This window comes from Diospyros lotus, unplaced genomic scaffold (assembly GCF_014633365.1).
Source record: "Diospyros lotus cultivar Yz01 unplaced genomic scaffold, ASM1463336v1 superscaf2, whole genome shotgun sequence".
Lineage (NCBI taxonomy): Eukaryota > Viridiplantae > Streptophyta > Magnoliopsida > Ericales > Ebenaceae > Diospyros > Diospyros lotus.
Window position 1 is genome coordinate 697,786 of NW_026267105.1, and position 72,089 is coordinate 769,874.

At 37.7% G+C, this 72,089-nt stretch overlaps 1 pseudogene; it reads right to left on the reverse strand.

Annotated features, from left to right (window-relative positions):
* Positions 1-4,301: 4,301 nt before the first annotated feature.
* Positions 4,302-38,409, reverse strand: LOC127793297 (mediator of RNA polymerase II transcription subunit 8-like; annotated as a pseudogene).
* Between the last annotated feature and the right edge of the window lie 33,680 nt (positions 38,410-72,089).

The following is a 72,089-nucleotide window of genomic DNA, read 5'->3' on the forward strand; positions in this document are numbered from 1 at the left end:
CTAAGCTCTCTTTCTTAAAGTGAAAACCAGTCAGTGCTGCTGCATGGATTAAGGAAACTATTATTGCGGTTCACTTTTAACTTTTACTAGACCTAGACCTACAACAGCTTAGTATAATGAATTTATATAAATTTTCCCCGCCCAAGATGACGACTTATTTTGGTGCATACAATATAGTACATAAACTTGCATTTGGAGTTCACTTCAACTCCATTGTTTTGTTTTTCTATTACTGTAATATGATTATTTTTGTAGAAGATATTTAGTTTTACTACGGTGGATAAACATAATTATGAATTTGTAATAATATGTCTTAGTCTTTACATACAAGTCTGTAGTGGAACCTCTATATATCAATTGGCAGAATGGTCAAGATTTCACGCCAAATTAACAAAAGGAAACCAAACCAATATCATTGTCTGCAATTTCATTGTTGATTCGGCTCGGCGGTCGTTAAAATCTAATTAAGAAGAGGTGGTGATGCATTTTGGTGGGCAACCATACCAATATAAGGTTGTTGTTGATTCAGTTGTCTCTGAAATCTAGGAAGCGGTGGTGGTGCGTTTTAGTTGATAACCATACCAACACTAGCTTGTTAATTCGATTGTCTATGAAATCTAGCTAGGAAGAGGTTTTAGTGCATCTTCTTCAGCTTTATGTGACATTTAATTTGACAAATGGACCTTCTGATGTGGGTTGCCGCTGCTGAATGGGCATCATACCACTGGGATTGGCTTCTCCGTTGAACACTACATGGAAACACATTTTATAATTTGGCAAAAAAGAACAGTAGAATCATGTCAGGACCCTACGGTATGGTTAGGGTGGTTATAATTTGGCAACAAAGAACAGTATTATAATGCACGCTCAAGAAGGCGTATTCAGAAGGGATCACCGGTGATTGAGATTGAATTATCAGAGCTTCGAACCGTAGCCTTCAATTGTTAATCGGACACAAAAAATGAGGGCGCAGCTTCAGCAAGTGATAGCGGCCATATCGGATGTGCAGATGCGACTTGGAGCCATTGACGACGTGATTGAACAGACCATTGATCGCAAGTTGGATCATGCAATGGGACGAATTTTTCAAACAATTTCAATGGACCAAATTCGGAGCTTTATGCTCATGTTCATGGGGCATAATTCAGTGAGGTTATTGCCCAAATTTCCTCCAAGAGAACGCTCAAAATCGGTCTTGTCTAGGCATGGAACAGGACCAAGAACCGTGGGCTTGGAAGCAAAAACCATGGCAACTAAGGAAGTCGGAAATGGGCGATCAAGCAGAAGGGGATCAGTCGCGCCAACCATGGCAGCAGAGGAACAATTGGATTCCCTTGAAAAAGAAGTTCATGAAGAGGATATTTGAGATGATATCATCGGAAGTTTGGATCAAGAGGTGATTGATTCAGCCAATTGATTTCCAAAATTGAAAACAAATAATGGAGAACTTTCAAAGACGGAGATAAAAACAATTAGATATTCTAAAGTTGAAATTGATTCGGCCTATTGCAAGGAACAATTGACAGGCAGTGAGGTGAAGGAACTAGTTCCAGTTGTCAAGACCAATTTCGTGCCTAGTGGGAGTTCCAGGAGGGAAATAAGAAGCTGTTAGGCAGAGTGACAGGGAAAACAAAGTTTATTACATCATCCTTGGTGGGCTTACAAAAGTTTTTCAAGCTTGCTCCATCAAGCTGTGGAAGAGTAGGAAAAGAGCTAAGATTGGGAGGCTATACGTCCCAAAGCTGTTTACTGCACTGCTACTTCATCTACATGAGCCGACTTGTTGTAACAGTTTCTGCAATCAGCTAACCTACTCTCACTTTCTTGTCCTCACTTTCTTAAGGACAAGAAAGTTCTGGACCGAGGGGTAATTGTCAAGACCCCATATGGTTAGGGTGGTTAAGGGGTTGTAATAGTGGGATTAGGTTGTTAGATACTTCTGTAACAAATAATAATAGATTGTTAGCTAGGAGTTAAACATTTGTGGGGAAGTTAGGTGGTTGGGTAGTTATCTTGTAATATGTTGAGTTGTTGTAGTAGCTATATAAAGTTACTAGGCTGTTGTAGTTGGGGTTATCCAGAAAATATCGAGACAATTGTTCTACTCTCTCTCAAATTCCCCCTCCCTCTCGGACTTGTATCATCTTTCCCTCAGCTTCTCTTCCTATCTTTTCCTTCTGATTCTCTCTAATTCTCCCTCTCTTCTCTCTCGTTTTTTCCCTTTCTTTCTCCAATTCTATCCTAATTCTTCCTAAAATTGACCCTAATTCTCTGTTGAAACCCTAAGGTCATGACACATCAATGCATCATTTATCTTATAACCACACCTAGCCTATTGCTTCTCATTTAAAGAACAAATGTCAAAGCCCAATAAGTTTGTATAGCAATGGCACTAATACCAAAAGAATGGTGAATTGGGTTATTTTAAAAAATTAATTGAACTTGAAAATTCTTTTGATGAAAAATAAGATTTTAATGTAAGTGAGGATTATTGAAATGTTTGAAACAATAAATGAAACAAAGAGCACAAGTAAAGAAGGGACGCAACAATATATAGTGGTTCAGCTTAAACCAACCCCCAATCTACTACCTTAATTCCTCACTAAGGATTTTTTAACCAATTTACTAAAAATCTCATATCTCTCTGGATAAGCCCTCTAGCAACAAGCTATAAATTTACAACCTCTTGCTTAGACAAACAAACTCTTTAACACCAAATTAGGTATTTCAATCCCTTGCTTCAATAAGCAAATCATCTAACATAACAAGTTAGGAATTTTACAAAATAATACAAGATAAGAGATGATCTAAGAGTAAACATTCTTAGTTACAAGATCTCTCAAAATAGATACGAGGCTTAAATAAAATAATACAAATGATAATTAAAGTCTTTAGAGAGAAAAATAAATAAAACAATAAAACACTTAAAGAATAAACACTTGTAAGCTTGTAATAAATTCTCTTAAATGTCTTAAATCATCCATCTATCCTCTATTTATAGTGCATCTCGAGCCCATTCAAAAATATAGCTATTGGTGGAAAGCAGAGCATCTTGAGCAAGTTGGCAAACTAACCATTAGAAGTTTCTGGAACAAAAACAATCGACAATTTTGAAGAAACGATCGATAGTTAGCTTAAAATTCAAACAACTGTTGACATGTTAGCCAAAACTGTCGACAATTTTTAGGAACTATCAACAACTTTGATGCAGGGGTTGTCGACATTCAACAACCAAGAACAATATTTGAAATGGTCAATAGTTTAATAGAAACTGTCTACAGTTTTATAAAAATAGTCTTGACTGTTTAGTAGAAACTGTCAACAGTTTTATAAAAACGGTCGACAATTTGTCAAGACAAAAATTCACTTGAATTCGGATTATTATATAATTAATTTTGTGTGCATAAGTAAATAAGGAGCTCGCGGTTGGAGTGCTTCTATGCCCATACTTAAGTCTTGGACTTGGCTAGTGACATGAGTTCGAGTCAAGGGACCGACAACATCGATTTTATTTTTAACCTCTTTGAAAAATAAATTTTTGGTACAATATTTTTAATCAAATAAAAGAATATTATTTTCAAATGCCATCAAAAAATATATCGCAAGATTTTTGCCATAAAATTGCTGAAACTAATTTTCATTCAACATTTTTATTCAATTAAAAGCATAATATTTCAAATTTCATTAAGAAATTTATCACAAGTTATTTTGGTATTAGATTTAATTTTCATTCAACAATTCTAATCAAGTAGAAACAAAATATTTCAAATGTCATTAAGAGATTTATAACAAGATTTTTGACATATGATAAAATTAATTTTATTTTGGTGGTTAATAAATCATATAAAAGAAATTTAGAATACCAAATAAATAAAAATTAATAAAATAATCCCATCATAAAATACAATTGAATTTATCATTAAAATCATCTCAAAGACAAACATCAATCTCTAAAGAGCATGCATAGACTTTTGTTTTTGAAAATGTTTTGCTTCATTTATCCAATGGTTCAAAAGCAATTTGTAAAAATTATTTAAGAAATTTATTATAATACTTATTTGTGCAAATCTCTATCTATAGAAAATTATAGATCATTTAATTTTCATTTTAACAGAACACTTAAAATTGATTTTTGTTATCAAATCATATACTTTAATTTAGAGTATAAAGTCATTTGATTTTTTTATCATCAAAACTAAATACAAGAGTAAAATATCAAAGCCAAAACAAGCAAGAGAAAAGATAGACAAAAAGGAGTAGTTCATACTCTGACCACTCAAAATTTTGAAAGCATGGGGCCAACTGCCACTGGAGAGTCCAAACTGATAGTGATAAAAGCGAGCGTGAAATTAATCAGGGTTTTGATCAATGACAAAATAATATAAAAAAGTACAAACTAAATTTACTAACATCATGGCTCTGCAAGATGTTAGTAAATGTGGATCAACCCAATTTCCCTCAGGTTGGGTTTGAATTGGTTCTCTACTCAGTTTAGTTACAATCTGGTTTGCCTCTTAAGACATGCTGAACCAACTGATGTACATCCATATTCCAACATCTATGAGTTCCTCTTCCATCGATACCTATTCTGAATGGCCGAGGATAAAGCAGGACTACTTTTCTTCCAACTGTTGTTTAATCATGCACATGTTGTACATCAGTATTCTTATTTTGAATAACATTGGCATTCAACAAGAATTGAAGAATGGTTAATGTATCCTGTTTCCTCAACAATATGATCAAAGTAAATACAAGTGAAGCGAAATCTAGCTTGAGCATGATATCTAACTAATGTTTCGGATTCAGCATCATCTGAGATGGCACTTGTTTGCAACGTCGTGCTATATTCACGTGCCTCACTACTACAAGAATGGGGGGGGGGGGGGGGTGTAAAGCCAAGTAAACCTAACCTGCATTCTTGGCAAAAGTAATGCGATGCCGTGATAGCTGACAAGTTTGAAATCTGCCATGGACAAAAAAGAATCCATCAGATGAAACAGAAGGATTCGCAGAAGAAAGGGCAGGAAAATAAACACTGAAAAGAGCAAAGAGCAGGCAAAATAAGAGAATTTCAATTATGAATTGACATAAAAAATAAAAAATACACAAAGTAATATAGACTAGTACAAAACAAAACATGCTATCAATTTCAGCAAGATAGATTCATATTTTCTTTAAACAAATGGAGAACTGGACTTGTCTATCAAATAAGCACTACACTCAAAAACTGGGGTTTTCCAAGCTACTGCTGAATAAAATAATACATGAACTAGATGAAACAAATACAAAGAAATACAGCCTTAAACCACTACTAGACTACTAAAAAGATCAAGGGAGGATGCAAGAATTTACAAGAAGCTGCTACTTGAAGGAATACAGCTTTTCTTGTGTTGTTAGATTATGGTTTGAACTTCAACCAAACAAATAGTAGAAGGGTGTCATCAAAGTAGTGTGCAGACATAGATATTTTATTTGACAGACCAAAATAATTTATATCCATATTTTTAACCTTACCAGGAAAATTCAACCTCCCATAAAACAATGGAATAATGGAATAATGTTGAAATTCTATAATGGAATAATGTTGTAAACAATAACCGCTTACTGAAAATGGAACGTCTTAGAATGGCAGGGTAGCTATACTGTTATGCATAATTAAAGCCAATTCCCTTTAGAATTGATTATAGCCAATACTCAGGAACAATATAGCTGAACAACTTTAATGTTTCATGTTGAAACCCTGCAGATTGGATGTGGGATCACTGTAAATTATAAAGTTGATCTCACAGAACTACCATTTAAAAGATAATTCTAAGCAAAACTATGAACTTCCAGAAAAACTCTTTAATATCAGGAAATGTTATATGGGCCCAATTGAAGAAAACCACACAGATGAGGTGTAAGTAAGAAATTTTATCTTGGTGCTGTAAAGAGGTCTAAGACAAATAGCTTCTCTGAGCAAAGAAAGAAGAAACCAGAAAGGAAATAAAGAACAGGAGAAAAAGAATCTTAGACTTTATTATGTTCTAGTTATCTGTTCATGTAAAATGTACTTAGCATTTCTACCTTGTCAAACTTATTCCTTATCCAAGTGCAAAAATATATCTATCTCCAGGAACAAAAATGTATTGAAAAGGAAATTGAAAACGAAAGAATAAAACAAATATACCATCTGTGTATTTGCCATTTCCTGAGAAGCATTAAACAATGCACTATTGACAGGGCTAAAAAACTGGCTCAAATAAGGATTCAACTGGTTCCCTTGGTTCATCTGGCACTGAACTGGTCCAGCAGGTAGCTGCCTATCCTGGAATTGCTCAGTCACCAATGGTTGAGATAATGGCATTTGATGCCGACCATGTAACTGGAAAATGGATGGTATTGATCAAGAAATTAACAGAGAGAGCTTAAAAGATCAAGGAAGCATAAGAAAACCAAAAGCATTCATAGGCATATTATGAGAGTATGTACTAGTTTACAACAACATATATAGCCTTTATCCCACTATGTGGGTTCGGCTACATGAATTCTACACTTCCATATATTTCTGTCTTTTGTCATATCTTCAAGGGTATGTACTAGTTTAAGCTGAAATTTTTTTAATTCTCTCCAATACATGAGAGAGTACTGAAATATAAGAGATCCATTTCCCAGATGTTGGAAAATGGGAGATGGTGATAAATTTGGACCACTTGGGTGCAGGGCTAGAGATGTAAGTGGATTCTTGTGTCTCAATGACCAAAACTAATGAATCCAAGTGCAAACTTATTCCAACATTCACAATGTTCACTTTCCCTAACCAACAATAATAGGACATTCCGTCATTCCTCCATCTCAACCAATAATAATAAATTTTGAGAATAATTTATTCGTGATATGCCCTAATGCTAGATTTGGATGACATCTGTTGGACATATGTAAATCTTGGAAATTAATAAAATGATCATATATTCATTTATACCTCTCCAATTGTATGTGAATGAGTCCCTATATCTCCTAATAAAGATCTTATTCTTAAGTTGTTAAGAATATGTGATGAGAATCTTTAGTATAGGATTTCTTAAAGTGATTCTTGGTCCTTAGATTTATCAAAACGAGACTATGATTAATCAATTATGGACTAGCCCATAGGCTACTACCTTTAATTAGTATGAGATACTAATGATAAAAGACAATGAATCACATGTCATATTGCATGAGATGCAGATAATAGACATGAGGGTAGGTGTTGATTGAACATCTACTGAACGTGAAGCATACACTATTGTTAGAATCTTACGATTCACAATTCGAATCGTACGATTCGACTCGATTCATATAGAAATCGAGTCGAATCTATAGAGTGAATCTAAAATCCCTTAAAATCGTACGATTCACGATTCGAATCGTATGATTCGACTCGATTCATATAGAAATCGAGTCGAATTTATAGGGTGAATCGAAAATCCCTAACTATGAACCGGACGAATCGATCGTGAATCGCATGAATAGCACGATTCATCCAATTCGTGCGACTTCGTCTGCATGTGCTCTTTAATCAAATATTCGTTCGATTTTGCTATCTTTGAAAACAAAGAAGATGATGAAGATGATGATGCTCTTGAACTTGAAGATAAAGATGATTGATAACTAGTGAAGATTATGAACAATGGAGTTTATTAGTAACCTTATAGTTGTAGGGTTTTTTTTTTTTTTTTTTTTTTCTAGCTTGTTATTTTGAAAGTGATTTGGTTTGGTACAATTTGAATTTAAAGGCAACATAAATATACTTTTGCCTTTTGGTATAATTTTAAACTTAGCAAATATATTTAGAAGTTTATTTATCTATTTATATTTAAAAGAATTGATCATGGTGGACACATTATTTATTTTCTATGGATATATATTATTTATAGTTAAAATTGAGAATGTGTACCGAATCTTACGATTTGATTCGATTCTCGATTCACGATTCATAAAATAAGGATTTCGATTCTCGATTTGAGTCTCGATTTAATAACTATGGAAGCACATAACAAATCACATGGCTGAGATAATTAATGATCTTGTTGGAAAAGATAAAGAAAAAAGCTTGAGTTGGGCCTAAGTTGTGGCCGAGAGGATAAGAAGAAGAGAAAATGAAGATAGAAAGGTCCAGGTGTTAAAGATAAGTATAAATCAGATAAGAAAATTAGCACTTATGTATTTATCTTAATCTAAGAATTGTTGTAATCTATACCTAAATAGTAGGAGTGTAATCTAGTCCTAAAGTTTAGCCTAAAGTTTAGGAGTTTTCATAGGAGTTGTGTTGTATATATTTGCATCTTCCAGCTTAATGAATTTCTATGGAAGTTATTTCGTCTATGAAACTTCCTGCAAATCTACTCATCATGGTATTAGAGCCATAGATCCGTAGCAAGGTTTCCACCATTTTTTTCTTGTCTCTCTCTCTGATTGGTAACATTTGTAAGTCCACAATATGGCTGAAAACTCATCAGCAAGTGGAGCTACCACCAATCTACCAACTACACCAAGGAATACTCTTGTTCCACAATCTCCAATCACCCTAGATAATCATTCTCTCCAAATCACTCAGCTGAATGGAACCAACTTCAGAGAGTGATTAATGCGATCAATGAAGATGCAAAAGATTCTCTAAGCCTACAAGGAGGTCCAATCACCCAAGCAAAGGCAAAGAAAATGAGAGAGACACTCAATGGGCTAATTGAAGATATTCGAGCCAAACAAGCCTTTACTGATAAATCTACCAATTGGAAGACAACAAGTGAAAGTCAAGCCTATGTCCATTTAATCAGCATGCTAGCTGACCTAAATTGACGCATCAACCCACTAGAAGATGACACGTGGCAGTCAAGCTCATGCCTATGTACAGCTAGCAAAAACTAGTTGTCTGATTTGTAATTTTAATTTGTTAAATTGTATTTATAGGCATGGAGAGAGAGGGGGGCGGTCATTAAGGTAGTGGAGTGTGTGTGTGGCTGGTAGTTATTCAGCATTTGGGTAGTTATTGAGTTTATGGGTAGTTATTTCATATTTCTTTTTCTATTTAAAGGGGATTGTCAATACTTCAAAAGGTGGGTTATTTTTGTGCTTCTTGAAAGGAGAACTTTTCTATTTGGCTTTTCCAAGAACTCGAGACTTATCAAGATTGTTCCAATCTTGTGGCGTCTAATTACCAAGGCTTATCACTCCCAACTTCTTTTTCTCTTATTCTGGAGTGTGGCATCTATATCATTCTTTTATTATTTTGTTTTGTTTGCTTGAATATGGTTTAGCTTCCTTGGGATGATGCTCATCTTGTTCATGGGTTTTTAGATGCAATTAAAGGAATCTTCATCTACTTGCATCAGTTTTGGTATCAAAGCCAAGTTCTAAATCAGGTTCGGAATCATTTAAAAAAAAAAAAAAAAACACTTCAAGTTTCTGAAATCTGTTAATTTCCAGATTTTGAATAGGTTCTAACCTTGCTGTCTTTGTTTTTGTTGTTTCCTTACTTCCAAATTCCAATTTTGTTCCTATGTTCTTCTTTTCTACCCCTTGAATTTGTTAGGCCCCCGGTTTTGCATACTTACTATAGGCGTCACAAGCATCCGAAGGGAGTTGAGAGTACAGCTGGAGAAAGCACCAATCAGCAGGTGCACTAAGGGGTAGGATAGATATTTGGGCACCAATCAGCTGGTGTGCTAAGGGGTAGGGTAGATATTTGGCTGGTTTGTGTAACAAACCAGCAGACACGCCTGCATAACCAAATACGGTTATGCAGGAGAGAGAAGGGAATAACAGCTTATAAAAGGGGTAGGAAGAGAGGGAGGAGGGTGTGAAGAATTTGGAATGATTGTAGGAGAGTTCTGGGCCTCTCGAACGCCCAGTTGCTGCTGTTCTTACTTTCATTTTCTTGTAATTCCAATTCTGAAATACAATTCAATCCATTTCATCCATTGGAGATCCTTCCTATCGGTTGGATCTCATCATTTTGGTATCAGAGCAATAGTCGATCGCCATGGTAAACTTAACCAAGAGAGTGGGGGACCTGGAGGGGAAGGTTGACACGATGAGGGGAGAGATTCAAACCATCAACCGGAACGTAGCAGAAATGCTGGAGCAGTTTGCTATCATGCGCACAAGGTGGGACGAACAGGAACGGGAGCAGAAGGCTAAGGCTCATGGGAACGACTGGCCACCGGAATTGACCCCAGATTCCGAAGTGACACCAGGAGGGGGTATGAGTCACAGAATGGAGGGAAGCATGAGTGCTGCATGGCGACCGGAGGGGAGAGGTAGGAGGCTGGAAATGCCTACCTTCGAAGGAGACAATCCAGACGACTGGATTTTCAGGGCGGAGAGATACTTCACGATCAACCAGCTCTCGGAGGATGAAAAGATAGAGTCCACTGCATTATGCTTCGAGGCAGGGGCCCTCGCTTGGTTCCAGTGGGAGTCTAGGCGCAGGGGGATCCGTAGCTGGCAGGGGCTCAAGCAGGGAATTCTTAATCGATTCCGCCCAACTCAAGAAGGATCGCTGGAAGAGAGGTTCCTTGCTCTGCAACAAGAAGGCACGGTTAAGGAATATAGGCTGATGTTTGAGGCATTGGCGGTACCTGTGTCAGACGTCTCTGAGGCGTTCTTGGAAGGACATTTCATCAACGGCCTTAAGCCAGAAATTAAGGCTAAGATCAGGGTATTATAACCCAGGGGGTTGGATCGGGTCATGCTAATAGCGCAATGTATAGAGGATAAAAATGCAGCCGTCTTGAGCTGCGGTAGGGGGTTCGGACCAGTGGGAAGTAAAATTCCCACCTACTCTACCACTAACACCGTTAGAATCCCTCCCACACAATCCAGAAGCCCGACTCCTTATTCGAGAGTCTCGAACCAGGTGAGCAGTAAGCTACCAGTGGCCGAGAGTGGTAGTAATGTTCCTTTTAAACGGCTCAGTGAGGCTGAGTGGAAAGCCAAGAGGGAGAAGGGATTGTGTTTCCGTTGTGATGAGAAATACTCGATTGGCCACAGGTGCAAGAACAAGGAGCTGCACGTTATGATGATCTATGATGAAGAGAAAGAGAGGGAAGGATCCGAAAGGGGAACCACGGAGGTGAGAGAAGACGAGGGAGGAGAGGAAGTGCACCAAGGCAGTGAAATCATTGAACTCTCTATGAATTCGGTGGTTGGTTTAACAACACCGCAGACCATGAAGCTACAAGGCGTTATCGAAGGGCAACCAGTAGTAGTACTGATTGATGGGGGGGCGACGCACAACTTTATAGCGGCCGAGTTAGTTCAACGACTGGGACTACCGCGAACAGAAACGACTGGTTATGGTGTTCTCATGGGAACGGGAATGGCAGTGCAAGGGGTCAGGATTTGCAAGGGGGTAAAGTTGCATCTACAAAACTTGCAAATAGTGGAAGATTTTCTACCTCTGGAGCTGGGTAGCTCAGATGTAATTCTTGGGATGAAGTGGTTGGCTGCAGTGGGAAAAATGAGAGTGGATTGGAAGGCCTTGACTATGAAGTTCCAGGTGGGGGGATTAGCCGTGACCTTGCAGGTCGACCCTAGCTTGAGCAAAAGCTTGGTATCCCTGAAGGCAATGATGAAGGCTTTCAAGGAGAATGGAGAAGGAGTGCTGCTTGAATTGGGAACGATGGCATCTGATTACAGTGACAAAACGGTCGAGATCCCACCGTTCCTTAAGCAAGTGTTAGCTGAGTTCGAGGAGGTGTTTTCAGCACCTGAAGGGCTGCCTCCTTCCAGAAAGAAGGATCATGCCATCAACCTGCTGCCAGGCACAACTCCGGTCAGTGTGCGGCCCTACCGTTATCCCTATCTACAGAAAAACGAGATTGAAAAGATGGTAGGAGAGATGCTAGCCGCAGGGATCATACAACCCAGTTCCAGCCCCTTTTCGAGCCCAGTTCTGCTGGTCAAGAAGAAAGATGGAGGGTGGAGGTTCTGTGTGGATTATAGGGCATTAAATAAGGTGACAGTGGCCGACAAATTCCCAATTCCAGTGATTGAAGAGCTGCTGGATGAGCTTCATGGAGCCAAGGTCTTCTCCAAACTCGACCTTAAGTCTGGGTATCACCAAATTCGCGTCAAGGCAGAGGATATTCCAAAGACAGCATTCCGGACGCATGAAGGCCACTACGAATTCCTCGTAATGCCTTTTGGATTGACTAACGCGCCAGCCACATTTCAGTCACTGATGAATGACATCTTCAGAGAACAGATGAGGCGTTTCGTGCTAGTTTTCTTCGACGAAATCTTGGTTTTTAGCAAAGACTTTGAACAGCATGCACAACACTTGTGCTCTGTTCTGGAGGTATTAGCAGCTAACCATTTATTTGCGAATAAGAGGAAGTGTTCGTTCGGACAATTGGAAATTGAGTACCTAGGTCACATTATATCACATGAAGGAGTCTCGGCTGATTATAACAAGGTAAAAGCCATGTTAGAGTGGCCCTCTCCCGCCACACTGAAGGAGTTGTGTGGTTTTCTTGGTCTCACCGGGTACTATAGGCGTTTTGTTAAAGATTATGGCAAGATAGCTTGGCCACTCACAGACAGACTCAGGAAGGGTAATTTCTTTTGGGATGAAGCGGCTGAGCAAGCTTTCCGCCAGCTCAAAGCTGCCATGGTGTCACTGCCCGTGTTGGCTTTGCCGAATTTTGACAAACCATTTGAGGTGGAGACGGATGCTTCGGGACATGGCATGGGGGTTGTGTTAATGCAAGACCATCGACCTATTGCATACTTTAGTCAGGCGTTTAATCAGTTCGGTAGGAGGAAATCAGTGTATGAGAGGGAACTAATGGCCATTGTGTTCGCGGTACAAAAATGGAGACACTACCTCTTGGGACAGAAATTTATGGTCAGGACGGATCAAAAAAGTCTCAAGTTCTTGATGGAACAGAGATTGGTGAGTCCAGAATATCAGAAGTGGATGGTGAAGTTAATGGGATTTCGGTTTGAAATCCAATATAGACCTGGGTTGGAGAATAAAGCGGCTGATGGGTTGTCCCGCATCAGCCACTTTGCTGCCCTCCTAGCTTTAACCGTTCCTCAGGTTCTCCAACTGGATCAGCTAGCTAAGGAGGTAGCTGACAATGAAGAGCTACAAGTGGTGGTCAAGGACCTCCAGCGGGATCCTACTTCCAGACCCCATTTTCAGTTGGTGGACGGTTTCCTTTTTTACAAAGGGAGGATATATCTACCGAAGGGTTCTTCTCTCTTCCCATTGCTTTTACATGAGGGTCATGATGGGAGTGTTGGGGGGCACTCGGGATTCTTGAAGACAAGAGGATCGCGGCAAGTGTGTATTGGTTGGGGATGAAGAGGGACATTCACAGGTATGTAAGCCACTGTGCGGTTTGCCAGCAAAACAAAGTACTGGCACTCAAACCAGGAGGACTTTTGCAACCCCTTCCGATTCCAAATCAAATTTGGGAAGACCTTGCGATGGACTTTATCGAAGGCTTACCCAGGTCAGGAAAAATAGACTCAATTCTGGTGGTGGTTGATAGACTCAGTAAGTATGGCCATTTTATTGGGTTGAAACACCCTTTTTTCTGCTGGAGAAGTGGCAGGAGTCTTCATCAAGGAGGTTGTACGGCTTCATGGTCTACCACGGTCCATTGTGTCTGATCGGGATAAGATATTAATGAGCAAATTCTGGGAGGAACTCTTTCGTCTCCAAGGTACCAAGCTCCAACGCAGCACAGCTTACCATCCACAAACGGATGGTCAAACGGAGGTGCTGAATAGGACATTGGAGACCTACCTTCGTTGCTTCGCTTCTTCCAAACCAAAATCTTGGTTTGTGTGGCTGCCTTGGGCAGAATTGTGGTACAATACTTCATACCACACAGCCTCTAGAACTACACCTTTCCCGGCCGTCTATGGGCGTGAACCGCCAGCAATACTTAAAGTTGAAAAGGGATCCACTTCGGTTTCAGTGGTAGAGCAGCAGCTTGTCGAGAGAGATCACATTCTGGAAGAACTTAAGGCACAGCTACAAAGAGCTCAAGCTATAATGAAGAAAGGGGCTGATGTGAAGAGAAGAGCAGTAAAATTTCAAGTAGGGGATCTAGTTTACTTAAAACTAATTCCCTATCGTCGAAAGTCATTGGTTGGTCGTGCCAATGAGAAACTGGCTCCTAGATTCTATGGTCCGTTTGAGATTGAGAGGGAGGTTGGACCGGTGGCTTACAGGTTAAAATTACCTTCATCTTGCAGCATTCACCCAGTGTTCCATGTGTCTCAGCTGCGAGAGGCCAAAGGGGCATTGCAAGCCACGGTGGATATTCCCAATCAGTTAAGTGCAGAGCTGGAGATGCTGGTCGAACCGGAGGCAGTATTGGGAGTCAGACCAAGCAGAGGAAATAAATGTGGGAGGTTTGGATGTTCTTCTGCAATGAAAGGGGTTACCCCCATTAGAAGCCACTTGGGAGCCTTTCAACCTCATTCAGCAGCAGTTTCCAGGTTTTCACCTTGAGGACAAGGTGACAGTTGGGGGACGGAGTGATGTTAGGCCCCCGGTTTTGCATACTTACTATAGACGTCACAAGCATCCGAAGGGAGTTGAGGGTACAGCTGGAGGAAGCACCAATCAGCTGGTGCGCTAAGGGGTAGGGTAGATATTTGGCTGGTTTGTTACACAAACCAGCAGACACGCCTGCATAACCAAATACGGTTATGCAGGAGAGAGAAGGGAATAACAGCTTATAAAAGGGGTAGGAAGAGAGGGAGGAGGGTGTGAAGAATTTGGAGTGATTGTAGGAGAGTTCTGGGCCTCTCGAACGCCCAGTTGCTACTGTTCTTACTTTCATTTTCTTGTAATTCCAATTCTGAAATACAATTCAATCCATTTCATCCATTGGAGATCCTTCCTATCGGTTGGATCTCATCAGAATTTTGTTCTCGTTGGTCTCCTTTTATTCGTCCTTTGACTCTGTTCTTGTTGTACTTCTTTTTTTTTTTTTCGTGCTTTGTTTTGTCTATTGTTAAGTGTTACTTGGTCACTTTTGATGCCTTGTGATCTGTTCATCTTGATTTTGTGAACTCTAATCACCTTCATTGTTGTCGTTTGTGTGAATCAACTAAACCCGCACACCCATACATAAAGAGGTGCTGGATTTCAAGAATCAAACCAATATTCAAATAGTGGAATTTTCATGCTTAAAAAAAAGAAGAAAAAAAAATCAGTCGAGCATGTGGAAAAAAAAAACATACAGCAAATCAATGGGTACATAGCATTTTAACACAGCCAGAGTTTACTTTCTCCCTAATTCATACAAGGCTTTGGAGACTTTGACGAATCTGGTTTTTTTCTTTTTTTTTTATTTCCTAAATCCATCCATTGTTATTAAATTCTGTGTTCAAAATTTACTCAATTTTGTGTTCCTTGTTCCAATCTAACCCAATTTATAACTCTTTGCAAATTGGGTTGTTCGTAGATTTAACTTTCTTGATTATAGTTGCAGAGTTCTTTCAAGAGCTAATTGAGAAAGTTCAGTGGTAAAAGGCAAGAGCATGAGCTCATTAAAAGAAAAATCCGATAAAGAGTGCTATACACGAGGGTTGAGTGAATCAAACAAATTGAGAGAAAACATGTGAGGGAGTGCTTGTGAGGTTATATCTGAATTTTAATGCAGGATACTAACATGAATCCAAAGGACAAAGGAGTTAGAGAAGAGGGGAGTAGGGACAATTCATTTGTGATCCAAGCAATGCAACAACACTTTGAACGCCTCAATGTTATGTTTGGAGAATTGAATGACCAAATAGAAAGAATAGAAAAGCGAGAAGTTAGCCCAACCGACATGAGAAGAAGACCAACTCGTGAAAGTACTAACTTGGGGAGACAAAGTTATCTTGATGGAGAAGATGACCTAGACTTTGATGATCAATCTACTTTGCCTAGATTCAGCCACAGATTTGGAAGGAGAAATTTGAGGAGGTCGGGAACTCTAAACCGAGATAGAGATGAAGAGCTTGAATTTGAGGATCAAGCCACAAACAGATTGGGAAATGAACGGGCTAACAGATTTAGTGGGAGGAATCTGGGAAGGAGGGACACCTATGATCGTGACTTGGGGAGTATTAAAATGAATATTCCTTCATTTCAAGGAAAGAATGATCCGAAAGCCTACATAGAGTGGGATAAAAGTGGAACTTGTGTTTGACTGTCACAACTACTCCGAGGACAAAAAAGTAAAACTTGTTGCGATTGAATTTACTAATTATGCTATAATTTGGTGGGATCAAGTTGTTTTGAATAGAAGGAGAAACCATGAATGCCCTGTGGACACTTGGGAGCAAATGAAGTCAATCATGAGAAAGAGATTTATTCCAAGTCATTACTACCGAGACTTGTACCAGCAGCTGCAAGGCCTCACTCAATGTGCCCGAAGTGTGGAGGATTACCACAAGGAAATGGAGGTTGCCATGATCCGAGCCAATGTAGAGGAAGATAGAGAGGCAACCATGGCTAGATTTTTACAAGGGCTAAATAGAGACATTGCTAATGTGGTGGAGCTGCAACATTCTGTTGAGTTAGAGGATATGGTACACATGGCCATGAAGGTTGGGAGGCAGCTCAAAAGAAAAGCAACATTATGTTGAGTTAGAGGATATGGAACACATGGCCATGAAGGTTGAGAGGCAGCTCAAAAGAAAAGGTGTTGCACGAGTGGGACAGATTTCGAGTTCATCCTCAACTTGGAAACCAAATTGGGGCAAAAGGGAGAAAATGGTAGATCTTAAAATCAAATTCGAGTCTAAGCCTTACAAGGGCAAGGAAGTGGGCCATAGCAAGGAGAAAGGTACTTCTGAACCTCAATCTAATAGAAATCGGGATATAAAATGTTTTAAATGTTGAGGCAAGGGACATATTGCATCTCAATGTCCAAACAAGAGGACAATGGTTTTAAGGAGCAATGGAGAGGTAGAAACTGAAAGTGAGACAGAGGCTAAATCTTTACCACTAATGGATGAGAGTGATGGAGAAGAGCATCCCATGGATGGAGTTGCATTGGTGACAAGGAGAGCTTTGAATTTGCAAGCAAGAGAAGAGAATGAGGTGCAACGTGACAACATTTTTCAGACAAGGTGCCACATCAAAGAGAGAGTGTGTAGAATGATTATTGATGGAGGAAGCACCAATGTAGCTAGCACAGAATTGGTGGAAAAGTTGAATTTGCCAACTCAAACACATCCCCGACCATACAAGCTACAATGGCTAAATGATTGTGGTGAGGTTAAGGTAAATAAACAAGTGTTAATTTCATTTTCCATTGGTACGTATTGTGATGAGGTTCTTTGAGATGTTGTGCCAACGCAAGCTGGTCATATCCTCTTAGGGAGGCCATGGCAGTTTGATAGGCGGGTCAAGCATGATGGATACACTAACAAATACTCTTTTGTAATGAATGGGAAGTCCGTTACCCTTGTACCCTTGACACCCCAACAGATATATGAAGATCAGATGAGGGTTAAAAAAGAGAATGAAAAGAAAAGAGGGAAAGAGAATTAGGGAAATAAAAAGGAAGGAGAGCAAAAGAGTAAGGAAGAAGATAGTGAATCTGAGGGGATTCAAAAGGAAAGAAATTTAGAGAGAAGAAAGAAGGTTGAAAAAAGGAACAATGAGAGTAAAAAGGAAAAAAAATCAGAGAGTGAAAAGAGAAAAATAGAGAAAAAAAAAAAAAGGAAGTTTTTATGCAAAAGAGGGAGATGTGAGGAGTGTTTTTTATGCTAGGCAGCCTATGTTTGTACTCTTGTACAAGGAGGCTTGCTTAAATACTAATGAATTTGACATTTCTTTGCCTAGTGGTGTTAAATCTCTTTTGCAGGAGTTTGATGACATCTTTCCCAACGACATTCCAAGTGGTTTGCCGCCTTTGAGGGGAATAGAACATCAAATAGATTTCATCCCACAAGCATCAATTCCTAACTGGCCAGCTTATAGGAGCAATCCTGAGGAAACTAAGGAGATCTAGAGGCAGGTTGAGGAACTTTTGGTGAAGGGATATGTAAGAGAGAGCATGAGTCTATGTGCGGTCCCGATCTTACTTGTGCCTAAAAATGATGGGACATGGAGGATGTGCGTTGATTGTTAGGTCATCAGCCAAATCACTGTAAAGTATCGCCATCCCATTCCTAGATTAGATGACATGTTAGATGAATTGCATGGTTCATGTATCTTTTCTAAAATTGATTTAAAAAGTGGATATCACCAGAGGGAAGGAGATGAATAGAAAACCACGTTCAAGACAAAATATGGTTTATATGAGTGGTTAGTGATGCCTTTTGGGTTAACTAATGCCCCTAGTACATTCATGAGGTTGATGAACCATATTTTGCGTCCTTTTATAGGCAGGTATGTAGTGGTTTACTTTGATGACATCCTAATCTATAGCAAGACCTTAGATGCACATCTAGAGCATTTGCATAATGTTCTAAGTGTTTTGCGGAAAGAGAAGTTATTTGCTAACCTCAAGAAGTGTTCCTTTTGCACAAATCAGATTGTGTTCTTAGGATATGTTGTAAGTGCTAAACGAGTTGACGTAGATGGGGAGAAAATTAAAGCAATCAAAGAATGGCCTACACCTAAATCTATCACCGAAGTGAGAAGTTTCCATGGCCTAGCTAGCTTCTATAGAAGATTTGTTAGGGATTTTAGCACCTTAGCCGCACCCTTGACTGAGGTTATTAAAAAGAGTGTGGGTTTTAAGTGGGGAAGTGAGCAAGAAAGAGCTTTTAATTTGATCAAAGAGAAGTTAAGTTCTGCACCATTACTTGCCTTACCCGATTTTTCTAAAACCTTTGAGATTGAGTGTGATGCTTCAAGTATTGGCATTGTAGTTATCTTAATGTAGGAGTAGCACCCCCATTGCATTTTTCAGTGAGAAGCTTAATAGAGCAGCCCTTAACTACCCTACATATGATAAGGAGCTATATGCCTTGGTTCAGGCCTTGGAGACATGCCAGCACTATTTATGGCCGAAAGAGTTTGTCATACACACTGATCATGAGTCCTTGAAGCACTTGAAAGGACAAGGGAAGCTGAACAAACAGCATGCAAAATAGTTAGAATTCATTGAGACCTTTCCTTATGTGATCACATATAAACAAGGAAAAGAAAATGTGATTGCAGATGTGTTATCTCGTAGGTATGCCCTCATTTCAACTTTGAATGCTAAACTGCTAGGATTTGAACTTATTAAAGATTTGTATCCTACTGATCCAAATTTTGCTAATGTCTATGGGACTTGTGAGAAAATGGCTTTTGGAAAATTTTATAGGCACGAGGGGTATTTATTTAGAGAGAACAAAATGTGTGCCTATAAGTTCTTTGAGGGAATTACTAGTGCGGGAGGCTCATGGGGATGGTCTAATGGGACATTTTGGAGTGAGAAAAACATTAGATGTATTAACTGAGCATTTCTTTTGGCCACATATGAGACGGGATGTTGAGAGGGTTTGTGGAAAGTGTATCCCTTGCAAGCAAGCCAAATCAAGAGTTTCACCACATGGTCTATATACTTCTTTACCTATTCGAAGTGAACCTTGGGTTGACCTTTCTATGGATTTTGTATTGGGTTTGCCTAGGTCTAAGAGGGGGAAATATTCTGTTTTTGTTGTTGTTGATAGGTTCTACAAGATGGCACATTTCATTCCATGCCATAAATCAGATGATGCCAACAACATTGCAGATTTATTCTTTAAAGAGATTGTTCACTTGCATGGAATGCCAAAGAGTATAGTCTCGGACCGGGATGCTAAATTCTTAAGCTACTTTTGGAAGACGTTGTGGGGTAAGTTGGGAACAAAACTTTTATTTTCTACTACTTGCCGCCCGCAAACGAAGGGACAAACTGAAGTAGTGAACTGCACTTTGTCTACTCTATTGCGTGCCATCATTCAAAAGAATTTGAAGAATTGGGAAAAATGCTTACCTCATGTGGAATTTGCATATAACCGTAGTGTCCATTCTGCCACTAACCATTCTCCATTTGAGGTAGTTTATGGTTTTAATCCATTAACTCCATTGGATTTATTACCTTTACCACTTGTTGAGTGTGTCAATTTAGATGGAAAGCGAAAAGCAGAAATGGTGAAACAAATGCACGAGAAAGTCCGGCAGCACATTCAAAGAAGAACCGAACAATATGCTACTCAAGACAACAAAGGCCAAAAGAAACTAGTTTTAAAACCAAGCGATTGGGTTTGGGTACATATGCGCAAGGAGAGAGTCCCAACTCTAATGCATTCTAAGTTGCATCCTAGGGGTGATAGACCGTTTCAAGTGATTGCTAGGATCAATGACAACGCCTACAAGTTGGACCTACCTGGTGAGTATAATATAAGTGCCACCTTTAATGTTTCTGATTTGACCCCTTTGGATGTAGGTGATGATTCGTGGACGAATCCTCTTGAGGAGAGGGAGACTACTAAGATCAATGAAGATGCGAAAGATCCTCAAAGCCTACAAGGAGGTCCAATCACCCGAGCAAAGGCAAAGAAAATGAGAGAGACACTCAATGGGCTAATTGAAGACATTCAAGCCAAACAAGCCTTTACTGATACATCTACCAATTGGAAGACAACAAATGAAAGTCAAGCCTATGTCCATTTAATCAGCATGCTAGCTGACCTAAATTGATGCATCAACCCATTAGAAGATGACACATGGTAGCCAAGCTCATGCCCATGTGTAGCTGGCAAAAAATAGTTATCTAATTTGTAATTTTAATTTGTTAAATTGTATTTATAGGCATGGAGAGAGAGGGGTCGGCCATTAAGGTAGTGGAGTGTGTGTGGCTGGTAGTTATTGAGCATTTGGGTAGTTATTGAGTTTATGGATAGTTATTTCAGATTAGTAGTTATTTCATATTTTCTTTTCTATTTAAAGGGGATTGTACACTTCAAAAGGTGGGTTATTTTCATCCTTCTTGAAAGAAGAACTTTTCCATTTGACTTTTCCAAGAACTCAAGACTGTTCTAATCTTGTGGCATCCAATTACCAAGGCTTATCACTCCCAACTTCTTCTTCGCTTATTCTGGAGTGTGGCGTCTATATCATTCTTTTCTTATTTTGTTTTGTTTGCTTGAACCTAGTTTAGCTTCCTTGGGATGATGCTCATCTTGTTCGTGGATTTTTAGATGCAATGGGATGATGCTCATCTTGTTCGTGGGTTTTAGATGCAATCAAAGGAATCTTCATCTGCTCACATCAGTGATTCTAGTCCGTCTTGCTGGTAATCTGAGGCAAGAGCAAGATTGGCTATCTCGATAGAATGATTTCTAAGCCAAGCACTGATTCAGCCAATTATGGTATATGGGAGGCTGAAAACTCGATTGTAATGGCATAGTTAGTCAACTCTATGGAGCCAAAGATTGGGAGAACCTTTCGTTCTATAAGACAGCTCAAGAGATATGGGAAGCAGTGCAAGAGATATACTTCGATATAGAGAATACTGCCCAAAGCTTCTAGATTCGTTCTACTATCCTAACTACTAGGTAAGGTAACAATTCAGTCACAAAATATTATAATGTCTTAACTGAATTGTGGCAGGAGATGGATTTGTTTTATGAAATTAAATGGGAGTGTGCTAAAGATGGAAAGAAGTATGAAAAGATGATAGAAAATGAGAAAGTGTTCGATTTCTTGCATGGCCTAAATCCTGATCTTGACGAAGTAAGGGAGAGGCTACTTGGCGCCAAGCCCTTCCCATCAATAAGGGAAGTCTTTGCTGAAGTAAGAAAGGAAGAAAGCAGGAAAAGAGTCATGCTTAATCCTGTAGGGGTGACCAATTATGATATAACCTTACAGTCATCAGCTTTGGTCTCCTCGAAGACAAAGACATCTCATCCATTTAAAGGGGAGCTACACAAGGACAAACCTTGGTGTGATTTCTGCAATAAACCATTTCACACAAAGGAAACTTGCTGGAAGATTCATGGCAAACCAGCAAATTGGAAGCCTAGAAATCAAAGGAAGGGAAACCAAGCAGCCTATGGAGGAGTGGAAGCTGAAAAAACCAATAATCTGACCCTATCGACAGATCAGTTGGAGATGTTACAGCAACTATTAAGTCAAATAAAGGTGGTTAGATCAGAAACAAGTGAATCTCCTAATCCGGTAGTGTCTTTGGCTAAGCAAGGTATCTCTATACACTCTCTAACCTCCTTTAAATTGCCGATAGACTGCTGGATAATTGATACAGGGGCCTCAAATCACATGACTGGATCGTTGCAAGTAAGTACTATCAGCCTGTAAACCTTGTGATCGAGGTTTATCAATTTCAATGGCTGATGGTTCCATAGCTATAGCACAAGGAAAAGGTACAGTTAATGTGGGAGGCCTAAGACTGCAATAAGTGCTATTTGTGCCTAACTTAAAGTGCAACTTGCTGTCAATAAGTAAGTTAAACAATGAAAAGGGGTGTTTGGTAACATTTTTTCCCTCTTATTGTGAATTTCAGGACCTATCTTCAGGGAGATGATTGGCAATGCTGAGGAGAAGGGGTCTCTACTATATTGCGAAGAATGGCCAGTCCCTTAGGTCTAGGTCTCAAAATCTAACTTCTTTATCAGCTGTTTTCGATTCTTGTCATGACTCCAAGGATAGATTAGTCAATATATTAAGAGTTTTCATGCATTATACAATAATTGAAATGCCCTTTTGTATTTTCTATTATAGGGCCTTGTCCTTAGCTATAGGCAGTTAGGCTATTTATTGTATTGCACATGGGTGCATGTGAGAGGCTGTTAGGCTATATATAAGCCACAGCTGAGGATGAGAAATTATGTTCTGAATTGATAAACAAAGATCTTATTTCTCTCTAGAATTCTCTCCCATTCTCCCTCTCATTTCCCTCTACAACTCTCCCTCATTTCTCTCTAATTTCTGTCCAATTTCCCTCTCCAATCATTATGTTCTTGGTCTTACTTCTATTGGATCCTTCCGATTCCAAATCCAACTGTAGGCTAAACCCTAGGTTCATGACAATTCTAAGCTTATGTTATGGCACTAACGTTTAGAGCACCCTAGCTTCAACTATCTCAAAGTCTTGTATCCCCATCTTTTTATTAATAAAAGCAGTCATTCTTCCCATTGTGAGCAATGTATTCATGCTAAGCAAACTAGAATTTCCTATCCATCTCATGCATATAAACCTACAAAACCATTCTATTTGATCCATAGCGATATCTAGGGGCAACAAGAACTCTTAATCTAACTAATACTAGGTGGTTAATCACATTCATAGATGACCACACTAGGGTTAGTTGGGTGTTCTTAATGAAAGAAAAATCTGAAACCTACGTTATATTCAACAAGGTTTCATCACATGATCAATAATATCTTTCAATCCTCAATCCATGTTTTACGTTTAGATAATGGTAGAGAATATTTTTCGAATGAATTCAATCATTATTTAACTAAACATGGGATTATTCATCAAAGTTCATGCCCTTACAATCCCCAACAAAATGGGGTGGCAGAAAGAAAAAATCACCACCTCCTTGAAGCTACAAGGGCACTTTTATTCACCAAATTAGTCCCTAGTATCTATTGGGGAGAAGTTGTTCTTACCTTATTAACTGGCTTCCCTCCAAAGTTCTTTCATTTAGAACCCCTTTGAGTGTCCTTCTTGATTCCTATCCTCATTACAAACGGGTTCTAAATTCCCTATCATAAAAAATCTTTGGGTGCACTGTGTTTGTTCATAAACAGCAACCCACTCAATCCAAACTTGACCTAAAGCCCTTAAATGTATATTTGTTGGGTATTCTCCTACTCAACAAGACTATAAGTGCTACCATCCTCCTACAAGACGTTTCATTGTATCATGTGGTGTCCCTTCTTGAAAACCAACCATTTTTTCTTACCACTCCTCTACCAGAACCAAGGCTTAGTGCAGAGGAACAATGGGACTCGACTTTGCCTCTCCCTATGTTCCAAGATCTTGAACCCTCTACTAACAGTGAATCAGCCCTTGAAGCTTTTATTCCGACTCAACCTTCAGTGTATAATTTAGGGGGAGATCTAGAAGACCGGATTCAAGAAGACACAACCTTGGATAAACCATTCTTAGTATATTCTAAAAGGCCTCGTGACCCTCAGCCAAACCCAACATCCGATCCAAAGATTGGTCCAGAAACTAAGGCTGGCAGTTACAGCATGACAGAGGCTACTTCCAACAGGTTTGATGATCTTAATATTCCCATAGCTCTAAGGAAAGTGGTGAGATCGTGTACAAAGCATCCTATTGCAAATTATGTTGCATATTCTAAGTTATCTCCACAATTCAAGGCCTTTACAGCCAGCATTGATGAGGTGGAAATTCCTAAGGATATAAATCATGCTTTGAAAAATGAAAAGTGGAAGGAAGCAGTAATGAATGAGATGCAAGCCTTAGAAGCTAATGGCACTTGGGATACAGTCAAGTTACTAGCTGGAAAGAAAGTGGTTGGCAACAAGTGGGTATTCATAGTCAAATACCAATCTAATGGGAGCATTGACAAGTATAAGGCAAGGTTAGTAGCCCAAGGGTTTACCCAAACCCAAGGGCTTGATTATGAGAAGACTTTTTCTCCGGTTGCCAAACTTAATTCCATTCGAGTGTTGCTTTCAGTGGTGGTTAACCTAGATTGGAAGTTACATCAATTGGACATCAAGAATGCATTCTTGAATGGGGAGCTATAAGAGAAAATTTACATGAGGATTCCTCCAGGATTTGATACAAAAAAAACATAGGGAAAGGTATGCAAGCTAAACAAGTCTCTATATGGCCTGAAACAATCTCCGAGGACCTGGTTTAAACAGTTTAGTGACACTATTCTTCAGTTGGGATACAAACAAGAGAAGGCAAACCATACTCTTTTTACAAAAATTGAAGTGGATGGCAAGAAAACAGTTCTTATTGTTTATGTGGATGACATCATCATCACAGGCGACAATATAATCGAAATTGGACGTCTAAAAGGAAAACTAAGGGTTACATTTGAAGTAAAAGATCTAGGAGAATTAAAATATTTCTTGGGGATGAAAGTAGCAAGAAGCAAGAAAGGTATCTATATATCTCAAAGAAAGTATACCATTGATCTGCTAAAAAAAACCGGTAAGCTTGGTTGCAAACTTGCTAATACCCCCTTAGAACCTAAGTGGAAGAATAAAGAAGATAGCAAACATGAGTATCAAGTTGACAAAGGAAGATACCAGCGTTTGGTAAGCAAATTGATCTATTTATCTCTTACAAGACCCGACATCACATATACTGTATTTACACAAAAAAAAAAAGGCATCACATATGTTGTAGGCATAGTAAGTTAGTTCATGCATTCTCCTAAGAAAAGGCATTTAGAAGCAGCCTTACATATCCTTAGGTACCTAAAAGGTACACCTGGGAAAGGACTCTTGTTCAAGAAGAATCAAGAAAGAGGAATTAGTGGCTTTCTGGATGTTGATTGGGCTAGGTCTATCAACTTCGGGGTTTTGTACAAAACTATGGAGGAATTTAGTGACTTGGAGAAGCAAGAAGCAATCAGCTTGGCAAGAAGCAGAGTTTAAAGCCATTGCATGAGGAATTTGTGAGATCATTTGAGTAGAGAAAATGATGGAAGACTTACAACTTTCAGTGTCCTCACCCAAAGTTCTTTATTGTGACAACAAATCGGCAATTAGCATTGTGAATAATCCGGTACAACATGACCGGATGAAACACGTGAGAATTTACCGACACTTTTTCAAGCAAGAGATAGAGAGAGGAGGTATAAGTCTAACCTATATCCTTATCGAGCTTCAAGAGGCAGATATCTTTACTAAAGCTATGAATAAGCAAGGTTTTGAGGCTATTTGTGGCAAGCTAGAAATGATAAATATCTATTCACCAGCTTGAGGGGGAGTGTTAGAAAAGATAAAGAAGAAAGCTTAAGTTGGGCCTAAGTCGTGGCCGAGAGGATAAGAAGAAGAGAAATTGAAGATAGAAAGGTCCAGTTGTTAAAGATAAGTATAAATCATAAGAAAATTAACACTTATATATTTATCTTAATCTAAGAATTGTTGTAATCTATACCTAAATATTAGGAGTGTAATCTAATCCTAAAGTTTAGCCTAAAGTTTAGGAGTCTTCTTAGGAGTTGTGTTGTATATATTTGCATCTTCCGAATTAATGAATTTCTATGGAAGTTATTTCATCTATGAAACTTGTTGCAAATCTGCTCATCAGATTTGTTATTGGTTTTGATTGTGTAACTGATCCTTGGACTTGAAGCGACATAGTTATCTTGTATACTGGTGTCAAAGATTTGCCGCTAAGCGGAACCATCCAATCAAGATGTGGGAATGTTCTATGTGTGATATTTGTTCTACTGGTGTATGGAAACAGGTGATCACTAATAGGATCCATTAACCTCTGGCATGAGGAACATCTTATGCGATCTTTATTGGTTTGTGGTTGGAAAACTCCTGAACAAGGTGTGCATGATTAGAAAGAAGTTTCCAATGTTGGAAGGAATTTCGATATGTCATCTCGATCACACTATACTAGATCTTAGCATAGTTACCAATCCTATGAGTATGATTAATCTGTGGCTCTCACTCAATTGGGATGTTAGTAAGTGGAATGATTGTATTACACAGTAATCGAAAGCCTTAATAGGCTCACTTGAAGTTTGACTTCATTGTCTTAAAGAATCGTCTTGATATAATACTAATTGTCACTTAAGACCTTTCGAGGTATTTTGAGGAGATTGAGAGATTCTCAAAATAGGTCAAAAAGTTCGATCAGCATCAAAGAGTTTGGTGTTTATTGATTGCTATTTGATTGTAAACCTAAAAGGTCACACACCATATAGGCATAGCATCGGATTAGTGATACATAGCTGACAATGTGTTCTTAATCATCATTAAGAGTTAATGATAATGGATATGAAAAGTGCACTAACACTTAGCAGTAGATGCAAGAAATCAAACTAGTTTTCAAAAACTTTTTCCAAAAACCATAAAGACTGCAGCGGAAACGGATCGATTTCTTACAAGAAACAATGATAACAGCCATATGCATAAATCAAAGCCATCAAATGGAAATACTAAAGCAAGTGATAGTTAGCTGTTACCTCAAGCACGAAGGAGATCCTAGTCAGTTGTTTCTGATGCGCCTCAAACATAAACCTTTCGGTCTCTCGGGTCTCTCGTCAAGCCCTAGCGAACCCTTTCACAAGTAGCCCACGAACCAACTACCAAACTTGCCCTTGCCTGACCAAGCCATCCCCACACAAGTAGGGGACCAAGTCAGTCCACACCTGGGCAACCACCGTAACCCTTTGTTGGACCCTTGTGCTAGTTGAGCCTTAGACGAAGGTGATGCAAGGCTTCGGTTCTCAAAGGATTGTATCAACCATCTCACGATCTCAGGATCAACAAGAGAAAGAAAGGAGCAAGAAAGGAAAGGAGAGTGCAAGCTCGAGTAATAGGAAAAAGAAGAACAGAGCATTTGCCAAGAGAAAACTTGCAACAGACGCTCAAGTGAAAAATGGAGAACAATTCTCCTTCCCTCTAATTTGTCTCCCTCTTCTCTCTCCACAATAAATGCTCTAAGAGAGCATTAATTAAAGAGGCGACAGAGCATTAAATGCTCGGTTGTCGAAAGCAACGGAAGAAGGTTCACGGATTTGAATCTCGAGCACAGAAATGGTCGACAGTCTAAGGCAACTAGTCGATAGTTTCATCAAACTCATCGAACCAATCAATCGCTTGAGAAAATCGGTTGATTGTTTTATAACTTCCATCACAAGTTGACATATTGCATTAAGGTCCACTATAAACTCTTAATAGCCCTTTCACTATCTCTTAATGGAACCAAGACCTCTCATTAACTCTTAACAATATCCTAATGATCTCCCTGTTCTGTTAACTCTTAATAGTCTATTGATCTCTTTGTTAACTCTAAACAACATCTATCATCATTAACTCTTAATGATGTAAGAACACATTGTCAGTGAAGCATCATTAATCTAATGTTATGCCTATATGATGTGTGACCTTTCTAGATTCACAGTAATGTAACAATCAAGAAATGCCAAACTCTTTGACGCCGATCGAACTGTTCAACCTACTATGAGAAACTCTCTATTTCCTTAAAGTGTCCCAAAAGGTCCTAAGTGACGACTAACATTATGTCAAGACAATCCTAAAGGCATTTAAGTCAAACTTCAAGTGAGCCTATTAGGGTTTTGGACATCGTGTAATACAATTCTTCCACTGACTAACATCCCGACCGAGTGAGGACCATAGACTGGTCAAACTCACAAGATTCAGTAACTACGCCAAGATCTAGTTTGGTATGATCGAGATGACACATCAAAACTCTTTCTGATATCAGAAACTCCTTTCCGATCATGCACACCCCATTCAAGAGTTTTCCAATCACAGCCTACTATGATTGCATAGGATGTTCACCTCACGCCAATAGTCAATGGATCCCATCAAAGCGATCACCCACCTCCATACACCAATAGAACAAAAACCACATAGAGAACATTCCTACCTCCCAATTAGATGGTTCTGCTCAACAACAAATCTCCAACACTAGTATACAGGACAACTATGTTGCCTCCGGTCTGAAGACCAGTTACACAATTGAAGCCGTAACAGATCATTAATCACCTCAACCATGTAATTTGATACATACATCACATTCAATAGATGTTCAATCAATACCTACTCACATGTCTACTATCTACATCTCATGCAATATGGCATGTGACTCACCATCCTTTATCATTAATATCTCATACTAATCAAAAGTAGTAGCCCATATGTTAGTCCATAATCGATTAATCATAGTCCCCTTCTAAAAAATTTAAGAACTAGGAATCACTTTAAGAAATCATGTATTAAAGATCCTCATCAAATATTCTTAACAATTTAAGAATAAGATCTTTATCAGGAGATCTAGGAACTCATTTATATATAATTGGAAATGTGTGAATGAAGATATGACCATTTTATTAATTGCAAGATTTACATCATTGACTCCACTACATACTAGATGCCATATAAATTTAGCATTAGGGCATACAACACTAACATGATATTGTTAAGTGTTAACAAAGAGATCAATAGAGTTGACGGGAGGTCATGGTTCCACTAAGAGTTAATGGAATGGCTATTAAGAGTTAAGCGGGCCTTGATGCAATTAGTCGGAACTTATGATGGAAGGCATGAAACAGTTGACCAGTTATATGAAACGGTAGGCCGATTTGACATGTTTGAGAAACTGTCGACCAGTCACTACTAACTATCAACCGTTTCGCTCGATGGGATTTAATTTTCACAAGCCTTCTTCCATCTAATCCGATGACAAAGCATTTAATGTTTTGTCGTCTCTTCATTAATGCTCTCTTCAAAGCAATTAATGAATGAAGTGAGATAACTGCGAGAAGAAAATAGGAGGGAAGTGGAGAGAGTCTCCAATTCCAACCATTTTGTCCCTCTTGTTCTTATGTCTATTGCAAGCTTTTCTCTCAGCCCGAGTAGTCTAGCTACTGTTCATCTTCTTGCTTGCTCCACTTGCTGCTTACTCCCTTCTCTTCTTGCTCCCTTCTTCTTCTTCTTGATCCCATGATCGTGACACGATCAATTTCCATTGTTAAGAACCAAAGGCCAGCTTGGTATCACCTTCGCCTGAGACTCGATTAGCACAAGGGTCCAACAAAGGGTTTCAATGGCTGGCCTTGGTCCCCTGCGTTTGTGGGGGTGGCTTGGTCAGCCAAGGAACAGGTACGAGAGCTGGTTTGATGCCTTTTCATGAAGGGTTCATGGGAGCTCAACCGGAGAATGAAGAGTTTGGGTTCGGAGGCGCAAACGGAAGCAACTAACTGTCTTCTTCATCCGTGAGGTAACCATTACTTCTTATGGATGTTTCATTTTGGTTGTTCATATGCATATGGGCATATTTCACTAAGTCTTGCAAGAGTTTTAGATCTATTTCCAGTACTTCTTTTGTAGTTTTTGAAAAATGTTTTTGAAAACCAGCTTAAGCTCTTGCATGATACGCTAAGTGTTGGCGCCCCTTACATGAACATCTCTGTAGTGACAACTAATTGAAGTTATGGAAGGAAATTAAATCACCCAAAATAATCACAAAGCATGTCAACAATTTATTTCCATGCTATCAAATTATCAATACTAGTAAATGAATAACATAATATGAATGAACAAGGGACCTAAAAGCAACTGGTAATTTAACCAAAAAGTTCATCTAACCGTGCAAGTTGCCAATAAAGAAAATGCAAATGGGAGGACAAAACTAACAACCAACAAAACAAGAACTGAGTGGTGAACAGACGAGATCTTTCACAACTTATGGTCATAGAAACCACAATGGCCCTGCTACTGCCATCACTGCAAGCGATAATACCACTGTGATAATTAAAATGTAACCATCTCATTTCTCAAATTCCATGATCCATCAACACAGCAGCCATAGGAAATACTTAGGTACACACAGCGTGTGGGCCCACCCATACAACAGATGGGAACTCAAGATCTCAAAGTACACATTCTAGAACAGCAGCATTATAAAACACTAACTTGGCAGCTAACAGGTACCAGTAGATTATCTGCTGTGAAGCAACGGCACATGAGACATGATAGTGAATAGACAGATAGAAGAGAAAGAAACATAACCTCAAACCTGCACCCTTATATACCAAAATGTATTTCTACTTTCCATAAAGTATATGTTCCAGGGGAAGTAATAAACAGCGTGAAAAGTTACCAATTAAAATTTCTGCTCAGTCTGTCCCCGCAAGTGATGCAGCTGCCCCAGCTGATTCTGCAGCAACAATATTTCTATTTCTGTTAGGACAGCTGTCTTACATGAAAAAGAGTCGGCACATAAATGTTACAGAACATAAATACAGTTGAGCCACTTGCATTGGGAAACAAGAAACAAACATGTCTGTAAACTTCCTGTAGCCCACATGGAGAATCTAGGTATTATTATAAAGAAGTAGATAGTTTTTCAAAATCTTGGTAAAGAATATGCAGAGCTCTCCATTCACAGGGGTTTGAGAATAGTATGATACTGAGTCAGATAGATGAGACTTCTAAAAATATTTGTAGGGAACTTGTGTTAACCAACCATAAGAAACATTTGAAATTTCAAAACTCCGGCCCTCACTAGGACTTCAACAATGTAAAAAAGAAATTCATTTTCCAACAATGTCATACTGAACATAAGAAGAAAGAAAAGTAATCATACTGAACAAAAGAAGAAAGAAAAGTAAGGAGATATAACAGAAGAAAAATAATATCACAGATAGCACATGCATTTTGTGGCTGCAAGGTGGAGTGATGGAATTTAAATGTGCATGCACACAAACAATGATGTAAAGTTTGTACCTGTCCTAATCCAGGCAATGAAGATTGGCAAAATTGCCATTGAGCAAGAAGTCGTTGCTGATGCTGAGGCAAATGCATCAATTTCTGCCTTTTCTGCTGACACCGATGCTCCTGTTGTAGCTGTTGTTGTAGGTGCTGCTGCTGCTGTAATTGTAGCTCAGGAGGTGTACTCATCATGTTTGTGCCAGACCTGGGAGAATAGGCATTTGGAGGTTGTGACATTGTATCGTCAAATGAAGTTGCTGCTGTAGCACCAGAAGGAGAATCCACAGGGCTCCCAATTTCTTGTGTTCCAGATGCCTACAATAAAATTGTTAGGTAGAGCACATAGACAAAGCAATACTCCAAGGAAGGTTAAAATATGATAGAAGAAATATAGCAATCAACGAAAAAGGTACAGTTACGAAGAGAACTTTCTATAAGCTGGCTTGAAATAATGGAGATAGCAAAGACACAGAAATGGCAAGGAAAGAAAACAAATAAGGATGAAAGAAAACCAATTAGAAGTTTCAAGGTCAGGAAAATAAGCCAGCCAAGAAAGAGGTATAAACATACTGAATGCTATTCAAGAGACATTCTTTATCCATTCAAAAGAAACATTTGAAAAGCACTCAGCACTCCATATTTGGGTGCATACATAGCTTATTCTTCTCATTTATGATGAGAAGTGAGGAAGATCTAAGGGAAAATAAGAACTGATGTTTGTTGCCAGAGGATGAGGATGGGCAGAGGAATGCCAATCAATAACAATCCTATCCTTCGTTCTCCAATACTTGTTATAGAAATATTTTTCATAGCAGTCTGCATTTTCAAAAGATTAACTTATATTCCATTTAACCAAACGTTTTTTTGGGAGTAGGAACCCCTATTAGCAAAGAACCAGAGCATGGGCAATGTGAGGTAGAACCCAAAAAAGGCGCAGATGAGTGTATAGCCAACTAAAAGAATGCCATTAGGAGCTGAAGTAGGATAGCATCTTAAGAATTCATATGAAATGGCGAAATAAAGAGATGAATTAAAATGGTGAGATTTAACAAACTAACCTGTAGCATACTATCATCAGGAAGAGTCTGTGCTCCATCACCTACAGGGAGTATATCTACCAGATGCAATGGAAGTGCAGATGCAATCTGCCTTTGGTCTTCAGGGATTTGTAAACCTGCATACACTCGGCAGCTGTATAAAATCAAAAAATAGTAAGTGCATATTCCAAATAAAGTACTAATATATTCCTTTTAATTGGTGACTAAGGAAACCTAAATCTACAGGTACTGTAAAAAATTACTTTACAAAATCAAAACTATTAACGAAAAAATCCAAAATAATTCTCCCTAAATTATTTTCTGAAAGAAAACTCTCCCCACTCATGTGGAAAACCGCTGGCTAAGCCAGTGATTCTCATTGGAACCACAAAACGGGAACTGCAGCAGCAGTTTTCTTTTGGAACCGCTAGATCAGCTAGCAGCCCTCTCATGGCTCCTCTAATAAAGCCTCTGGCTTCTCTATGCTGTATCTTGTCATGCATGTAGAATTTTATTTTGGGAAATAGTTTTAGGGGAGTTTTATTTTGGAAAAAAATTTAATAGAAATTTTTAATTTTGTAAAAAACTCAGCACCACATAGAACAAACTCCATGTGTAATAGAAAAGTCTTTTAAGCAACTGTTGAATATGTACAAAAGGAAAGACCGCCTTCAATGAGGGAACCCTGTGGAATTCTTATATATATATATATGTGTTTAATCTCCTGTATATGTCAAAAATTATTATAGGCAGATGGATATTAAATTGCATACTTATACTGAAATTAGGGTAAATTCCAACCAGAACTCCTATAATTTGGGTCATTTTTACAAAACCCTATATGGTTTAAATTTAGCATTTGAAATCCATGTTTTTATTTTATTTTATTTTTTCAAACAGCCCCTTCTGTCAGTATAGAGTTTTAATGTCGTTAACAAATTATCAAAAGAACCTTGTTTTTAATAAGCTTCAAATGCTAAATTTAAACTACAAGTAGTCTCCATAAAAGTAACCTAAACCACATGAGGTCTCGGTGGACTTTGTTATTGTCATTGCGTATTTGACCTAGCTGAAGGGGCTGTTTAATAAATTAGGTGTAAAATTTAACCTGCAGAGGATCTCCATAGAAATTCTAACCAATCCAACCAGCAACACAATCTGTAAGCCCATTACCAGCCAATACCAGAAAGAAAAATCGGTTCAAACCTAATTCAACTCAGAAGATCTAGTCATTAACAGAAAGAGGAGTTTTATTTTGAAAAAAAGTTTAAGGGGAATTTCATTTAGGAAATTTCTTTTATACAAACTCTTAATTTCTTAAAAAACTCAGTTCCACATAGAATAAACTCCTTGTCTAATAGAAAAGTATTTTAAGCAACAGATGAATGTGTATGAAAGGAAAGACTGCCTTAGAGGGAGGAATCCTGTGGAAACCTTATGTATTAATGTTTATACATCAAATTTAAATTATTATAACTGGATGGGTATTCAAACTGCCTACTTATTTATTGAAAATAGGTCAAATTCCACCCAGACCTCCTGTAGTTTTGGGTCATTCTGCAAAATGGTTTAAATTTAGAATTCGAAGTCTCTGTTGTTTGCTTCTTTGTTTTTTGTTTTTTTTTCAGATGACCCCTTCCATTTGTTCGAAGATTAATGTTGTTAACAAACTTATCAAATAAGAGGTGTTTTTAATAAAGCTTCAAGTGCTAAATTTAAAGTCCAAGGGGTCTCCATAAAACTAACATAAATCACATGGGGTCTAGGTGGAATTTACCCTACTCCTTTTTAACGTCATTGCTAACTTGACCTAACAGAAGGGACTACTTAAAAGGACGGGTGGATGCAAATAACGGGGACCTCAAGTGCTAAATTTAAACCCCAGAGGGTTTCCATAAAATACTAACCAGTCCAACAAACAACACAATAACATGCCTATAAACAGTCATCGCCTGAAAGACAAGTCAGTCAATACCTAATTCAGTCCACACTCCAGACCTTCCAGTTGTTAATAGAAAAACAGGGGTTGGGGAGGGGGAGGGGGGGAGGGGGATCAGAATCAACAAAAAGAAATCCACCTGCAACAAAAAACAGATCAAACCTTAATCACATTGGGTGCAGCTGAAGAAAGAAAATTCTTGGGAATACAATAGAAATATTGAAGAGCTTGAGATTGCTTTCAAGAGTGACCATACAAGCACTGATTTTGATTCCAGATAGTTCAACTCATAGCGTTATTTTAACTCTTCAGAGGAGAGTTTTACACTGGCCAGGCAGATTAATGGAAATCGAAAGTTCTAAATTATAATAGAACATTATAGTTCTAGTTTTATAACATTAATTTGTCACTTAAATGGTTTAAGACTCAAACCTTCTCCATCATTGACAGCATTCAGAAGTAGTACTTCCTGTTAGTTAAGCTTTGCAGCATGATCCTTCTCTAAAGTTGGAGTAATAGCAGGTTCCAGGGGAGTGCCAAGAAGGGCTTTACGACCCTCATCTATAATTTTTTCAGCACTTTCACAGGCTTCTCGAATATTATCCATTCTCATCTGTAAACATATAACAATAAATGGATGAGTAAAAGTTAAAATACAATAGAAAAATGCTGGCTGAATTACAATTCAATCACCTTGAACTTTTCAATCTGTTCGGATATTGGCAGGTGTTCCATCCCTATTAATGCCTGCTCTTTCTTGGCAATATCATCCACCTCCATCTTCCGCAATAGCTTAGATGACAGCATAACAGGAAGAACTGTATCCACAGACCTCCATTATCTCACAGTAAACCAATTAGATGTTGCCAGGAATATTCAATTAGATGCAGGTCCATATGCTACTGAAAAAGACTGCAATTCTGCAGGCTACATATTAGTACTTTTAGGTAGGATGAAGAGGCCCACATTTCTTTAGGTCACTAAACAAAACAAATTGGTTTGAATTTGAGATGAAAAAAGAATATGATTGTCGTGCTTTCTGAGAAACTTTTTGTCCTTGTGTGCAGTATTACAATCATGGATCTTAACATATTGTGTGATGTATAACTAATAAAAGGGCGTCCCTGGTGCCTGAGACTCTCCACATTACAGTTGTTGAGGAAGCATTGTCTTTCTATGCAACCTTAACTTTGCTTTGCAAAGAGGTTGTTTCCACAAATTAAACCTGTGACCTTTCAAGTCACAAAGAAGTAACCTTACCAAGGCTCGCCCTCGATTTTTATGCATGGTTAAAACTGAAACATTTATTTGATGCAAAAATTCAATGTTCTACAATTATAAGAGGAAGAAATAAAGGAACACAAATTGGATAGTCTAGAAATCAGTTGGGACATAGCTCATGATAAACATATAAGCAAGCACAACATCGGTACGATCACCGGTGTCATTTTAGATACAAACACTTTTTCATGGAGTTGGGCAATCTACTGAACAAATAGAATGAAATGGATTAAGCACTAATCACCAAGTCCTCAGTAGCAAAGATGTAGATTAACCTTCTATCTACAATTTATGCTCCCAATCATCAAAATACAAGTCCGGAGAAAGCCAACTTGGCAGAGCAACAAAGAACCAGCCACAGCCAACAAGATAATGTATCAGTACCAAGCATTTCATCATATTCCAAACAAGCAAGTTTTTGGCTAAAACCCCTTCCTCCTTTTCTCTAACTTTCTTTCAAGACTGAATTACATGATCCCCTTGAGGTCTTAGGCTACTATATATGGTAGCCCTTGATGTCACTGTTTAGAGTTTGCTAGAAACAACCTTAACAAACCCTGTTGAAGGACTAGCTTAAGTACCCTCACTTTTTACATGCACGAACTTTTTTTTACTTTAAATATTATATGTATTAACTTAAATGCCTGATCAATGAGTCAAAGTTACCACTCTCCACCTTTTTTCCTTCTTGTGCAGGCCTCCTCAGATATAAATACTGCCTCCAGGGACTATGGCATAGAAATTTATCTATGGCCAGATCTTTCACGACTTTAATTAGTCTTTTGGTTTTACTTATGGTTCTTTCCTGATTTTATTATTGGTAGTTTCAACTTTCATTTAGTTTTCCTAATCCTAGTAGGAATAGAGCATCACTAGACATCATTAAATAGCATTGTAACCTCTGTTTTTAATAATGAGTGGAATAATTACCTACAATTTTCTTGAAGCATGTTATGCTTTCCTAGAATTCTAACCCTTGGTGTGATGCCTAGAAGCTATTTCTCCCTCTCTTCCCTAATCTTCATTTTAAGGTTATTGTTTTCATAACCTTGTTTCTATACCTGTTTTTGTCAAAGTTCTTATGCACTACGGAGAAATCATCCAAATAAACTCAGGCATAATTCAGGGAAGTAAATTTGCTTCAGGGTAATTCAATGAAATATACGAGCACCACCATTGCAAGAAAAAGAGTAAAATTTTCTACTGCAATAAATTAAGTATTCTTATCACACTGTATTCCATTATCTGAAAATTTTTACGTATGTCACAATAAAGTAGAGGAAGAGAAGTTCATACTTGCAGCGTTCTCTGCATGAATAATCTTTGGGTATACAACAAAGGCCTTGGAGACCTTGTTGACTTCTTCCATAATGTTAAAAAGCTCAAGATTCACCCTAGAATATTGGTTCAGAATGTCTTCCCTGCCACAGAATACAAGCATGTCAACACAGCTAAATTTCTTCAAAATATGAACCCCAAATTAGTTAATTCACCATAGAAAACTGGTCAAGTACATATTGGCAGACACACAACGCAAGCAAGCATGTCAAATCAGCTTAAGTTTTTCTGAAAAAAGAACTCGAGGTTTTCATATAAGTTTAAAACCTTCCTGTCTAGGAGAGACTTTAGTAATTGAGTGGAAAATTCTTTTCCCACATTTGGGAGAATGGGGATGGAAAGTAATATAAATTAGTTTCTGCCTTGTCTGGAAAAGCTATGGGAATGGATGGAGAGGAAAAACAGTAAAAAACAAATAATAACTGATTCACTCCTGATAGAAATACAATTGAATTTTTATAAAATTACTAAGGCTGATATTTGCCAACACACAAGAATAAAGTTTTACTGTCTATTTTTTTTTTCCCTAATTAAGGAAGACAAAAATTCGGGCTTTAAAATAAAATAAGCAGAACAAATATTTCATCCATTTTTCTATTATACATTATCTCGTCAAGACCGAACGAACGGGGAGAAAGCCTCCCGCCCATGTCTATTCCATTCCACTCTCCAAAAGGCAACTGTTAGCCCTTTATTTATTTCTTCGATGAATACATTAGTCCCTGATCGTGTGTGAAATATCGCAAGCAAAGCAAGAAGAAGAGAGAGGGAGGGCTAACCACTTGGCGACAGAATTGGTGAGGACATTGGCATAGACATCTTCAATGAGGCCTTCGATGGCTTTCTGGAGGCTGAAGGTTCGAATCTTGAGGGACTGGAGCTTGAGTTGCTGCTGCATCGCCGGATTCAATGGCTGAACAGGCTGCCGTTGAGTGGCTTTGCCGCCCTGGGACGATGACCCTTCCATGGCGACCTCGACCGACAATCGCCTCTCGCAGCGGATGAGGATGAGGATGAGGATGACTTGAATGACTCGACTTTGCTACTGCTATTTCAGTTTCAATAATAAAAAGCTAAGATGAAATTAAATAGAGGAGAAATGGAGAACCGGTGGAGCAGTGTAACTGATATCAGCCATTGTGCAATCCTCCTGACCTGGAAGGGTGGGGGAGAATGCCCGAACGACGGTTACACTACAACCCCCCCCCAACCCCAATCCACCCACTTTTCCTTCCCGCAGTTTTGTTAGTACCTTCCTTCCTTGCTGCTTTTAATTCTTATTTTAATTCAAAACCTAGCGTGATTTCGTCGTAAATTCACTTGCTTTTGTCCCCTATAGCATCCCCTGCCATTGACAAGCGTCGAATTGATACACGATGTTGCTGCTCGCTCTCCAGAACCAACACGTTTCGGAGTGAGTAAGGCTTAGTTTGGCTATGCTTCTTTTTTAAAGAACTGAAAAGCTGTGTAGTGTTTAAGTTATGTAATAACGTTTAAGTTAATTAGTGTTTAAACTGATAAGTATTTAGATAAATATATTTTTAAGTTATTAGGGTGCGTTTGATAGACATGAAAAATGAGGGTAGAATTCATTTTTTATCTAAATTTCGGAAAATTTTATTAAATAGCTTTTCAATTTCATGGAATTCGAATTCCATTTTAGTTCAAAAAGTGAATATTTTCCTTGAAATCAAGGAATTAGAATTCCTAGATGTTTGGGTGAGAATTAGAATTCCATGAAATTGGAATTCCACCCTCATTTTCTAACTCTATCAATTGCAAGCATGGAATTTGCATGGAAAGAAAATATTTTCTAGGTAATTGAATTGTCTAGAATTAAATTCCAAGGAAAATGTTAATTGAACGTGTTTAATTGGCTTAATTTTTTACTTAGAAATTGTTATACTTTTCTAAATTTTGGTGTTTGATTGTTATTATTTTCTATAAAAATAGTCATTTTTTCTAGTTTTTGGTGTTTGATTGTCATTATTTTCCCTAGAAAATGGACATTTTCCATGAAAAAAAATATTTTTTATCTTGAAATTTATTCATTTTTAGTATTAAATTTTACTAATGAACCATCAATTATTCCATTAAAAAAAAAGGTGGGCAGATTCATAAAAAATAGTCCGTATTGCACGAGTGACCCTCACAAACCCCATTACGTGAGGGTCGAAAGGATTGTTTTTTTGAGTTGTATTACCTATGCTTGTAAGTTGGTTTTCAAACTTTGAACCAGTAATCATCCAATCGCAAAAGAACATTCTTCCAATGGCTATCAAGATAAGATTAATATCTTGCTCAATTAGCATCTCCTCAAGGCACTATAGCCCAACAGACGGAGAAAACAAACCATATCTCCAAGTAAAACTGTTTACACTTGCTTTCAACTGAAACTGATAGAAGCAACGGTCCAAAAGATAAAAAGACACATTACAGTTGAGATGCCCATTCACATAGTGCAAATTATGGTCTCATTTTTTTCTTCAAAAGAGTACAGAAAATAAACATGCAGAACCCATTAGTTAAAGCCTTACATATTCCACGGGCTTATATTGCCCATCTGCTAGACCAAAAATGTTTATGCCACCATTCATTCCTGCTTCTTTATCAAACTCACCCACCTTCAAGATGTTCTCAAGCCCCTCAAGGCACACAGTCACAATCCTCGGGTCTGGACAGATTAGAAGATCACAGAGGGACTTAATGCAACCTTGGCTTGCCAAGAATCTGCAAGGATAGTTATTGCATGAGTGGGTGCCTTTGGCCCAATATAATGTTATGCCAAATATCAGTACACCTATTGCGTAAGTACAATGGAGTCAAAAGGGCTGGCAGTCTGGCACAATCTTGTTCAATTCGCAGCCTTTGTCACAAAATTACAGCAGTTCAATAATCAATTACTATAGTAAAGCTCAATGATCCATTATCAATAATCAACTGAGATTCAAAACATAAAGTACGCCAACTTGTTATTTTTAACATTTAATAACAAGCACAAGCAATCTTGTTCAATACCATTGCTAAGGAAAGTAATAAGCCTATCTTCTCATTCTTTTTCATACAACAATGCAAACACAAAAAAAAATGTCTTCAGAGTACCTGCATTTCCATTTTCTCTTAGTGTTACTTTGGCACCAAAATTTATAATCCAACAACTCAAATTTGGGAAAAAACTCTTAGCACATCTACAGAATTATCCTGCAAATTTATTTTATACAACCCACATAAACATCAAATTACCATATGTAAATATATGAATCTCCATTGGACCATCAAATTAGGCACGCAAAAAGCCAAGATTACTTCCAGCAATCTTGTTCAATACACATGTAAACATAATACACCTGTAAATGGGAACTAGCCATAAACATAATGCACTAGGTACTTCAAGCATTACCATACATAGATCAATACAAGAACAACATACCCATTGGTCTCAAACAAATCATGCATACAATATACTTATTACAAAATATATAAAAATATGCAGTTTCATTCTGCCTTATAAATTAAACAGTGTTTGGAACAAACATTCTAAACATCATCCACTAATTAAGTGGGGGTGGATCACGGCCAAGTTTCTCAAAAACCCAATCCCGCATGAATGCTTCATCAGTCAAACTCATGAAGATTCTTGCAAAACCTTCATCCGCTTGAAATATCTTCATGATTTGCATCCTATCACGCCTATCTATCTTCATGCCTTTTAATTTTTCTAAAACTAATTGCCAATCTATATGATTTTGTGTATCTATTGTCGCTTGAATCTCCATAGCATTGGCAATTCTTTTCGATGATTCGGCAATACTTGATAGGGCAATGATACTCTCATCGGGTTGGGTACATCTACGCCGGCTTCCGTTAGTTCCTCCTTCGACGTTACGCTTGGAATCACTTTTTTTGCTTGGATTTGTAGCTTCACTTTGACTGTCAATCTCATTTACACTTTCATCCATTACTAAAAAAAAAAAAACAAGTTATTATAATCTATAATATAAAGCATATTATGAATAATATATATTTATTATTTACTTTTATAAATACCATGGATGGGAGAGATATCGTCATTACCAGCTGTTGAGCGCTCTCCTGTAGCAACATCATTTTCAAGGATAACCTCCAACTCATCATACCGAGGACAATGTTTGTTCTTCCACTTTCCAAATTCTGGTTTCCCCTAAAAAAAAATTTAGAAACAAAGGCAAATATTTTCATGATTTGTCAATGCCCAAAAGAAACTATACTACTAATGTGTAATGACAAAAAAGTTGCATAGTCAATAAAGTATTATACCTTAAGAAACTCCTCCCAAGCCAATGCATCGGCTGTGACACGTCCAGTGTTAGGATCCAACCCAAAACCACTCATACTTAATAATTGACGAAGTTCAACATATTCTTTCTTAATAGTCTTCAAACGCGCCCTTACATTTTTTTCCGACACCACAACTCCACACCCATTATTTACTCTCTCAATTACCTTGGACACTTAAGAAGAAGTAACACCATTGTCACTTCTTTTGTGACTAGTCAACACTTAATGATATAGTGCGTTAATCATACAATTATCCATTACATCATTCCATCGTATGTGACGATTCTTAGATGTAGGATCCTTTTGGCTTGAACTCTTTTCCTCTCCCATAGGGTTGTTTTTATTATATGCCATAAAATCTGTCTTTCAAAATTAAAAGAAGTTATGGTCAACCATTACATAATACCATGTACAAAAAATAATAATCGACTAATAATTTGTCTTCAATTTCAACAACATTAATTAGTCATGCATTCAACAATGTATTAAAAAGTAATAATAACATGTCAAATACAACATATGTTATATAAGCAAGTTTATGTCAACCATTACATAAGGACATAAATGACAATTAAAAATTCAAATTTAATCGAAATCAACTCCTGCATCATGGTTGGGATGATAATCAGCCCATAATAAATCAGCAATTGTATTCCTATTATTAGACCATGTTGCATCAACTGTGAAAGATATGTGAGCATTTGGAGTCTCGTCTTCAGATACATCGACATGTGTAGGGTTATCCTCATCAACGCTAATATCTACGTCCTCACCACAAACATCTTCTATATCATCATTCCTTAAGAAGTTGTGGACGGTACAACAAGCAAAGGACTATCTTTGCTTGTGTTTCAATGTCGTTGTAGGGTTGATGCCTCAAATATGCAAATCTTCTCTTAAGCAAGCCAATTGTCCTCTCAACAACATTACGTAGAGATGAATAGCGAAAATTGAACAACTCCTTACTACTTTCAGGACGTTGACCCTCAATGTCTCTACGATGATAACGAGTCCTGCGGTATGGTGCAAGAAATCCCGGAACCAATGGGAAGCCAGCATCACAGAGATAATATTTACCTATCAAAGAATTGTTTGTTACATAATCATTATTAAATAATTAGTAACCTTGTGAAAAAAATTATATCAAACTAGTGGTACAACTTACCCAAAGGAACTGTCAGCTTGTGTCCTTGCAGTAATATTGCACTCCTTAACAATCAACCGTCATGTGCCGATCCCTCCCAACCGGCAAGCACATATGTAAATTTCATATCAAATGTGCAAGCTACGAAAACATTTTGAGAAATCACTTGCTTTCTATTACGATACCTAGCTTATTCTTCTAAGGGGACATTCGCAGCAATATATGTACCATCTATTGCCCCTACAACATCCTTTAACCAAAAAAAAAAAAAAAACTTTTAATAAGAAAATTACCTTAGAATATTGAACCTTTACAAAATATATAATGAAATAATTTCGACCCCTAACCTGAAAATATGTGAACCAAGGCTTGACATTTTCTTTCTCGTATGGTGAGTTGTGAACAGTGGCATTATTGACAACATCTCTATACAGTCTAAGACAAGAGTGTAAGACCCTATGGAAGTAATAACTCACTGTTTGTCCAGATCTAAAGAAAGTAAAACTTCCAGCTCGATTACGTTCGTCATGCCCAACCGTGTTTAGGAAAATAGTCATTTGTTCCTCAACAAGGACAAATCTACTATCAATCAATCCATATGTTCATAACCGAGCACATAATCTATGAAACGGCTCTATTTTCATCCTAAGTAGGTTATGACAAATTCTATCACTCATTCCAAACATTCGTGTAAGGGTCATTTGTCTTTCAGAATCCCAATTTATATGAGGAGCCCTTGGGAGATGTCGGTTGTGACGCCTAATATAATTATATATCACAATCGCTTGCATGACCATCGTCCAAAATAAACCCAAACGTTGTCGTTGCCATCGACGTTGATTCCTTGTTGAAGGCATGTTACTCACTACCACGTATAAAATAAAAATTTAATAAAATCAACATATAAATTACATAAGACACAAAATATTTTCACCACTAAAAGTGAACAAAAACTCACATAATTTAACACAAACTAAATAGTAAAATTAATCCTTAGTGTGACATACAATGATTAGAGAAAATTGGTCTGTAATTATAAATTTTCATCGCCGCTGCCTATCCAATGAGACACAATTTTTATACAAAATATTATATGCATAATGTGAGACAAAGCAACCCTAAACAGAGACCAAGAAGATACAAAAATTGGTCTGTAATTATAATTTTCAGTAATTATAAATTTTTAGTACAAAAATTACCACAAAGCAACCCTAAACATCTATATATAAATGAGAAGTTTTCTGTAAAATTATAAATTTTTAGAACAAAAATTGCCCAAGATGGCGACGAAAGCTTACCGTGGACAAAGATAGCGACGAGGATGAACAACGGTCTGCAAGTCGGAATCAGAGGTCGACTTCGGCGGAGATGGCGAACACGAATATCACTCGCTGAAACAGAGACCAAGATCACTCGCTGAAACAGAGAAAAAGATCGCTTTCGGTGGATGAAGACTCCAGATCGATGGTCGAAGACCAAGATCGCTCATTGACACAGAGAGAAAAACCAAGATCGATGGATGAATACCAAGATCGCTCGTTGGATCTACATAAATAAGAACAGAACGAGGACGGAAACCTTATCGTGGAAGAAGATGAAGATATGCTGGTGGTGTGAAACTCGAAATCAAAGGTGGTCTTCCGCGGAGATGGCGACGAAAACGAAGTCAGAGCTGGAGTTTTGTGGAGATGGCGACGAAGCCCAAGTCGAAGATGGATGGCGATGGATGGCGAGTTACAAGAAGTCGGAGATGGTCTTCTTTGGAGGTGGATGGCGACTCATAAGAAGTCGGAGATGGCGACGAAGCCCAAGTAGAAGCTCGACTTCGGCGGTGGATGGGGACGAAGAGGAAGGGGAAGAAGGCGGCTCGAATAGGAGAGGAAACCCTAGAGAAATCGAGGTGGACAGGGACGAAGGCGGCTCGAATGAGAGAGGAAACCCTAGAAAAATCGAGGTAGACAAGGATGAATGCGGCTCAAATGGAAGAGGAAACCCTAGAGAAATCGAGTGGGAGGGTGCGAATGTGTTGTGCGCGCAGATATGAATTCCCTAGAAATGTAAAACAAGCCCCTCCCCTAGGAAAATCATTTCCAGCAAAAGCGAGAAAAGGGCCTCACGTGAGCGAAAATAGGAACTTAATTTCCCTAGAAAATAAATGTAATCAAACACTACAAAAGTTAGAATTTAGATGGAAAATAATCATTTTCTATGGAAATTAAATGCAATCAAACAGGCCCTTAGTGTAAAGTTATGTGTTTAGTTTGTAAAAACTGATAAGCTGTTACAACTTGGCAAAAAGACTAAAATGGACATGACATTGAAAAATGTAAATAAAATTCAAAAAATACATTTTTTTAAAAAAAAAATTAAAAAATGTCCAATTGCTAAAATACTTATAATTACATGTTAATAAATTATAAAAAAAGTTAAAAAATATATAATTTTTATACTTTATGTATATAGATTTAATTCATAAAAATCTTTAATATATATGTTGAGATATTATATAAAATTATTTATTTTTAAATTTTATCAATACATATCAAATATTTGCCATTTAAATAAATATTAATACTTAAATTTATATTTGTTTCAAACAGCTAGAAATTTGTTATATATTATAAGATTAGAAGATTATACATACACAATAATTGATAATTAAATAAACTTAATAATTACAAAATTCAAAATTAGATAAGACACAATATTTAAATGGAAGTTCAATGATCCCATACATACATGCAAATGCGTTACTAGAACAAACATACAAATTTAAATACAATTATTGTGGTTGTCCAATATCTAGGGCTATATCATCCCGCACTGCCATCTAATAATTATCACTCTGGTCCACTTCATCATTAATTTGACTATCAGATGGTGTCATTAATTGTGCATTAGGAATATAATTTTCATTTTCAGCTGCAGTGAATGCAACATCCTGTATCCCTTTCTTCCTAATATAGTTATGGATGGCCATTGTACCTAGAACAATGTCTCTTTGGGTATCAAAATTGTATGCAGGCATATCTTCCAAAACCTTAAATCTCTTCTTCCACACTCCAGAAGTGCGCTCAACAATCATTCTACACAAAGAATGTAGGTAATTGAATGACTCTTTATACCCTCTTGGTGCACGCAATCATGTTGTTCTCACACGCCGAAAATCTTGCAAGTGATATCTTATATGCTCACCCTTGTATGGCCTCATGTATCCAGTCTTATGAGAGTACCCTATATCTACTAAATAATATTTCCCTCTTATTGGATGGGGAAAATTCAAGTCAGGGCCTACGAATTGCTTCATTAAATATTCTGGCATCATGAGCTGATCCCTCTCAACTAGCCCATGCAAATGTAAAACACATGTTAAAATCCACAATTGCAAGGATATTTGGGATCAGATATCCTTTGTGTCCTATATAGGGTACTTCTTCACCTCGTGGCAATCGAGCCTTTACATGAGTACCGGAAATAGCTCCAATACATTCCTGCAATCAAAAGGTAAGACTTTTTGAATTATGTTCCAACGTTTAACTTAAGAATAATCACAAGTTAATAAAATTCATTAATAAGTACCTTAAAGAATGGCAAATACTTAGGGTTATTTAGATTGTGCTATCCTTCCCCGTCATTGTAGTTAGGATGTGGTTTAATAATGTCAATACCTAACCTATTAACAGCAACCAAAACTCTGTGAAATTATCGGCTAATTGTCTCACCGGAATGATTGAACATTTCTTGTATCAATCGATTCGCAGCCCCATACCCACAAATCATCAAAAATATTCCTACTGATTCAGGCACAGACATTCCTCGTGTCGGGGTGAGACCATATCTTTGAAGGGAAACCCCAACTCTTTGTGTATCGATACAAGGGTTTTATTGTTTTTAAAACTTTTCTCAAAAACATAAATAATAACGCAACGGAAATAAATTCAAGATCATCTTGCAAGACTTGGTTTCTTATGACCATATGCAATACAAAAATTAAACCATGCCAAATATACCTTACGGTGGTTTGACATCCGGTGTAGAGGTTGGAACTTTTCAAGATAGTAACGGTTGCACACCAACAGCTTCCAAATAGTTAACCGGTTAGACCGAACCGTCACTCGAAAGCATGAAGGGCCTAGTTAGTCCACGCTCCAAATAGGGAATGAATCCTACAACTTAGCTTATGTGCTAGCCAAGGTAAGTGTAGGAGATGAAAGATAAATAGATTCCAAAAACTAATAGACTTTCTATTATGTTGGATTTGCTACACTAGCAACAATGGAATTAAGAGAAAAATTGGGAGTAATGGTTAAGAGAATTCCAACAAGAATGAGAAGCATAAGAGCTTATGGCCAAATGATTTCTCATATTTTCATTTCTCTCCATGATCACCTATTTATAGGAGGAGATGGTCATATTATTTTCAATATAATATATCACATATATTATATATAATGAAAGTGCATTTTTCTTTTCAATATAATATATCATATATATTATTTGAAGTGCTCTTCCCATTTTAATAAAATATATTATATATTAAATATAATGGAAGTGCATATTTTCTTTTCAATAATATATCATATATATTATTTGAAGTGCTCTTTTCTTTTATCATATAATATATCATATATATTATATATTGAAAGTGCCATTTCTTTTCCATATAATATATCATACATATTATATAGAATGAAAATTCTCTTTTAATATCTATATAATATATCATATATATTATATAGATAATGGAAATTCTCTATTAATATCTATACAATATATCATATATATTATATAGATAATGGAAATTCTCTTTTAATTTCTAAATATTTAATTTAAATTAATTCTCTCAATATAATATAATATATGTATAACTATTATACATAAAATATTATATAAGAATTAATTATCCAATGAGAACCATTCTCATTATTAATATCTCGGTAAAAAATCATTAACCCTTAATAAAGATTATAACTTCCATCACTTAATTAACCATTACACTTGGATATACGTGTGACCTTCTAGGTTCACCACTAAGTAGCAATCGAGATACATCAAACCCTTTGACGCCAACCAAACACTTTGGTCTACAATGAGGATCTTTTCATTTTCCCGATGTAACTTGAAAAACCCTGAGTGACAACTAACATTATGTCAAGATGATCCTACCAGTAATGAAGTCATACTTCTTGAGAACCTATTTGGGCTTCCAATTCCCGTGTACTATAATCCTTCCATCGATTAACAACCCGATCGAGTGAGAGTCATGGATCGATCAAACTCACTAACTCGATAGCTATGCCAAGATCTAGTGTGGTGTGATTGAGATGACACATCGAAACACTTTCCGACATTAGAAACACATTTTCAATCATGTGTACCCTGGCCAGGGATTTATACAACCATAACCACCCTGATTGCATAGGATGTTCACCTTACGCCGAAGGTCGACGGATCCCATTAGCAATCACCTATCTCTATATGCCACTGTACATGAACACGTAGTGCATCTCCCATTCGATAACCGAATGGTATTTAGCAATGGCAAATTCCTGACACCAACATACAAGACAACTGTGTTGCTTCTAGTCTAAGGACCAGTAACACGATCGAAGCCTGTGATAGATCATAGATCCTCCGAGCCATGTGATCTATCACGTGCATCACATTCAGTAGGCACATGTATACTATGTCCATCTCATGGATTATGGCATGCGACTCACCATTCTTTATCATTAGTATCTCATACTAATCAAATGTAGTATCTCATGTATCAGTCCGTACTCGACTAATCATAGTCCTCATCTGAGAAGTCTAAGGACTGCGAATAACCATTAAGACATCCTTATTACAAAGGTCAATTGTCACATATTCTCAACACTTAAGAATAAGACCTTTAATAGGAAATCTAAGGATTCATTCATATTAATGATTGGAGAGCTATGAATGAAGATATGACCTTAAATATGAAAACATATTTTATTATATATTGCAAGTATTACATCATTATTCCCATAAATATAAATGCCAGATGCCATCTAAATCTAGCAATAGGGCATTAACACTAACAATCTTTCAGTTAAATCATGACAGAAATCCAAAAAAATTGTTTTCGTCATGCGAAAATCTTAGTAACATCGACTTTCATTACCATTAAGTATTTCATGAATAAGTATACGACCTGTTCGTTGAGATGTATGACATGGCTCCTTAAGCATGTATTTGCTGTAATAAATTAGAATTGCCCATGCAGCTTGCCTGAATAAAAACATTGATTCTGCATTAACCTGTTCCTCATTTGCTTCATCATTGTCATTTTCCCAAGACTCCATTACTCTGTGAAGCATGGAGCTTTATTAATATCAATACAAGCTGATCTTAACAAGTTAAGTCTAAAATATTAACAAATCAAACTGCATTCAAACATAAAATCCTATGAACAAGAAGTTACAGAAAATAATCCAACATGCTCAATAATAAACAACATTCAACATAAAACACACTCAACAATAGTCTAAACAATATTCAAACATAAATTAAATTAGTTATAACATATTAAAGAAAATGTTCATGGTGGAGGCTGATATTCCTCAAACAACTGATATAGGTAGTCCAACCAAGCAAATCTTACCTCGTCGGATGGTTGATTTATAAAGATAGTTCGATTCGGGGGCTTGGTAAAAAGGGTGCAAGCATAATTCCACAACCTACACCCAACCTCAATGGGGAGACGCTGCAATACGTCCAAGCATTTTTGAATGCTCTCCTGCATCTGGTCCTGCAACAGAGTTCGAAGTATTTGTGCTCTTGGAGTATAGTTTCATTAAATCTTCAATATTTGTCCTCAACATGCCAACACTCAACATCTTTTCCTTCCAAGCCCTTTTAGTGGTCGATGGTCGCTCTTGTTTCCAAGTTGGTACTACAAACAAATCGTCACCAGTTATGACATCATAAGGGCCTTGATCCGTAGCAAATGGGTCTCCACGATTATTTATATCCTTAGTGTTTTCAATTCCATCATCATCTTTATCAGTACTCAATAGTTGAGTTGGAGGCTCATATTGACTTGGAGCTCATGCTCTTTCCCCAGTTGCTGCAATATCAGAGAACAAGGCATCGTAGCGAAACCATATGATGGACAAGTTTTTGTTCTTGAATTTTCGATCATTTTCAATTTCCTGTAAACCCACAAATGCAACAAATTGTCATATATTGTATCAATTAGCTTATAAGATATCAAAATTTGTCATATGGATAACACATCACAATACCTTAATTTTTTGCTCCCACCAAGCATTATCTGCCATAACAGTCTTCCTTGTTTCGTCCCACCCCAAACCTGACTCGCCTCGCATCATTTTCTTAAAAAGTGTCCATTCTTTTTTCATAGAATCCCAGTGGCTTTTTCAATTGTTTGTTGTCATAACACCTCCATGTTATTTCATTAAAAATCTTGACCAAATTTTTCCATCCATCTTTATTTATAAATGATCCTGGTCTATTTCCTTTATGAATCTCTTGTTCTATTAGCTCTATAAATTGTAGATGTGTGTGGTCATCCCACTTAGCAGAGGATCGTCCCGTATTGAAAGCATAGTTCATACGTTTCTTTCCTTTATCCATCTATATCGCAAAAAATGTGGGAGACATAAGAAATCTAAAGGTATTAGGAAACATATACAGAAAATGCAAAAAACTAAAAAACATACATAAACATTTCAAGAAATATTTCAATATAGTCTCTGTATCCCTAACCAATCAACAAAAACATTCTAACATATTATTTCTATCCCTAACCAATCAACAATGTGGGAGACACACAAAAAATAGAATATACTATTATTCTGAAAATACGTAAAATTACACAAAAATGAGTTTCACAAATTAATCACACATTCACAAAATACGATCAGCAACTAATCACAAAATCTAAAATTACAAATAATATTACAGAAAATAATAGTGTTAGTAATCACGCAAATAATTGTAATTAAATATGCAAATATAGAGAGACATATACCTATCAGCAATGAGAAGGCGACAACAACGTCAAGGGGGAAGGCAGATCTGGTTGAAGGATCTGGAGGCGCGACGAAAGAGAAGACCCAGGCGACGAAGATGGAGGCTTGCGGCATTGGGCGAAGAAGGCAACGGCGATGGCGACGATCTGCTAGCAGGGTGGCACTAGGCAGCTTGCGCGATGGCGACGCTGGGCAGCGATGACGGCTTGCGGCGATGGGCTACTTGCGGCGATGGAAGCGTTGGGCGGAGATGCAGGCTTGCGACACTGGCGATGGCGGCGCTCTGCTAGGGAAGATGATCGCAGTGAAGTGAAGGAGAAGCTGACAGTAATAAGGCTCGGGAAGGTATAAGGATAGGGGGTTGTAAATGTTGATATTGTTGGAAGGTGAAATGGTCATTGAACTGGTCAACTCAAAAAGCTCCAGACAGCTTCTTTACAAAAGCGAGTGGGTGATGGCTTTCTGAAAACGCTCTTGGTTAGCGTTTAAGCTCCATAGCGTTTAAGCTGTTACTAACATCCAAACATATAAGAAATAAGTTGCATAGCTTATACGCTAAATGAAAAGCTTATAAGCGGTCAAACCGCATTGCCAAACTAGCGCTAAGAACGTGTTTGGCTTACTTTTTTTTATGATATGGATTTGGCAAATTTGGAAAAATAGGACTTTCGGTACTAAAGTTTGTAAAAATATAACACTTTGAAAATCTTTGTAAAACTAGGACTTTTAAGATTTGAGTGGATTAAAATGTTTTCACTTTAAATTAATTATAGGATCTTGTGTTCTTCTTTCATGCACATTCTCATTTGCCTCCGTCAATATCTCTCTCACTTGTCTTTCTTTCTCTTCATCTGAGTGTTGTTTCTTTATCAATTGTTTTCTTCAAAGTCATTGTTGTTCTTCCCTTTGCAGATCTGGCTCTCGAAAGTCTTTATGCCAGACATGTATCCATTTTCTTATCTTTGAAAAACTTTGGCCAATGAATCTTAGTAGCTTGAGTGATTTCAGAGTATTTTATTATTTTCGCTGCTATTTTTTGAATGAAAACGTAATTGGCTTTGGTTATTTATTCAAAAGCTCAATTGAATGAAAAGTATGCATTTCGCTGGTTTGAACATATATCGATTAAGTCATTATATATTTCAACCGATATAGGTTAAAACACGGTAGCACCATGAAAAATGCTTTATATCGGTTGATATATCAGTCAGAAAAATATATGTATGTATCAACATTCTTTCTAAACTGATATATCAGCAGCATTTTATCAGTTGAGATCTTATGTAAATCGATATATATTAATCGACATATCCTTAGACGATTGATATTAAGAAACCGATATAACCTTAAACAATCGATATATTTTTATACTTATAGAACCGATATGTTTTAATTTATATTATAAGAATGGCAACTTCTAGACCTATCATTGTTCTTGTGATGTATGGAAGTTAGTGAGAATATGATGTTAATACGAAAGAATATAAGTACATAACTGATAAATGTGGTTGGATAATACGTGTGGAGCCAGATTGCACATTCGACCAATTGGTAAGTTCCCTCTACAGGAGGTTCAATCTTAGTATGGCTGAGAAATTGGTTGTACTGAAGTACAAATTTAAGAAGTTAGATCTATCTGCACTTCCAACGGAGATTAATGATGATATAGATGTTGAATGTTTTCTGGTTGAATGCTCTCGGATAGATTTCAGAAATTCATTATGTGTTGATTTTGTGGAGAAATTAGACCCGAAAACACAACCTAATTTTGGTGTTAGAAATAAGGAAGAGGTTGCAAAGAATAAAGTATGCAGTAATTCTCCAGTGATACGTTTGGATACCGATAGTCCAATATGGTCGAAAGATGAGGTTAGAAGGAACATGACTACGACTAGTTTACACGACGATGTTAATTGTGATGATGCTATGGATGGAAATGGGCTTGAAGTCTTTAAATTTGATGATGTTGGACATGGTGTGTGAAGATGTTAATTGGGATGATGATAGACATGGGGTTGAAGATGTTTTTAAGTGTGATGATGCAAAACATGGGTCTGAAGAAGTTTTTAATGGTGATGATGCTGGAAATTTGGTTTATATCAATGCAGAAGTTGTAATCATGTTGAGTAGCTTAGTTTGCTCCCATCTTCGAAATTATCAAGGCTTAGTTCGGGAACATCGTTGGAGATGTCAGACGTTGAGTTGAACAAAATTTTCAACTCAAAATATGAATTGCATCAAATGATGAGTTTGTTGGCTTTAAAGAAGAATTATGAATACAAAGTGGTCAAGAGTGACAGTAACAGCAGATTCAAATACCTTTTTATGGCCATTGGTGCATGCCTTGCTGGATTTCGTTACCAAATGTGACCTGTTATTACAGTTGACACTTGCTTTCTTAAGGGTAAATATCTTGGTAATTTGTTTGCTGTCACATGCAAAAACGGTAACAACATTGTATATCCTATAGCATGGAGAGTTAGAGATTCTGAGAATGATGCCTCATGGGAATGGTTATTCACTAAATTGTGATTTGTAATTGGTGATGAGATACCTGATTTGGTATTTGTGTCTGACAGGTATAAGAGCATACATAAGGTGGTAATGACAGTGTTCCTTAATGCAATGCACATTGCATGTATATATCATATTGGCCAGAACGTTAAGGCTAAATTCAAGTATGAAAATGTGCATGTTGTTTTCTACAAGGCAACGAAGGCTTATCGAGAATCATAATTTCATGAATACTTTAATGAGCTCAAGTGATATGCTCTAGCCATCAGTGCTTATCTTAGAGAGGCCGACTTTAGTCGTTGGGCAGGTGCATATTCAAATGGCAAGCATTTTGACATGATAGCGACAAACATTGCAGATTGTCTCAATGAAGCTCTGGCTAATGCATGTAAATTGCTAATTCAATATTTGTTAAAGTATATCAGGAATACGCTTTAACAATAGTTTTATGAAAGACAGGGTGATACTAGTAAGATGGGTGGATTTATCACTTCTTGGGATGAAGGAGAAATAGCCAAAAGACTAGCATTATCCCAATATTGACAGCTAGAACCAATTGATATATATAGATTCAATGTTAATGATGGTAACTTTGGTGGCATAGTCGACTTGAAGGTGAAAACTTGCACTTGTCGAGTGTTTGATTTTGATAAATTGCCATGTGGACATGCTCTGGTGACTGCACGTTTATGAAATATTGACCCATACACTTTGTGCTCCACATATCAAATAGAAGCTCTTTTGTGTGCCTATGCAAATCCGATTATGCCGGTGGCCAGTCAAGTCGATTGGACCATGCCGGAGGAAATTGTATCTATTCAATTGCTACATCCGACAACTAGACACAAATGTGGAAGACATAGGAAATTGCATCTGTTTAATTCCTGGTTTGCTATATAGCTTCTTCAACCTTGAAGTCCCATTTATCCCTCAACTTAAATCTAGGTTTTAATGCAATGTATCCACAATATATTAAAATTTTGGAATCATATCTACCATATATTGAAACCTATGTTCGTAGTCTACAGGTTTGGTAGAGGTATAAACATGAACACGTTGAGAGTTCATATCAAGCCTTACCAAAACCCAGTGATTATTATTGAGATTTGTAGGGCAGATCACGGTGTTCACGTTAAAAAATCTGTTGGAACCATTTGTCTCTCCCAAAAAAATTTGGCATGGAAGATCTGTTTCTGAGAGCTCCTCCCACTTGTCTTCCTTAGATAGCTCCCAAGAACTTTTCAATGATTGCTGTGTGCGGTAAAAAATCACAAAGGATTAATTTAACATAAAAAAAAGTAAATTCCACATAATAATTGATACATATTTATTGTTACGGAACTTACAGCAAATGCGCTTTCAACGAATGAGAATTTCTCAATGGTCGTCCCTGATGTTTTCATTCTTTTATTTAGCATACACACATAGCTATCTGTGTGCTACAAGGATTCAAACAAAAGGTACATAATCAATATGAAATTCAACTTGAAAAGAAAAAATATATCGGTTAAAAATATCGATTTGGAATGATATATCGGTTACGCATACCGATTTGGAACCAACACAAGAAATCGATACACGAAAATCAACCAAATATCGATTACAAAAATATCGGTTCTTAACCGGTATAACGGTTACGAATATCGATTCTTAATTAATAAACATAAACTGATACACAATAGAACTAATACAAGTAGATAATTACTTACCTCAAATTAAAGCCATGCATCTGGTGTAGAAAAGATCTCAAAAAACCCTTTGTTCATTAGACAGCAGGAAACGTTAATCACTACTATCCTAATTGGCTTTTTAAGGAAATTTAGGAACTCCCGTAACCAGTCACCATTGGGAGGACCTATAGCTTGGGGATTCAACTTTCAAAGAGTGGATGTGAATGTTGGAACTCGGAGGCCTTCTCGTTATTTTCAACAAGGGGCTTTATTATTGATTCCATGAGTTCTTTTCTTTTCTACCCCTTTTGTGTACGTCACTTTGTGACTTTCTCCTTAATAGGAGTTAGTGCTGTTATTATTTCTTGTAATGACTCATTTTTTGAGTCTATTGGCTCTGTCTTCTCCTCCTCCATCTTATCCCTCTCATTTTCCCCATCCCCCTCATACTACGTCTTCTCCTCCTCCTTTTTCCCATCCTTCTCCCATCCCCCTTAATAGTTATCATGTCCTTCTCATCCTCAACATCTACATCATTTATCTTCTCCATCCTGTCCTTATCTCCTTTATGCACAACCGTCTCCACCTTCTCGTCGGTGATCATTGAATTTATAGACAAATTATGGCAAATTAAATTCAATAATTTCTTAATGTCACCGATGTCCTTTGTCAGCACCCTAACTTCCCTCTTCACGTCCACGAGGTCCTTTGTGAGCACCCCTAACTTCCCTCTTCACGTCCCCGAGTTCCCTAAATAAACAAACAAGAAAGTTTTTGATAGATCTTTTTTTCTTTTGCTCAACTTGCCTTGCGAGAACTTGATTCATGGACTCAAGATCATTTTTACCTCTTCCTTCTCCTTCATCTTTTCCTTCTTCTTCCTTTTCTTCTTCTTCTACTTCTTCCACACCATGTGCCTTTATAAAATAATCCGAACTCCTCTCCTCTTTCGTTGGCACAATATGGATCAAATAACCTTAACGCTTAGCTTCATCCATAATACCCTTAATAAGAATATATTCTTGGGATATCATGGGGTCAAATAGTCCCTATTTCTTGATCCTTAGACATTGGGGGCCTTTTTGAAAGAAAACATTGATCTGATCATACGCAGCGGAAAAATAAAATCTGATTTTATTGGTATCACGTTTTTCAAATCTTACGGTTAAATCGAAGACATAAAACGAAAAGTTACCTCAAAATGAAATATGATTTCGTTGCCGATAACCCGCCTGATATCTCCCACGCGTGAGATGCCGAGTCGGTCCACCCGAAATCGTCAAGACTTCAATAGACTTGAGAGAAAAAGGGGCTCGAAAATTTTCTCAAAAATTTCCGTTTTTGATTCAACTGATTGATTGATTGGATTTTGGGTTTAATGTTATATTTATAAACAAGAAACCCTAAAACCCTAAATGCTATTGGGCCGAGCTTTAGGTGCTAGCAAAAAGCCCAAACCAAATTAATAATTAAATAAATAATCATATTACTTATTTAATTATTCTTATTTCTTAAATAATTGCATTTATAATTTAGTAATTCCATAATTACTAAATTTGCCCCCTTTTTCTTTTAAAAAACAATTTCTATTGGGTGGGACTTTCTGGGTTCACAATTAAATTGGCAACGAGAATTAATCAATTATTAATTCTCGTAAATCACGAGTGACATAGAGCAATATGTCATGATTACCCAATTTAATGTGAAGCGGGAATGTGAACCTTACATTACGGTGTCCTGCAATACAGTCCCTCTATCATACTATATCCCGACGAGATATGAGATCACGGTCAGTAGGTCAAATCTCTCGATCTCGTCGTATGACCAAATCCAATAATCACACTTGACTAATATGACACAACCTCTACGGAATCCAAATTCCGTCGTCATATTACCTCGGCCAAGGATTTATCGTCAAGTGACCACTGGATCGCATAGGATATCTTCCCCGTATATCTCGAGATGATAGATTCCATGTCTGATGCACACATACCTCGTGTGTCACTGAACTAGGCACATAGATACGTACGGCTATCCCTGATTAGGACAACCATATAATATCGTTGATATCCTAATCCACTAACACACAGATATCCATGTCATCTCAGGTCTAAGGACTAATGCAAATCCGCAGTTAATATTAAATCATTGACCCGTGAGATAAAACCCATGTGATTCAATATTAATAGTCCCGTTCAGTGAACTCGTTCCTATAACGAGCACCCACTCGTCTTCCTTCTGTATCTTATACAGAATGGTATGAGACCCACCAATCTTGTCTTTCGGTATCTTATACCGAACAAGGAGGAAGACGATGTGTCAGCCTTTGCGAGTTACTAATTATCCAAGTTAGGAACTCTATGGCCAGGAACATATTTATAGTATAACGTATTGTGGATTATCCGTCTCGATTATTCTTAACAATTAAGAATGGTATCCACTCCTTATTATACTAAAGGATATTTGTATGTTCAATTTAAATCATATTGTAATTTCAATTAAACATAAAACTTGCCATTAAATAAGGTTTAAAGAATTACAAGATCAAGCCCTATTGTGTCACTAGAACTGGTCTTAAGGGCTTATATCTAACAATCTCCCACTAGCCCTAAAACCATTCTGAATGGTATCTCATACCCCATCTATCTAGATGAGAATCTAGTTGCTTCTGGTTCATGGCCTTGGTCAGTGGATCTGCTGCATTCTCTGATGTATCTACTCTCTGCACATTGACATCTCCTCTGCCAACAATCTCTCGAATGAGATGAAAGCGTCTCTCAATGTGTTTGGACTTTTGGTGAGACCTTGGTTCCTTGGCTTGCGCTATGGCCCCATTGTTGTCACAAAACAAGGGCACGGCAGACTCTATTGAGGGAACCACTCCAAGTTCTGTCACAAACTTCTTGATCCAGACAGCTTCCTTCGCAGCATCGGATGCCGCAATATACTCGGCTTCTTTCATCAACCCTGACGTGTACTAAGTGTGGCATCACCTCAAACATAAAAACCTGCATTTGAGTTAAAATTAAGAAAATAAACAATACATCAAATGTCTTATAAAATTAAGAAAACAAACAATACATATTGGATCAGAAGACATGTCGGTTACTAAGACTCAGTCAAATATCGATATGACATTACTAATATCATTTCCAATTAAATATATAGGTTACTTGACATCGATATTTCACTGATATATAGTAACCAATCTGTTTCAAAACAATCTTAAATTCTACCTGTAGAGTCATTAGGAAACCTCCAATGGAGTAGGTCTTCTTGTAATGCACCTGATTGAAATCGTTCAAAATGCCTCTCTGAGCACTTTCGATTGTGGACAGGAAAGAGTCATTTTCCCAAGCAAAATTGTTCATCTCCTTCCTATGAATGGCCAAGTAAAAATATCAGATATCTCCTTGATGAGTTCATGATAAAATTGATAATTAAGAGAATAGTGGTATATGAAAATTTCCATAGCTGCCCTTGAATCAAGGAGGAGGCATATAGAAATATATGATGCCTTAGGAAAGGCAAATTGGTAATTTGGAGTTCCTCCCTATAAAGGTAAATTATTTTGTGAAGAAAATACTTATATATTGGGGAATTGAACTTTTGGAGAGTTTAATTCTTGCTTAAGAACATGGAGAAAATGTATAGATAATTAGGAATTAAAAATGGAAGCCAAGTAGTAGTAGATTGGTGACACTTGGCAAAATCCCATGAAAGGACTCCAATTAAATTGTAGAAATAAGAAATTAGCCTAATTAAGTGAAAAAAATGACACTTGGAGATCTTGTGAAGCAAGAAGTGGAATTCAAAAGAAATTCAAAAATGTAAAAGAAAAGTGTCTTTCAAGTATTTAATGAGGCCATCATTATGTGAAATTAAGTAAATGCAAAAAGAAATTCGAAATTAGTCTTGTATTAATGGTTGAAAATGGAGGATTTAAGAAAATGCAAAGTAAATGGATAAATGTCTTTCAAGGTGATTTTTGTGAAAATTGTCTCATTAAATTAATTCTTGAGAAAATGACTATTTTGGATAAAAGACAAAAGGGATCTAAGGGATGAGATTTAATCTTGGAGAAAAATCAAGATTAAGGGCTAGGATCAAGCAAGATGAGAATGATCCAAAGGCTAGGATTGATTCTTGCAAGGATTGAAATCAAGGGCCAAGATTTAGTAAAATAAAGAAGATCCAATGGCCATGACTTAATTCTTGGAATTGGCATGGATTGCCAAATAATAAGGAATTTGTTTAATTAAAATAATGGAAGATAGGGATTGTTCTTGGCATTAAAAATCAAGGGCTAAGATTTATTTCTTCCTTAAGGCATGGATTGTGTTTCTATTCTAAGGTGGAGATTAGTTCTAGTCTTGATCTATTGCTAAGATCTAAGCCTTCTAAAGCAAGGAGTGTGTTTCTTTTGGAGGGTGGAGATTGGACTTTTAAGAAGCAAAGCAATGGCCAACATTTACTCTAAAAGCTTGGCATGGATTAAGAGTTTCTATAAATTGGGAAGAGAATTGTAAGTCCAAGTTTTCAAAGATTAGAAGAAAGAAAGTAAAGGGAAAGACAGGAAAAAGAAAGAAATGAGGTAAATCTTCATTCTTCTATTCCTCTCTTAGCCTATTTTATTCTTGAGGAGTAATGTCTTAAGAATCTCTATTTAAAACAAATGTTTGGAAGCTTCCAAGGATTTTTAAAAGTAAGGGATGATCCCATGTGGTGGTGGTCTTGCTTGCATTGTAAGTGTTTCTCTATGAGTTGCATGTAGTGGTCAACATTTGCATGATATGTGTTTTAGTGTACTTATGGCCATATGGATGACTAGTGTTGTGAGAAGAGTTGGTTGCCTATGGAAGTTATGAGGGCATGGAAGACTATCCATTTGCATTGCATTTTTGCATTACATGCTTTCTCATGTTTCATTTACTTATGTATTGTACCCTTATTGAGCAATTGTTCATAAGGTCATTTGACCTCTTGTAGGTGGGGAAACTTCCAAAGGAAAGAGTATCCTGGAGGGTTAAAGGATATTAGAGCAAGAAAAAAGTTTATGTGAAGGTGTATGTATTTTGCTTGTGTAGTGTAGCTTGATATATTTTGTCTATGATGTAAGGTCTAAGAATGCATGTTATTATAACACATGTAAAGTCATGGTGTAGAAATGGTGATGTATGGATTTTTGGGCAAATCTTGTGCTTGATGTAGTTCTTATAGTTGAAATTTAAATTCTGAAAAGTTTGATTTTTTTTTTTTTTCAAAAAAAAGGGGGCTAGGAAGCTGTTGCTGTCGAAAGGCGCGCGCGCGGGGCTGGCCCACAGCGAGCACGAGACAGGCGCGGCCGCACATGCACAGGTAGTCTGCGCGCACGGCCGACCCAGTGCGGCCCTGTGCACGGTAGGCGTGCTGTGGGCACGCGACTAGTGTGCTAACGCCTTTTGCTTCTGTTTTTCATTTTTTATTATTATTTTTGAAAATTCAAGAATAAAGCATATTTTATAAACAAATAAATGTGGATTTTGGACTCCAAAAATATTTATTAAATTAATGTGAATTTTGAAGCATTTTTAGAAAAATTCCAATATTTTTGAAAAAAAAAATCAATGAGTATTTTTCTTGAATTTGGGAAAATGGATGGAAAGAGTTTGTGATTTTGAGTCTCCAAAAAAAATATTTAATAGATGATGGAAATTTGGTGTATTTTTTAAATAAATAAAAAAAAAGATAAATTGAGGTTTGGCTAAGAAAAAAATGATTAAATTTTCAAAAATGATTAAATCATAACTTTTGGAGAGTTGTGATTTGCTTGTTTTTGTCGAATCCCAAGAAAGGTCATCCTTGGCTCTTCATTAAGAGCTAGAGAAGGGTGACGTTTCACCAAGATTTTGGGTTTAATTTTGTGAGTCTTTTTGATATTATTTCTCGAATCCTTGAGTGGAGCAAAGAGAGGGGCGAAGCCCAGTTCCCACCTAGGGCCTTTCTCATTAAAACATACCCTGTCTCTTCATTATTGCCTTAGCGAGTGAATAGTTTGGTTGATTATTCACTAGTAACACTTGTGGTGGGAGTGGGGTGTTACAATAGGGGATTTGGAGTTTATTTCATTAATAATCATCATATATGACAAAGAAAGAAGATCTTCATCAGAACAATGTATGCATCCCAGCCATATTTATTTTTCGCTTGGCAGCTTCGCAATTGCCAAACTTTAATCCAGTGATAAGAGCAAACTCCTCCTTCCCAAACTTGAATTGCTCTCCACACAGTTTGAAGTACATGGAGCCTTCCTCGTCCTTTTCTATTATCTTCATCAGCCTTAACAATAGACTATGAACTAACTGTATGCTTCATATTAACCCCTAGACGCCATACTCAAGCTGGCCAAAACATGAATTCTTAAACTATTTCTCTAGGTCAGACTTCTCCTTCAATGCTTTCCAAATTAGTTCAACAGTTGAATCAAAATGATCAAGTCGTGTGATCCTAACGTGGAAAAACTCATTTATCTCCAAATCATCATCGAACCTCTGTAACAAAAGGAGAAAACAATACAATACATAAGATGTCTTAAATTAGTAGTATATATCGGTGCAAAGAAGACATGCATCGGTTAAGTCCAATAATAACTAATATATGTTAACCTAGACCTATGTCAGTTACAATGCATTGGTCTAGGTAAATATAATCCTGGCTGACCCGATGCCCATAAATCGCTATTGTTTTTATTTCAAATCAATCACTATAACTTTTCAAATTAGGCAAAATTAGGTAAAAATATATTCCAACCTTCTTTGTCGTCTTCTTCTCGCTCTTTCTCTTTACCAACTTGGCAGTCGTCTTCGCCTTGTTGATGTTCTTCTCAAACGACACATGACTTGAACGAGCAAATCGAAAGCAAAAATTTGAAAGGGAGATAACAAGAGCAATGAGATAACTTGTACTCAATGAGAACAAACAAAGAGCAATCGCAAACAATGTATTGAACTGGGAAGCAAGAGCAAGAAAGGTACGGATGTTACCCGTAAGACCCTGTTTTGGCATACGCTTACCACGTTATTTAAGCAAGGTTTGAATACCGAAAATTGGTCGGATAGCAAAATAAATTGTCGAATCAATTGGAGGTAATGCCCCGGAGTGTAATTGACTATGGAAAATGGTATAATCTCAATAAGCGTTCCGAGATAAGATTCATGGAAGTAAAATAAATTGGAATTAAGATGATTTTTGGTATCACTAAAATGTAGCTATGATTCAGGCTGAAATATCGAATTTTCATAGGGGATGTCCGGGAATTCAACTGAACCCTATGGGGCTTCGATTTTTCGTAACGATCAACCCTTTAGTGGTTGCAAGATGATTCAAGGGCCCGATAAAGATGCGGGGGCGAAATCGATTTTATTGAGTAATTGTGGATTATTAATTTTGGAGAAATTAAGATTTTGAGTGGCTCCAGGGTAATTAATTTAGGCTTGGAGGGCCTAATTGCAATTAATAAATTTCCTAAGTGGAGTTATGCAATTGAAGGGGAGTTAATGTGAAATTTATACGCATATTATTCATATAATATATATTTATAGAGACATGCGTGTATAGGCGTGGGGAGCAATTGAGAAACTCCATGTTTCTGTCAGTGCGCATGGGAAGCCAGCTGGGAGCATGTTGCTTTGGATTGAGGGAATTGCAAATGGCCGAGAGAAGGCTGTCGAGAGAAGGAGTAGCGCCCAAGCTTCATTGCCATATATATAGAGAGAGAAAACGAGATGGAAGTAGTGATAGAGGGATGGAAGCAATGGCCAAATCGGCCATGGCAGCAAGCTAGCCGAGAGATGGGGAAATGGCAGTGAGCTTGTGTGAGCTGGCCGAGAGATCGTGAGGTCGAGGGCGAGATCGAGAGAGAATGAGAGTTGCGCGAAAGGGGCTGGCCGGTTGCAGCCGCAAGCTCGAGCGCGAAGCCGGGGCCATGGCGGCCGGTTGCAGCAGGCGCTCAAACAGAGCAGCGATGGCCGACGCGAGCAAGCGAGCAGGGGGTTGCGGTGGCTGACGAGGTCGTGCGATGGCCGCGAGGTGAGTGGAGTCCGGAGAAGGCGCGAAGGCAACTCGGCGGAGGAAGGCAGCAAGCGGCTGCCAGCTTCGAGGCTCGGTAATGGCCGCGGTGGAGGCAGCAGCTGGCGGGGAGGCGACGCGGTTGCGGGTGGCGGCCGTCGGAGGCGCACGATGGCGCTGGAAAGCGGCGGCGATGGCCGCGAGGCAGCCATGCGCGCTGTGCGCGTGTGCTCGGTGAAGAAGAAGGTGCAGAGGAGGTTGTGCGTTGAAGAAGCACCGGAGGGATAAGATGATGAATAGTAGATAGGAAATAAGAGAAAAAGAAAAAATAAGAAAAGAAAAGAAAGAAAAAAAAATAAGAAAAGAAAAGAAAGAAAGAAAAAATAAGAAAAGAAATTGGAAAAAATGTGAGAAAATGATTGAAAAATCCCCAAAAATAGGAAATGGGGTTTTATTAATATTCTGGTTATTTTGGCGAAAAAAATAATTTGAGCACGCATTTCAAGACATGCACGAAAATCGACGTAGTGCACAAATATTGAGGTAGTGCATATTAATCGAGAGTTTGCACGACAATCGAGGTTGGTCCCATATTTTAAGATTAGGGCGCGCATACCGAGGCTACCTGAGAGGCTAAGTTAAGGTAAGTAAAAATGCCTAAAAATTTTCAATAAATTAGTAATGTTATTTTATGAGTTATTATAGAGAAATATTCGAAGGTATGTTTGAGAAATTATTTAGTGAGAAATTATTGAGGAAAGTAGGAGAAAATAGAGGAAAATTATGACGAAATTAGGAAAGAAATAGATTATTGATGTTATTAAATGAATATGATGGCCAGGGTATGTTGAGGATCCGAGTTGAGTACGTTAGAAGTCTGGCACGAGAATCGAGATATTATGAGATGCGAATAAGGTAAGTGGTACTCCCCAAACTGAATTTAATTTTATAAAAATGTTTGATTTGAAAGTGGTTTTTCCAAAACCCAAATTGAGGTAAATGATTTTATCATGTTGTCATGTCTTGATATCAATATGTCATGTAGATTGCATTTACATGTATTGATGATGAAATGTGCATATGTTCACGATGAAATTATTAATCATGCATCCGCATAAGGGTTTAAGAGTACGGGGCGGGGTCGCTACTTTTCCAAGGGTGCACCCATACACCTCGGCCTGGGAAGGAGGCTGTAAAAATGGAAAGTAGCATAAGGAACGGTCAGCTCAAACCGAAATGAAAGGAAAGACATTTTGCATTCATGCACGAAAATGATTTTGTACACTTACTTAGATGGTTCATCATCTAATTGGGCTTTGTCCCTAGAATATTCAAACGTTCCAGATGGAGATTGTAGCAAGTACGAGGATGAATGAGGCATGAAATGGCATTTTTCAAGTGCATGATGAAATGAATGGTAAGATAAATGTATGTAATGTAGCCCATGTGTTTAACTCCTGCTACTTTGAAATCTGAACGATTTGAAAGTCCATGATGTAAGATGTGAGCTTAAGTTTATTTGGTGACTTAGGGATTGCTGATGGTTTAGAGATTGTTAATTTAGAACAAATCTCGAGAAAAGAAATGATAGGAATTTGAGGATTCATCTGTCAATTTGAGGTTATTAGTTAAAATCATTATGACGAATGATAGGGTAATTGATAGCTATTAAGAATGGTCGAATCATGGATGGTTCGTAGAATGAAGTCCCTACCTAGAGGCTCGGGGATTGTCAATTAAGGTCTTAGAGGTTGTTGATATGAGTATATTGACCTTGTTAAGCGATAAAACAACTGATTGAATTGACTTAGCTAATGAAGATAGATGATATGATTTGGATGTAAGGTTATTCGGTAACCATGATTAGGGATCTATGAGATTTAGAGACGATTGAATTGGGTAATTGGTAGTTATCGAGATTGATTGAGTCATGGATGATTAGTCTGATACGACATAACCTAGTTGTTGAGTTAGGATTGAACGATAAGTATTTTCGAGGATCATTTAGTGTCTTAGAAGTAAGATGTGTAAGACCAGAGATCCAACAGATTGGGTCAAGCGAGAGACCGAAGGTGATCAAGTGATGGCAAGTGAGTTGCATGAATTGATGAGGTGGCAGTGGTGCAACTGATGGGACTTGCAACGACGGGACAAGGAGCCCTAACAGTGTGTGGGGTCCAAGTTCCAATGGTATAGGGTACGAGGTGTGCCGCTAGCTGGTTAAAAGAGGCCGGAAGCCTTGGGAATCACCCCAAAACGAGATGGATTTGGAGGAAGCATATAGTGATCATGAGGGACCTGATTTTGAGTCTGAAGACGAGGCCGATCCATGGATCTGGAGGTCCGCCAGTCCTAAGGACACCTAGTAGTCGTAAGAGTTTTGTAAAATGTGGTATCAATAGTGTTGTATCCCAAATGTTTTGAGAATCTATGAGAAATTTGCTTTACTGTTTTAGATTAATGATAAGTTGAATTTGGGTGAATGAGAACATTTTAAGTTGAAGTGTGATTGAAGATATCATAACAAGTGTTACACAATCGATAGAGACCATAGACTAAATACCCAAAACATGATATTCAGTTCATAAGTTCAATACAAATACATGAGATCAAGCCATACAAATACTCAAAAGAAAAGGCCAACCCATAGAACTAATAATGTTACTGATGCTTAGTGATAACGTTGATTGCCAAATACGACGGGTCCTAACTCATTGATGTCGTTAGGAAGTAGCATCTGGCTATTGCTAGTGTCGTTAGGCTGAGATAGAAAAGTGGTCTCGGGAAAGCTAGGGAGCGAGGTATTCTCTGGGACGATGGGAATATTGGAACTCCAGTTTGGGTTTTGATCAGGTTGTAGGAGAGACCAATCTGGGGAAGGTTGGGGATGTGCAAGATAAGATGTAAAGACTAAATCTTGAAAATAAGCTCGATAAGCTTATAAATCACTAACCTGCTGCTGAAGGGTAAGAATGTGGGATACACATCCATAGACAAGATCCTAAAGCTAAGCTTGAGTTTCAAAGAAGAGTGTATCGGCAGCCCAAAATCGGTCACTGACCGGAAGCGGAGCTAAGATGTTGACGACATTTCTGACAGTAAAAACATCGCGAATTGCGGCAAAGCGAGTAGTATCATCCTCACAACGAAAGTAAGGAGTAAAGATGCACTGTGGATTGAATCCTCTATTCAAGACTACACAGGCACCGCATCGAGACCGGGGTCTTGGTATGTTGCGCCTTGGCATGATAAATCTGGAATTAACTAAATCTAAATAAATCAAGATATGGGTCAGATCTAATTAGATAGGACAAATTAGATGAGTCATTGGATGGGTTAAACCTGAATTGAGTTGGGTCGAACTGGCCGGGTCGAATCAGCCCAGATCTGGCTTTGGATCCGGCAGAACCAGGCAGCGGCGCTGATGGTCGGTGGAGGCGGCGAGGGTCGCGATAGTGACCGAGGAAGTCAAGCAGCAGCCGGATCTAGTCGACGGAGGGCCGTTAGGCTGACGGGGATGGCGATCGGCGACTGGGGGAGGGGAAAAGCAGCACAGTGGCTCGCGACCAATGGCAGAGTAGGAGCTGGAATCGGTTGCAGAAGGGGCAACGGTGGCCGTCGGAAGTAGGAGCGACGCTGGAAAGCAGCGACAGCCGATGGCTGTTCCCGCGCAGGGTCGACAGAGGAAGGAGAGAAGGAAGGAAGTAAGGAAGAAGAAGAAGAAGAAGAAGAAAGAAGAAGGAGGAAGAAATAAAAAAATAATAATAATAATAATAATATTATTAAATTAAATTATCCGAAAAAAAACATAGATTGAGGTAGTGAGAAAATACCAGAATGTGCTCTAAAAAAAAATTATTGGGGCTATTTCTTAAATGTTGAGTCTAAATTTGCTAATAATGACTTGAGATTATTGGATGCTGAATTATGTGTGGCTTGATCGAGGATGATTTCCAAAATATGGATAAAGGTCAGAGTGACCTAGCTATTAAATTAGGATTGGAAAAGAAAAAGACTGGTTGTGTATTGGCCAAAGCAATGATGAGCTAAGCCACTGTTCATGTAATAATAATCGAGTAAAGTAGACCCTTGTGACGCTAGATGAGAGATAAGTAGATCTTCATTGTGACGCTTGAAGGTAAATGGTCACGAGATTTTGATTGGATGTTAATGATGAGGCGGATTGTGTGGACTAAGAGGCTAGAATAGTACGAGTAAAGTTAATAGCACTATTGCCTAGATGGTTAGACATTAGAGTCGAGGAGCAAGTCCAGAGATTGCAAGTTGGCAAGTGAACCGGTGCTATGATTGACTGGAAGATAAAAGGGTCGATGGTCACATGATAAATAGATCTTTCAATTAAGGTCAAGATAATAGATCTTGTGAAGTATGGCCAAATGCGTCTAAAGAAATTAGATGATTCAGTATGATTATAGTCAATTAGCATGAAATGGTGCCTTAAGGATTAAGCATGGGTAAAACCGATTGACATGAAATGTTATTACTCGAGGATTAGTTCAAGAAAATTTGAGGATCAAATGATTAATCTATTGATATGAAATTTTATTTGAGGATCACTTCGAAAATTGCGAGCAGTTATCTAAGTTATGGGTATATGAATTTTGGAGAAATTAATATTTTGAGTGGCTCCAGGGTAATTAATTTAGGCTTGGAGGGCCTAATTGCAATTAATAAATTTCCTAAGTGGAGTTATGCAATTGAAGGGGAGTTAATGTGAAATTTATACGCATATTATTCATATAATATATATTTATAGAGGCATGCGTGTATAGGCGTGGGGAGCAATTGAGAAACTCCATGTTTCTGTCAGTGCGCATGGGAAGCCAGCTGGGAGCATGTTGCTTTGGATTGAGGGAAATGCAAATGGCCGAGAGAAGGCTGTCGAGAGAAGGAGTAGCGCCCAAGCTTCATTGCCATATATATAGAGAGAGAAAACGAGATGGAAGTAGTGATAGAGGGATGGAAGCAATGGCCAAATCGGCCATGGCAGCAAGCTAGCCGAGAGATGGGGAAATGGCAGTGAGCTTGTGTGAGCTGGCCGAGAGATCGTGAGGTCGAGGGCGAGATCGAGAGAGAATGAGAGTTGCGCGAAAGGGGCTGGCCGGTTGCAGCCGCAAGCTCGAGCGCGAAGCCGGGGCCATGGCGGCCGGTTGCAGCAGGCGCTCGAACAGAGCAGCCATGGCCGACGCGAGCAAGCGAGCAGGGGGTTGCGGTGGCTGACGAGGTCGTGCGATGGCCGCGAGGTGAGTGGAGTCCGGAGAAGGCGCGAAGGCAACTCGGCGGAGGAAGGCAGCAAGCGGCTGCCAGCTTTGAGGCTCGGCAATGGCCGCGGTGGAGGCAGCAGCTGGCGGGGAGGCGACGCGGTTGCGGGTGGCGGCCGTCGGAGGCCCACGATGGAGCTGGAAAGCGGCGGCGATGGCCGCGAGGCAGCCATGCGCGCTGTGCGCGTGTGCTCGGTGAAGAAGAAGGTGCAGAGGAGACTGTGCGTTGAAGAAGCTGCGGAGGGAGAAGATGATGAATAGTAGATAGAAAATAAGAGAAAAAGAAAAAATAAGAAAAGAAAAGAAAGAAAAGAAAAAATAAGAAAAGAAATTGGAAAAAATGTGAGAAAATGATTGAAAAATTCCAAAAAATAGGTAATGAGGTTTTATTAATATTCCAATTATTTTGGCGAGAAAAATAATTTGAGCATGCGTTTCGAGACATGCACGAAAATTGAGGTAGTACACAAATATTGAGGTAGTGAGTATTAATCGAGAGTCTGCACGACAATCGAGGTCGATCCCATATTTCGAGATTAGAACGCGCATACCGAGGCAGCTTGAGAGGCTAAGTTAGGGTAAGTAAAAATGCCTAGAAATTTTTAATAAATTAGTAATGTTATTTTATGAGTTATTATAGAGAAATATTGGAAGGTATGTTTGAGAAATTATTTAGTGAGAAATTATTGAGGAAAGTAGGAGGAAATAGAGGGAAATTATGACGAAATTAGGAAAGAAATAGATTATTGATGTTATTAAATAAATATGATGGCCAGGGTATTTTGAGGATCCAAGTTGAGTACGTTAGAAGTCTGGCACGAGAATCGAGATGTTATGAGATGCGAATAAGGTAAGTGGTACTCCCCAAACTGAATTTAATTTTATAAAAATGCTTGATTTGAAAGTAGTTTTTCCAAAGCCCAAATTGAGGTAAATGATTTTATCATGTTGTCGGGTTTGAGAGTACAGGCCGAGGCTACTGCTTTTTCAAGGGTGCACCCATACACCTCGCCCTGAGAAGGTGGCTGTAAAAATGGAAAGTAGTATAAGGAACGGTCGACTCAAAATGAAATGAAAGGAAAGACATTTTGCATTCATGCACGAAAATGATTTTGCACACTTACTTAAATGGTTCATCATCTAATTGGGGTTTACCCTTGGAATATTCAAACGTTCCAGATGGATATTGTAGCATGTACGAGGATGAATGAGGCATGAAATGGCACTTTCCAAGTGCATGATGAAATGAATGGTGAGATGAATGTATGTAATGTAGCCCATGTGTTTAAGTCCTGCTACTTTGAAATCTGAACGATTTGAAAGTCCATGATATAAGATGTGAGTTATGATTGATGTTTGATGAATGATGATGTATAACCTTATGGTTAATGACGATGATGTATAACCCCATTTAGGGTTCATTTTAATAAGAACGTATGGTATGTGTCGATGTTAGTTGAGACTTATGTTATGTTTTAAGCCATTGATGAATAGCCTTGTGGTGAGGATTAAGTTCGAGAGACGATGATATAAAGATTTGATTTATGATTTATGTTAAAGTAAGATGTCAGGTTCGATTCTAGCTTCCGCAATTGAGGTATGTATATGATTTCTCTTTTTAGAGATAAAATTAATACAGGGAAGTTTTGGGACGGATGTGCGGAATGATGCGATTTAATATTAGTTCGAAAGGAAAAAAAAATTATCGTCCCAGAATTGTCCCAAGAATTAAAGCGCCCGGAAAAGCAGGGCGTTACATTACCTTCTTAGCAAGAAGGGCATGTATGTCTACTAAAAAGTAGACCTCGTTCTCCGCCGCTTCTCCATCGCTTTCTTCCCGCCTTCTTGCCGAACCTCATTCTCTCTCTCTAGAGCAAGCTCCTCCTCTTAGAGTGCTTCACTCCTCAAATTTGTTTGGAATGGTTTGAGAGCAACTCAAGGTGCCTATTTATAGAATCCTTCAACCAATGGTGTTATGCCACTTGTCACAATCTTAGCCATGGACTCCAAAGACTCAAAGCCATAATTGAGTGGCTTTTGAAATCCAAAACTAGAATTAATCCATCTTTTGAAATCCAAGCTAAAACCCTAAACTTCTTTCAAATAACACTTTGGCTCATATTTCAAGTTTTCAACTTTAACATTTCACCACCTAAGCTCATAATTTCATCATTTTTTCATTTGGATAATTTCTCTAATTAGAATTATACCCTCAAACATCAAATTTATCGAGATACTTAAAATCCCAAAATTATTAACTCAAAATTACTCAATATATACGATTTTTCGGAAGCCCCTTACCATCATTCGGTATTTTTAAGTTATAACTTAGCTTAACCGAAAACCATTTCTGATTTGATTTCTTTCAGTGCAATAAGTCTCACCTCGAGACGCTCATTAAAATTATACCTTTGTCCTTAGGTATCTAAGCTCTAGGGCATTCCTTGCGACTGATTCGGTCACTTGTTGCCATTTCAAACATATTTTTCGATATTTTAACTCACTTAAAATACGTGGCAATTTCACGAAAATATAGGGTGTTATAAAAGAGGTCAATTCAAGAATTTAAATAATAATTTGATGATGACAAAGGAATTTGAGGATAATTAGATAAACATGGGGATTTGAGGATAATTGGCCCATGAGGATTAGGAAAAGAGTTCGAAATTTTTAAAGTTATTGAAGGATTATGATTTATGGGCGTCTAGGGTTTCTTATATATATATATATATATATACCCATATAGCTTATACTTTTTCTCACGTCGCAAGAAGCAGATGAGAGTTGAAGGAGTTGCAGCACTTTGAGGATTCTGCATAGGAGAGTTTGCATTACAATTCAGTCAAGAAAATCGTAAGGAAAGTTTCTCTTCCTATAATCCTTTTCATTACAGGTTTAATGTTTAGCGCAAATATCTCTGTATACAGCAAGTTCTTGTTCTCAGATTTCAAGCACGGTCAATATATATATGTATATATGTCCAATGAGTTTCTCATTTGATTAGGTAAGTTTTCTATTTTCCTTCAGCGAATCTTCCAATACAATCTTTGAATCATTCTTGAGATTGTTTCATACTGATTGAGATTTGTTTTCCCAAGTTTTCTTCGAAATGGTGTAGCATGATAGGATTGTATAAGTGTATATGATTTGCAGATATTGAGCATTTTTCATAACTTCATAATTATCATCTGAATAAGTTTTCCTATATCTGAATTCATGTTTTTCAAAGTTGTCTCTAATATTTGAATGGCCAGATTGATATCCGAATGTAGGCATAGGTTTGTTGTGAGTGACATCCGGATTGGGAAAGCCATATCCAAATGCCCATATATATAATATCTGGATACTCCCCCTTCACATCCGAATACCTCTCGTATCATATCTGAATAACTTGTGTTTTTTAAGCCTAATGCATCTAAATGCCTTACATAATATATCTGAATGTCATGTCTTATGCATGTATGAACTTCTGAATACGTCCTTAAAGCATCTGAATGCCTGATTGTGTGTGTGTGTGTCATCCGAATGAAGTATGTAGCATCCGAATAGGCTTATCAAAGCCTTCATATCTGAATGGTCTTCTATTATATCCGAATGACCCTCACATTCTTTAAGCCCTCATATTCGAGTACCGCAATGCCCATTTGGATGCCTCACATATATATATATATATATTCGAATGCTTTACATTGCACTGAATATTTCTTTATCAGGTTTTAATGAATTCTATAAACTTTGAATCTATGATATTTTAGTAAGACTGTTTAAAAGAGATAAGGAAAAAATAATAAGGCCCAGCATGCTTATGCCACAAATCATAAATCCTAAGATTTACTGTGTTCTAATAATTTAATGATGGTTGTATTTTTATGCCTTGCATTGTCATGTGAGATGTATGATATTATGTGCATACATCCTGGTATGAGCATGGAGCATGTCTTTATGTGGAGCACTACATATTATGTGCAAGCATGTATATGTGCATTGCATTGTAACTGTAATACCCCATGTTCGTATGAGGTTGTCACGTAATTTCGATAGGTTTAAAATATCGAAAAATTGGTTTGATAGGAGTTATAAGTACCGAAACGACTGCAAGGAATGCCT